The 72,089-nt window shown below is 38.8% G+C and overlaps 1 protein-coding gene across 2 annotated transcripts; it reads right to left on the reverse strand.

Moving 5' to 3' along the window:
- Positions 1-3,146: 3,146 nt before the first annotated feature.
- RAD23B (RAD23 homolog B, nucleotide excision repair protein) lies at positions 3,147-50,867 on the reverse strand. Of its 2 annotated transcripts, XM_025359065.1 has the most exons (11): positions 50,738-50,867; positions 50,352-50,520; positions 33,878-33,959; positions 31,983-32,062; positions 27,626-27,894; positions 23,022-23,077; positions 15,997-16,124; positions 13,082-13,217; positions 11,387-11,514; positions 10,412-10,582; positions 3,147-5,812 (listed from the first exon to the last, which is right to left on the reverse strand). In XM_025359065.1, exons 2-11 carry the CDS (start codon positions 50,415-50,417, stop codon positions 5,699-5,701), a joined length of 1,230 nt encoding a protein of 409 aa, XP_025214850.1. In that variant the 5' UTR covers positions 50,418-50,520; positions 50,738-50,867; the 3' UTR covers positions 3,147-5,698. The 2 variants fall into 2 exon arrangements, with proteins under 2 accessions (XP_025214850.1, XP_025214851.1); XM_025359066.1 differs by lacking the exons at positions 50,352-50,520; positions 50,738-50,867 and adding an exon at positions 49,135-49,361.
- Positions 50,868-72,089: the final 21,222 nt, after the last annotated feature.

A 72,089-nucleotide genomic window follows, 5' to 3' on the forward strand; every position in this document is an offset into this window, starting at 1 on the left:
GTGTTAACCTGGATCGGGCCCTTTTGCTTGGAGGACAATGTTGGTGCAAGTATAAAATTTTATAAGGTTCTCTAAGGTGGTGGTGGGGTATGTGGGAGCTCTTGTGCTGTTCCTGCAACTTTTCTGCAAGTGTGAAATTGTGTATGAAAAAACTGCCAATGGAATGCTCTTTGCAAAAATGCAAATATGGTATAAAAATTATAAAACCATCTTGAATTACAACAGTTAAAGATATGACTGAAAATATTTTACAATTAAGTAGTAACGAATTGGTTAAAAAACAGTTTAACTTTGCAATTTCCTTAGAACCGAAGACAATATAAAAATTATAGTCAAAATGCTGTTAAGCAGAAGCAGGCCTAACTGACAGCTCCCTATGCAAAAAATAACAAAAGACGCCTACAATGAACTAAAATGTTAAGCTGCAAAAATCACTCCAGGGTCCATAAAATCATTCAGTAAACAAAAAACCGAACCCCCAAGCTGTTCTAAGACATAGTCCCACCACCAAATATTCTCGACAAATTTTCAATGAATTTTGAAGCAATATATTGTGCTCAAATCTGCTATTGTGTGCAAACAAAACCGATATGGCTTGTATGATTGTGCAGCCAAACAAAAGCAGTGTTGAAACAATTCTGAAAGTTTTGAAACTTACAGAGGGGGAAGCTGTCAACATCCAAATCCAGTTATCCGTATCAAACATCCCAGGAGCCTCAGGTGGCAACTCAACTGGCAGTTCCAGTCCTGGTCAGCACACTAGGGCCATTTACAGCTGAGAAGCCTGTGACGGTTTTGTGTCCACCTGACTCGGTGAAGGGATGCCCAGATAGCTGGTAAAACGGTATTTCTGGTGTGTAGGTGAGGGTGTTTCCAGAGGAGTTTAGCATTTCTATCAACAGACCAGAGTACATCTACTGGATGATGCCCACCTTCACCAGTGCAGGTGGGTGTCATCCATTCTGTTGAAGGCCCAAAAAAAAACGCAGAGGAAGGGTCGATTTGCTTGAGTTGAACATCCCCTTTCTCCTGGGTACCATGGGCCTTACACCAGTGCACCCAACACCTCCCTCGGCCTTCTCAGGCCTTTGATCTTGGACTGAACTACACCAGTTCCTTTCCTGGTTCTCCAGCTTGCAGACAGCATACTGTAGGACTGCTAGGTCTCCATAATCAGATGAGTCTATTTCCATAATAAATCTCCTTTCCTGTTTTTTTTTTTTGGAGAACCCTGACTTATGCAAAGCTCATTTAGAAAGTTAGTTAGACGTGTAGGACAGAGCTTTCTGATATTTTCAACATGGCAAACACGATACTTGTATAACACACTGGGAAAACAGATGAGGTTGCCTGGGGTTAGAGCCCAGGTTCCCCAGCTGCCTTGAAGATGACCTCATGGGCTGAGGAAAATCACCATCTCTAAACATCTATACCTACTGCAAGCCGAGTTAGGAAGCTCTGGAATAGGAAGATGAGGAGTGCATACATCAAAGGCAACAAGAATGGAAAAAAGTATGACTAAGACATGAGGCAGAAGTCTGGGATGACTTTTCTAATTTGTACTCGTGGAAGACAAGTTAGGTTAGATCTGTAAAGGATACATTACTATTAAAATGGCCACTGTTACAGTACATCAAGCTCAATGGCAGAGACCATGTTGGTATCTGCAGCACCATACCACACAGGAAGCAAACTTGTCATCCGTTTCTTTGGTCCTCCCAGCCTCCTCTCCACAGTGAAAACCCTACATGAGGGACCACCGCTTTCTAAATCTAACTTCACCACAGTGAAGGCTCTTTACAACCAACTTGCAACCGTTCTTGCAGTTCCCCAAATGTTACGGACAGTACAGTATCTTTTTCCTAGCAAATCCAAGCCTTCACTCAGCCTCATCACTCCCCTTTCCATCCTCCCATCCACAAAGTACACAGTTCTGGAAGCTACCCACCCACCCACCACAACAGGTTCAATTACTGTAACTTCTCCCTCCAGGGTTCCACCACTCTCTTCTTCCAGCTGCAGTTAAGACGCTTCCTGCTGTTGCCCCAACTCCAATCCAGGCCATAAGAATTTCCAGATGCTTTCATCTGGCTTTTCTTTTCTGGTTGACTTGTCACACTATGCCAGGTGCTTTTGACAATGTGGTGATGGACTTCATTATCCTACTGTAAAAATAAGAAACAGTGTAGCAACATCCAAGAGTAACTTAGATACCACCAGGCCAGTATATCAGGCTCACAACGCTCCTTTGTGAGTGGACAATGGGGGTTATACCATTCCTCTGTAAAGATCTGTGACGGTCACATGGAAGCCGAACTACAGCTGAGACCTGAAGTCAAGAGTCCAGGAATGTCAGGAGAGGAATAAAAAGCATCACATAACTTAGGTCTATGTAGACTAGTCGGTTTTGAACAGGGACACCAAACTTTTGCTGTAAAGGGCCAGACAGTGATTATTTAGGCTTTGCAGGCCACAGAGTCTGCTGCAGCTATCCAACAGCAAACCTCTGTAGCGCAGAAGTAGCTATACACAATATGTAAACAAATGAGCATGCCTGTGTTTCAATAAAACTTTTAAGGACACTGAAATGTAAACTGAAACGCTGAGGTGATAAAAAACATATACAATTGAAACCATTTAAAAATGTAAAGATCACTCTTAGTTCATGGACCACACAACAGGTATAAGACAGATTTGGCTCATGAAGCTGTAGTTTGCCAGCCCTTGGCTTAGGAGGAAAAATGGGGAAAATGGACAGGGGAGGCCAACTGAACTTTATGGCTGGAGAATCCACCAGAACTGACTGGGTCAGGAACACTCATTGCCTGCAACTGCTTACTTTCAGTAGAACATTTTGTAGCAGCCTTTGGCTGGCTGCTTCAGACAAGAAGTATGGAACAATGGAAATTTTATGCATTCCCTAAAAGACCTCACTAACCTTAACATCCCAGCAAATATCCCATCTCTGTGTTGACTGAGAAAAGCACCAGGAGACCCAGTAAAGTCAATCTAGTGCCTGGGCCTCCTATGTGATACACTCACCAATTACTGAAGTAAAAAGAAGTATCAGTGACAGAAGCATTGTCAACTTTCAATCTGATTCTATGTGACAGAATCATTTAAAAAATGAGAAGTGCAATGTTGGATGTATTGAAAATATTTTATAATCAATTCTCTAGAATCCTAGCCATCCAGTACAGGAAAAAATTATATTGGAACACTTCAGTATTTTTAAACAATGAAAAAAAAATATTTGACTAGAGGATGGCATAAGAAATTTACATATACAAACTTAGGCTTCCTCACATTTCCCACAGAGCAACTAAACAAGAAAAAGATTTCAAGAAATGACAGTATACCTCAAATGCGAAATTCCAAAGTCAAACAGCTACTTACATTAAGAGATTTACCAAAACAGTTTGTAAATTAAACAATAACAGCAAAAGGCACAAAAAGCCTATTTCTTTTATGGTGTCTTGGCTGATTCTTTAAGAAGCAGATAAACAAGGTACTGTAAGGAATGATCAAAACTTGGCCTGAGCTGTCTTCCGATAATTATTAATCCTAGTATATCCAGATTTGCTGTCCAAGGACAAAAGCTCCATGCCACCTTCTGCTGTCATTTTCCAAGGAAGAGGCTGCTGTTTTTTTTTGTTTCCAGTTTTCACTATGCTCTGAGTAGACAGAGAATGTCATAAAATAAATGAGAGTATTCCATTATCCGACCAGAAATGCCACCTCTTTTCCCAACTCATTGCTCTGACTTGAATGATGAACGTATATACGAATTCTCATTTTATTCTCCTGAGAAATTATGCATGATCCATTATAAAACATACAGGTAATACAAAGTCCAAAAGCCTGTCATGTTTATGGCAGTGGTGTGATCTCGGCTCACTGCAACCTTCATTTCCCGGGTTCAAGCAATTCTCATGCCTCAGCCTCCCAAGTAGCTGGGACCACAGGCGTGCGCCACCATGCCTGGCTAATTTTTGTATTTTTAGTATAGATGGGGTTTTGCCATGATGGTCAGGCTGGTCTCGAACTCCTGGCCTCAAGTGATCTGCCCGCCTTGGCCTCCCAAAGTGCTGGGATTACACGTGTTAGCCACCATACCCAGCCAGTTTCATTTATTTTCATAAGAAATAGGTTATGAGTACGTGATGTAAATCCTTAAAGTCATCACCATGCTGTGCTAAAAATATTGAGAAATTATGCAGAGAGAAATCTGTGCAAATTCATCATCTTAGTATCAGATGGTTAACAAAAAAAAAAGGAAATAAAAAACAAAAACAACCCAAATTATTTCTTTAAATACTCTTATTTATACTCAGGAAAACAGATTTGAAAAACTGAACAAGTACACATCTGCCCCGTTTATGATCAAATAACAATGCCAATGAAGGAGATTCCAAAGGAAAAACTGAGATGAAAAAATCCAAATAAAAGCCAACACTGCTATTAAGATTTTTCTTTTAATATGCCATGAGATATCTTGATTGTATATTTTCCAAAGTACTTTCCAGCCACATCTCCCAACCCTTCCAAAAGATTTTGCCAGTCTTTCCAATGCAATAAAAGATGCTGGATTATAGTTTTCTCTACCATCTCTTTTTGAAAGCGATATTATACTAATGACTTTAATGGTAATACACTCTTATCTAATAAAGAAACACATTTACAAATATCAGAAACCCAGTTTTGAAACATTTGCATTAATTTTGAACTGAATCAGCATTTTGTGGGTTTTTAAAAAGGCAGCAGTTTGACTCACGACTTGCTGATAAACACATTTCTGCTGAGGGAAGGGGAAAAGACAGGGAGAGTGAATGCTGCATTTCTCCATTGGCCCCAAAAGTGCTAATTTCACAAAGGGATACATCAAAAGCAAACATGCAATGGTTGTTTTAAAACTTTTACTGCAATATAACAATGAAGTAAACAGTAATTAGACACCTACCAATTTTTCCCCAAAACAAACAAAAAAAAATGTAAACAGGAAAATAACTCTGCCTATACTTGTACAGCTTCTCAAATCATGTTAGAAGGGTCTCACATTCAATGATCAAGAAATTTTAAAATAGCAGTAATTATTTTCATTTTAAGAAAAGGTTCCCTTTCTCCCCCCCACCCCAAGTATTTAACATGAAAGAATGGGCTTCCTTACACATTAATTTTATACTTATTTTTGAAGCAGCAACAATTAACCTTTGATAATTTGGCATTTCTGTTTACAGTCGCTACAAAAATTCTTTTAATTTCACAAAGCCATTATCCAGTGTTGCTATGAAACAGAGACTGTAAATTCTAGGTAGCTAAGATTCTTTCTGAAACCAATGTTAAGTCAAAGAAATATAAAGCAGGGCATTACACTAAGTTTCTGGATCTAGTACACTAAAAAGAGTGAAACCTAAGAAAAGTTACCTACTGTTTTACAGAAGAAATAAAGGCCTGCAAAAGCTGATTTTTTGGTTGTATATATTTTACACACTGTGTGGAGTTGCGGCATCTGCTAATTGAAGCAGACATGCACTGTATTTATCCCTGCCCTATATCCTAGATCCCTCCCTCCCCACCCCCAACAATCTACTACCTTATACCAAGTATTGTGGATATGAGCCCAAGTCATCCCAGACAATCCAGTGAACAAGTTAGTGTAATGCACTGGTGTGAAGTGTGAGATATAAAAAAGTCCCTTTCAATCTTCATCAAAGTTCTGCTGTAGAAGAAAATTGGCAGCCAAATTCTCATTCTTCTCACAAGCAAAATATGCTTGTATCACAAGTCCTTCAGGAAATCCTAATGCCTTTAACTGGAAGAAAAGGAAAAAAATATAAATCCAACACACCAATTATGGCACATTTAATTTACTTACATATTACAGATTCCAGCATAGCACTAAAGACAGATCATTACTCAAAAACATACTGCAACCCAAAAAAGCTCTTGAGAATTTTACATGAATTCATCTCTATCTGAATATGGATTTACTGCCCAACCCAAGGGATTTGATGGAATCTAGACCCTTTCCTTTACTAATCGCCTAAGAAAAGTCTTTGTTTTCTAGTTAAAGCTTAAGAGATACTATGCAAATACTCTTTGGCCTAATTAAACATTAGTTGCTAATTGCTATGGTTTAAAAATAAATGACTACAGAAATGTGTAAATCAACTGGTTTTTAGTATATTAAGAGTGAAGATAAGGATGAGAGTACCTGGAGTATAGTTTAACCACCTCATCTAATTATTTGTAAATTAAAAGCAAATGTTTTATTTATTAATGCCAACTAATGTCTTTCATTTGGATCAAACATCACTCTCAATCTCCTTGCTTTATTCAACACTCCATACTAGAAAACCAGGTGACCAATTAGTAGTAATAACACACGGTACATTTTGAAGTAAAGACAGTGTTCTATTTTTATCTGCTTAACAGTCACAGCATTTTAAATGGCAATACTAGCTACTTAATTTCATTTTCCTAGTCTATTAAAAACCACTTGTGACAATACTCACTGCTTTTAAAAGCCTTTAAAAACTCAGCCAAATGTCACCCTCCTCAATTGTCTCAATCACCTTGAGTTAGATCATGTGTCCCAAACCCCCAGACCGCAAACTGGCACCACCCATTGGCCTGTTAGGAACTGGGCCGCCCAGGAGGTGGTGAGCAGTGGGTGAGCAAGTGAAGTTTCATCTGTATTTACAGCTGCTCCCCGTCACTCGAATTACCACCTGAGCTCCGTCTCCTTTCGTATCAGCAGCAGCATTAGATTCTCATAGGAGCATGAACCTTACTGTGAACTGCGCATGTGAGGGATCTGGCTTCTGTGCTCCGTATGATAGCCTAACAAATGCCTGATGATGTGAGGTGAACAGTTTCAGCCCAAAACCACCACCCCGCCCCACTTCCTAACCTAACTAATACCTGATAATCGGAGGTGGAACAGTTTCATCCCAAAACCACCGCGCCCACTCCACCTCTGTTGGTAGAAAAAAAGGTCTTCTACAAAACTGGTCCCTGGTGCCAAAAGGTTGAGGACTGCTGTTAGATTATATTCGGAAATGACCCTTAAAATTTGGGCAAAAATCCGAATTCATCACGAATAACTACTGATCTATGAAAGGAGAAGAAATTTAAAAATCCGTTTGTTATCTGGGTTTTATCCAGATTAAAGCTAGGATAGGTGAAGTAAAGGGTATAATCCAACTGCCTGCTTTTACAAAACACATAATTTAAAGATTCAAAGACACAATGATCGAAAAAGGTATATACCATGCAAATGGTAACCAAAAAAGAGCTAGAATGACTATATCAGATGAAACAGATTTAAGATAAAAATTGTTACTATAAACAAAAGGCATTTTATGATAAAAAAGGATCAGGAAGACACAACAATTATAAACATATATAACAGAGCCACAAAATACATAAAATAAAAACTGAGAATTAAAGGTAGAAATGGTAATTAACAATAATAGTTAGAGAAATCTATAGCCCCACCTTCAATAATAGATAAAACAGCTAAGGAAGAAGACTTGACTACAAACTAGATCTGTCAGGTATTTATAGACCACAATAAGAACTACATTATATTCTTCTTCAGTATACATAGAACATTCTTCAGAAATACCATGTTAGGCCACAAAACGAACCTCAAGAAGTTGAAAAGTATTGAAAGTATATTCTCTGATTATAATGGAATGAATTTAGAAAAGGAGAAGATGTGGGAAATTCATAAACTTGTAGAAATTAACACAATCCTAAATAACAAATGAATTAATTAGAAACCAAAAGGGAAACTGAAAAACATTTTGAGATTAAAGAAAGCAAAACACAACATACTAAAACCTATGGAATGCTGCTATAGCATAAACACAGAAGGAATATTATAGCTATAAACATCTATCCTAACAAAGATAGATAATAATCTAATCTGAAACTAAAACTAAACAAAGAAGATCTAAACTAAACCTAATCTAAAAATGGAAGAACAAACTAAAAGCAAGCAAGAAGGAAATAAACATTAGAGAGACTTTAAAAAAAAAAAAAAAAAAAAAAAAAAAGACTAGAAAAACAATAGGGAGAATCAACAAAACCCAAAGTTATTTTTGTCATTAAAAAAAAAAAATCAACAAAATTAAAACCTTTAGCTAAACTGAAGGGAAAAACCAAAAATCTTAGGACTCAAATTACTAAGATCAGGAATAAATGCAGGAATATTACTACTTTAACAAAAGAAGAAATAAAATGATTATAAGGAAATATGTACAACTGCATGCCAACAAATTAGACAACTCAGATAAAATATACAAATTCCAAGTTAAAAACCACCAAAACTGACTCTAAAAGAAACAGAAAAGTAGAATAGACAAGTAACAAGAGACTGAATCAGTAATCACAAAACTTCCCAAAAAGAAAAGCCTGGGCCCAGACTACTGATGAATTCTATCAACTGTTCAAAGAATTAACACCAATTCTTAATAAATACTTCCAGAAAACAGAAGAGGAGAGAGTAAATCCCAACTTACTCTAAGAGGCCAGTATTACCCAGACACCAAATTCAAAGACATCACAAAAAAAACTACAGACCAATATGACTTATGAACAGATGCAAAAATCCTCAACAAAATACAAGCAGGCTAAATCCAGCAACGTATAAAAAGGATCATACGTTGTGACCAGTAAAATTTATCCCAGAAATGCAAGGTTGGTTCAACATACAAAAACCAATCAATGTAATAAAAGCATACTAAAGGACAAAAATCACATGATTATCTTAATAAAAAAAGAAAAAAACATTTGACAAAATCCAACACCTTTTTCTGATGAACAAACTAGGAATAGAAGGGAATTTCTTCAATCTCATAAAGGGCATCCACAAAAAACCCACAGATAACATCATACTTAGTGATGAAAGACTGAATGCTTTCCCCTAAGATCAAGAACCAGACAAGGATGTTGTTGGTTCTTGCTAGTCTAATAATATACTGGAGGCTCCAGATAGGGCAATTAGACAAGACAAAGAAATAAAAGGTATCCATATTGGAAAAGAAGTAAAACTGTCTCTATCTGCAGATGACATGACCTTGTATATGGAAAATCCTAATGAACACATGCACAAACTACTTAATGAATAAATAAGAGTTCAAGAAGGTTTTAAGATAAAAGATCAATAAACACAATTAAATTGTATTTTTATATAGTTAACAATGAACAATCTGAAAATGAAATTAAGAGAAAAATCCATTTATAATAGCATCAAGAAGAATAAAAATACCTAGGAATAATTTTTTAAAAAGTAGCGCACAACTTCTACACTGAAAACTACAGAACACTACTGAAAGAAATTATAGAAAAATCTTATTATTAATATGGCAATACTCCACAAATTTCATCTATAGAATAAAACAATCCCTATCAAGATCCCAACCAGAATTTTTTTTTTTTGCAGGAATCAGACAAGCTGATGCTAAAATTTGTGCAAGAATGTAAAAGATCCAGAACAGCCAAAACAATCTTGGGAAACAATAATAAAATGGGAACAATTAACACTTCCCAATTTCAAAACTTACTTAGAAAGCCATACTAATATGCACTTTATCTGATTTCCACGTCAAAACACTTTGTAAGATAAACACAGGGCAAGTATTATGATTACTACAATTCCCTGTTTATAGTAAAAATGAGGGAGAAAAAGAATGACTAATCATGATATAAAAACTAGGTTACTGGAATCAGGATAGCAGAGTTCTGATGTTTAATATAAATAAAAAATAAATACAAATAAAAACCTGAAAAAAATCTAGAATTGGGTATTTACTTCTAAGACTTTTTCTTCTTGAATTTTAACACAGCAATAAAATTATACCTTTACTGCTTGTCCTTTGGCTTCACAGAAGACAAGATGGCGGAACAGGGTTAAGAGGAGACTATCTCTACCGCAATCCATAGGGCAATGCTCTATTTGGCTCTGTCCATCAGAACTATCTCCAGTAAATGAAAATGTTCTACATTGGTTCTATCCAATAGTAGCCACTAACCCCATGTGACTTCTGAGCACTTGAAATGGGGCTAGTGTGACTAAGGAATTTTTTTTCTTTTTTTTGAGACCGAGTCTCACTCTGTTGCCCAGGGTGGAGTGCAGTGTCGCAATCTTGGCTCACTGCAACCTCTGCCTCCCAGGTTCAAGCAATTCTCCTGCCTCAGTCTCCCAAGTAGCTGAGATTACAGGTGTGTGCCACCACTCCCAGCTAATTTTTGTATTTTTAGTAGAGATGGGGTTTCACCATGTTGGCCAGGCTGGTCTTGAACTCCTGACCTCAGGTGATCCGCCCACCTTGGCCTCCCGAAGTGCTGGGATTACAGGCGTGAGCCCAGCCAAGAACTAACTTTTTTAAAGTTTTAAACTCACCCTTTCTATAGCTTCTTTTTCCTGAGGCGTTACTTGAATGTAGTTCATATGACCACTTCCAGCTTCTGCAATTCCTCCACTGCCACCTCCACCTCCTCCTCCTTGACCACCAGCTTCTTGAACTGGTTCATTTAACATCTGAATAAAATGCTCCTGGTGTTGGCTAATTTGCTGTGGTGATGTGAATGACAGAGAAAAATAATACATTGATATTAAGCATCTACAGGAACAGAGGAATTCTAAATATTACTAAGAGAAAAGGCTACACTTTTGCAAACGTAGTATTTTAGGGATTCTGGATTATTCAGTCTTTGGAAGGATGTGATTTCTTGTACATTAGTAAAGAAATGCAGTACTTTTGGGCAAAGTAAACAGTGAAGAAATTCAAATTCTTAAGGCTCTGAGCCTCCTGTGCTAAAAAACAAACAAGCAAACTACTGTGACACTGTAAGAACAGAACTTATTCTTTATACTTGCATATATTTTTACCTTCCACACTAGTGGGCACTAAAATGCTGTATAAAATTCAAAATACTTGGTGATCTGAGCATTAAAGAAGCCCCACACCTATTTTTTCTAAGAGTAAGTTGTTCCTATTGCTTAGAAGTTCCTAAGAAAAAGGAACTAAGAAATAAGCTTGTGAAAAGTGATTTAAAGTTAGGCAGTTTCTTTGTTAAACAGCTTCCCAAATTCTTTAACATATTAATGTCTACTGGGAATCTCCAAGAAGGAAATATAAAATGTTTCTCAAACTTATTATTATTTGGTCAACTTAATTTAACCCAACCTCTATATCCCAACTGTTATTTGAGTACACCTATCCAGATTACAATATTTTACTAAGTGTAGCTTGGAAGAATACATTCACTATTCTCAAATACAGAGTTGTATTTGAGGCGGGGAAGGACCATTCATGGACTTTTTCAAAATGTGATACACTCTAACCTACTTGTGAAACTGACACTGATTAGTCACCTGAAGTAACTGAGGATTCTCTCGACCTATCTGCTGTAGTAATGCTGGAAGCAGGGAAGGATTCTGTTGAATAATTTGTCTCATCTGTTGAAACTGAGGTTGATTCCGTAAAAATTCAAGGGGATGTCCTAAAATACACATAAACGTTTTTAAACAAAAGCAGTAAATACATATACAAAGAGTGGTTAAATAATACATTTACACAGCAAACACTATCAAGTAAAAAATGATTTCTCAGAGGTAATAAATGAAGTAAATAATGATGAAATCTTCCGACCATTATCAACTTGCAAGTTTTATACGGCAAAAATTACTCCTATTAGCAAATGCAGGGAGTGCAGAACGCTGACTGTAACATGAACCAAACCTGCCTATAATTGCCCTTGGCACTCGATGTTATAAAATAATCCTAGAAACTTGTCCGCTACGCGTGTTCTATCAAAATAAAAAGTACTAAAAGTTGTTCCTGTTGCTTAAAAGTTCCTAAGAAAAATATACACCACAACTAACAAAAACAAAAACTCACTACTTTATAAGCTGTATGGCAATCTAGTACTAATATACCTAAACTCTTCAGTCTAAAATCCATTCACAGTAATAAATGTTAGTAATGCCAAATAAAATATAAAATACAGATACTTGTGGCTTTTTCAGGGTGCTGGTACTTCTCTGGTATGCTACAGGAAACCAAAAAACGTACATAAAGGAATTATGTTTTTGAGATTACTAATGAAGAAAAGAGAATTTTTAGATGTATGTTGTAATTTCCTATTCAGGAAGACAATCATTCAAACTGAAATGACCATAGCACATGGGTTTTTTATTCTTCCATACATAATACTAGCTTTATAGGTGAAGGCAATGAGACTTAAGAGACTATGTTACCTAATAAGTGCTGAAAGGAACAGAACCCCAAATCCAAAGCAGAGCTGTGGCCATCTCTTTCTACTCCCATGCTGAATCACAACAAACAAAAGGCCTGTCCTCTGGAGACTGTACACAAAGCACTGAGTGACCTCTGTCAACCAGAGGTGACTATCATAATCAGAGCTAGGAAATGCATAAAAGAATGGCCTTTTCAAGATCAACAGTTTATATTACTTTATGAATATACAGAAGAACGAACGAAGGAGAACACTGCGTAAATCCTAAGCCGACCACAGGTTCCAGGTTCTGCTCCGTAGTCAGACCTATAGCAACGTGTGGGTATGGTCAGTACCCCAGTAAGGAGACTTCAATTCAAGCTCTGCTTTCTCCTCTAGATACAAGGTTTGAAACCTCTCAAGGTCTCATTTCCTTGGTTGTATTAACTAGTGAAATCCTGCTGGCTTTGAAATTACATACACTTTGTAAAATTTATGGAGAGAGTTAAGAGACAAAGTGAGCAAACCATTCTGAACAGCATCAGAAAGTAACACTAAATACAAACTGGAAAGCATCTTTTCCTTAAAACAAATAAAACAGAATATGCCCTCTGACAAAACTGCAACTGATGTTTAATATCAGCAAGGATACCTTTTACACCCACTTGGGAGACTTTCTTTTGGGCCTTTCTCAAACATTAGTGAAGAGAGAACTTAATGAATCATTCAGCTGCTCTGGGAATGAACCTCATTTCTGAAGTATTTCAGATTAAATCATTTTACAGTAAAAATTCAGGGCCATTCCTTCTCCATCCAAAAGATTCCACTTTACCTCCAGAACTTGTTGTTGTTGTCGTTGCTGTCGTAGTTGCTGCAGCTGCAGCCACTGCTGAAGACTGAGGAGCCCCAGTACTAGCTGCTTGAGGGGGGTCAACCACAGCCTGACTTTCTCTATCTCCAGGGATTCCCTATAACAGAATTTCCAAGCTTTAAGATATCCCTTCAGGCAAAATTAAATATTATACAGAGTAAAAGATTTATAGTCTATTTAACATCTTGTCTGATTTTCAAAAGCATCAAACAGACGTCTGCTTCAATTAAAAGTAAAGGATTATTAAGCTGCATGGATTAAAATTAGATTAGAAATGACCTGGGTGCATTATAGAAAAACCCACATTGCTGTAATAATGCAAAGCAGCACTGTCCAGCAGAACTTTCCATGATGATGGAAATTTTCCCTGTGTTGTCCAATAAGATGCCTACCAGGCACACGTAATTGGCGTCAAATTTGAAAAATACTGATACATGTACCTTCTTAAAACTGAACATAACCAAAGGTTTTTGTGCCAGCTATTACTTCAGTTGACTTTTTAACTTCTTAGAAATCTTCATCAGCTGTTACTCAGTAACAAAAAGGATTGAATTTGCAACCCGGGCTTAAGATAATCCAAAAAAAGAGTTTTTGATGCACATTTGACAGTTCTGAAATGACTCCTGGGGAAAAAATATCTAATGGATACAGACCAGGTACACAGCGGTCAGGCAGGAGGATCTCCTCTACTGATCCATGGTACTGAGTAAGTGTCACTCAGAAAGTATCTCATAAATTTGACATACTTTTGAATAAAGCGTTTCTTTGAGAAAGTGTCAAAGTATCTCATAAATATGAGCTACTCAAGTATTTCCAAAAATTTAATTTTTCAAAATGCACAAAACTGATCTAAAATAAACTGAAACCATTTAGTTTTCAGGTGATGCCTTTTGTAAGTTTATAGTACTTATCTTTTAAAGTTATTAAGAGCTTAAAACTGCATGCACTAAAATATTTTGGGACATCTATTTTGATGCACATGATTGATAAGACTTGTCATTTAAAAATTTAAAAAAGTCTTTATCAAGTTCTTACAGATTTTGAAAAGAAGAGAATAAAGAACCAAGTATTACAATTGAATAAGATGATAAATGCTTCCATTTCCTAATAAGCTAGAAGCCAAAAGCAACAACATATAAAGGATGAAGGGCAACACAGCAGGAAAATGGCTGCATGCATTAGATGTCACTCCAGGCATTAAAACCAATGTTTTTGAATGAGTTCATCATTTCAAACCCTTAACTTAGATGGTCAGTTATTCAAGTGCTAACAAACTACATACAAATTTAGGATCCAGAGGGTCCATCAAATTCTGTTTTATTAAACTAAAAAGTTAATCTTCATTGCTACAGATCAACCTCTATTCTCACACGTTACATAGCCTCTTATTAGATAAGTGCTCAACATTTCTTCTTTCCACCCATTCACCTTATCTGTTAACTAGTAACAGTTAAAGGCAACTTTTCCCCTCCAGTCTATGAAACAAACAGCAAACATATAAAAAACATTTTAGTTATAAAATGTTTGATGAACTCATGACTCATCTATTTATTTGCATTTGATGCTATACAGCAGTTTTAGCATTTGGCAACTTTGGTAACAGTGATTCTTTTTTTTTATACCTCAAAACTCCACATCCATTAGATCACAATAACTGATACTGTTGAACTTATGCAGAATTCTAAATCAGGTGTAAATGAAAGCCACTCCATAAAAGCTAATACTTTTATACAATCTGTTTAGGGTATGCACCCCTCACCAAACAAATTCACAACAATTAATTCCAGAATTCCAAACAAACTGGATAAACTGCCAGCATTTAAAGACACTACTCAAGAAGACAATGAAAAAGTGAATTTAAAAAGATAAAATAATATGCTAAGAAAAGGTTTTGTGAACTTCACATCCAAATGCATGGGTAAATAAATGGTGGAGGCAGAGTACAGTTATGAGGCTTATAACTGACTCTTCTGAAACTAGCCAGCTACCTGAAAGGAATTTTTAACAGAAGTACAACTTAGACACAAAGGACAACCTAGACATAAAGGAATGGGTTAAACTGTGGATTAATTGCCAAAAGAGTTAACTCTAAGATACAAAAAGAGCAACTCTAAGATGGTATTTAGGGCAATTCAGACTTTGATAATACTCCAAAACAGCAGACAATTATAGAATAGAAGATTTTTTAAAAGTTAATTCAATTACTTTAGCCTGTGTCACATCTGTAAAACTAGCAGACTTTCATCTTAATACCAAGTGTTTCAGTCAATGTCCACAACAATCTATTTCTCAAAAACTCCCATTACCGGTAAAAAAAAAGAAAACCTTATTCAAAAAGTCCCTCAACTCCTACTGACTATAAAAACAAATTCAAATGCTAATGGAACCAGGTAAGTAACATCATTCGTTAAATGCGTGATGTTACATTGGTAACAGAGTGAATCAGAGGATAATGAATTAGATTCTATGATCTAAAATATTTTCCTTAATCCCTTGCAAAAATCTGGGATCCAAAGTTGTCCAGATAAACCAGAAATCTGTACTTATATGTGAAATTTCCCAGATTTTAAAAAGCTGGCAACTTATTACAGATATATGCATAGTATAAGCAAAAGAATTTGGCCCGAATTCTCAAGCTTAAAATTTTTGTTCTTAATAATTCATGCACAGTGGTACCTAAAAAGCTACTGCAATGCTGGACCACCATATTAAAAAAGGTTACATTTTATTAACACAAAATACAAACATACTAGAAAAAAAAGCACTGTGTATCATCTAGCATATATCATACAGGTGAAGTGGTCCTTTAAAATCTGTTTCTTTGAGATTTTGATCTTAAACAACTAGAATGAAGTAAAGTAAAACATGTTTCTCACCATTAAAAGATATTCCACTGCTCTGTCAGGGTTGTTGAAACTGGCTCTCAGGGCTGCAATTACTTGCTCTCGTTCATAGCCCATTGACATGATCTCAGTTACCATATTCTCGTAAGACTGACCTGTCACTAAAAAGGGAGGGTGGAGGGGAAAGAAAAGGAACATTTAATAAATAAGCATTCTCTATACATTTCTTGATTCATGTATACAACATTTCAGGCACAACTGTGCTAGGAATACAAAGATGAGTAACAGTATAAATTTCAACATACATGTAGTAGGTAATGGTCCCCCAAAGATGCCCTCCGGTTTGATTCCTAGAACCTAAAAATAGGCTACATGGCAAAGGGAAATTAAGGTTATAGATAAAATTAAGGTTGCTAATCAGCTGACTTTAAGATAGAGACCTCATTCCGGATTATCTAAGTGTGTCCAGCATAATGACATGAATCCTTAAGAACAGTAGGAGGAGGCAGGTGAATAGGTCAGAGAAACAGGTGTGAGGAGGAGGAGACAAAACCAGGATGAGAGATGTTATGCTGTTGCCTTTGAAGATGGAGAAAGGGGCTACCAGCCAAGGTATGTGAACAGTTTCTAGAAACTGGACAGGATCAGGACAAAAATTCTTCCCTGGAGTCTCCAAAAAGGAACTCCAGCTCCCTAATTTTAGTACAGTGAGCCCTGTGTCTCACTTCTAACCTACAGTACTAGAAGATAGTTAATCTGTGTTGTTCTACACCATTAAGTTTGTGTTAACTTACTACAGTAGCAACAGGAAACTCATATAATACGTTTCAAAGTATAACAGAAAAATGAGGTACAAAGGTAAGGGAGAATCAGGAGGTCAAAGAAGGCAACTGGTAAGAAGAGACACTGAATTCTGAAAATATGCTGGGGAAGGGATGGCATTTCAAACCATCAACTCTGATGCAACAAGTTCAGTTTCCCTTTGATACCTTATATAACTAAAACAGTGGGGAAAGAGGTTAGGAGCTAGAAAGTTAAAATCTTGTACACTATACAAAGTTGGTAAAATGCCCTAAGCGCTAATATTCCAACAAGTCACTTCTTGCAGACTCCTATGCTCCCTCCTCTCAGCACAGACAACACTCTGAATAAATGAAAGTTATTTTCCTCATAAACTTACCTTACTTAAAACTATCGTCTCTTCCGCTTGTGTTCTGGGGACCATTACCAAACTGGATTTGGTTATCCTCTCTTCTCCACCAACATCTTTCCCCCTCTGTGTAATTATCCTGGGTCAGTAGTTAACTATGTCCTATATTTCACCCTAAAACAAAAACACACCTCCCTCCTTTGACTTCATCTTAATTCCTCTTTGAGGAACCATCTGCTCTCTTCCCATCACAGCCACAGCTATTGAACACATGTCCATTTTCTCACATTCCACTCATTCCTCAACTAATTGCAATTCAGATTTCCCTCTCAAATGTGTCCCACCATTATCTGTTTGCTCTCTTTAAATAAATGACACCTCTATTCACCTCCTAAGTGCTTGAACAGAAACCCTGGGGATTTCAGTTCCTTTTCCTCTTCCTTCCACACCTCATTTACCAGCATACCTCTTAAGTTCTATCTCTAAATTACACCCTAAACCCATCTCTTCATTCTCTACTGTCAACACTGAAGACAAGCCCACAACAGTCTGTACATGGGATTACAACATTTCCAACTCTTGTCTCCATATCTACAATCTATTCTTCAGCCAGTTGCAAAAGTCAACACACACACACACATACACACACACAAAACCCCTCATCTAATTTCTGGCTCCCAGCCCTCAACAATGCTCCACCCACCACACTCATCTTCCCGGTGTTATTTCAGCAGGCCACACCTTTTCCTGCCTCAGGGCCTTTACACAACACCAGTTATCTTTAGATGGCCAGTTCCTTCAACATGCTTCAGTTCTATATTTAAAAGGTATTGCCTAGCCATCCCAGGTAGCCTTCTGTTTTTTCTTTAGGGACGCCCTTTGTGTTCTTAATATCATTTATCTTTTTTTCTTTTAAAGTTTCATTATTTTTTTCTTGCCCCAACTGAATGCAAGTTTGTGCAGAAAACCATGCCATTTTGCATATTTCCCTGATACACAGCTGACACCGAGTATCCGTTGAATAAATAATTTTTTTCTGCAGAACTTTCCAAATAAAGGTGTTTAATAGCTAAAAAACCCCTAAATATCACAAAGAGATTAATCATTTGATATCTTGTTTAAAATAATGACTTTCCTTTTCCCATCCCATAAAACAATAATTTTTAATTATTCATTTTCTTATCTACTGATATAATTCGAGCACAAAGCAACTCAAGTAGCAATACACTTTCAGTAACCCAATTCCCAGATATAGAAATCAGTATCAATACAACTGAAATTAAGAGCTACAGAAAACCAGAACTGCACTATTTTAACATGGTGTTTTTCTTTTAGTCCTCTCTACTTCATAAGAAAGGTTTAATTTCAACTCCTTTAAAAGATGAGGAGGTTACAGCTTGGAGAGATTAATAATTTGGTAAAGGCCAGGCGTGGTGGCTCACACCTGTAACCCCAAGACTTGGGAGGCTGAGGCGGGCGATCACGAGATCAGGAGATCAAGACCATCCTGGTCAACATGGTGAAATCCCATCTTTACTAAAAATACAAACAAATTATCTGGGCACGGTGGCACGTGCCTGTAGTCCCACCTACTCAGGAGGCTGAGGCAGGAGAACTGCCTGAACCCCGGAGGCAGAGACTGCAGTGAGCCAAGATCATGCCACTGCACTCCAGCCTGGTGAAAGAGCAAGACTCTGTCTCCAAAAAAAAAAAAAGCTCAAAGTATTAAGTCATGGTGCAGATACAAACACACACAGCCTGATAGTGAAGTCTCCACATCTAATCATTATACTATGACTCCTAAAATCATGTTTCCTAGTTAAATTATAGAATCTCAAAAAATACCTATCAGCAGTGTGATACTTTTTAGATCTTAAAAGTCCAAAGGCAAACGACTTGTAAAAAGAACTAGAGAGGCTGGCATGGTGGCTCACACCTGTAATCCCAGCACTTTGGGAGGCCGAGGTGGGCGAATCACCTAAGGTCAGGTGTTCAAGACCATCGTGGCCAACGTGGTGAAACCCCGTATGTACTAAAAACACAAAAATTAGCTGGGCATGGTGGCAGGTGCCTGTAATCCCAGCTATTTGGAAGGCTGAGGCAGGAGAATTTCTTGAACCCAGGAGGCGGAGATTGCAGTGGAGCCTGCGCCACTGCACTCCAGCCTGGGTGACAAAGACAGAGAGTGAGTCAAAAAAACAAACAAACAAACAAACAAAACGAGAGAGACTGGACAAGAAACAGAGTAATGAGGCCAAAGAGGTGGTGATGAAGAACTTTATATATGCCATTCAGAATAAGCTTTGATCATATTACCTGACTTCAAATACTATTACCAGGCTACTGTAATCAAAACAGCATGGTACTGGTATAAAAACAGACTCATCGATCAATGGAACAGAATAGAGAACTCAGAAATAAAGCTGCATACCCTACAACCAAATTGATCTTCAACAAAGTCAACAAAAACATGCACGGGGGAAAGGACACCCCATTCAACAAACAGTGCTGGGAAATTGGATAGCCACATTTAGAAGAATGAAACTAGACCCAGACTTCTCATCAAACACAAAAGTTAACTCAAAACAGATTAAAGCCTAAATATTAAGACCTGAAACTACAAAAAACCGAGAAGAAAACCTAGAAAAACTCTTCTGGACACTGGCATAGGAAATCTAACAAAGTGTTATTATCTAGAACTTCAACATGAAGAAAAAAACCAAATAACCCCATTAAAAAGTGGGCAAAAACCATGACTGGACATTTTTCAAAAGAAGACATACAAGTGGCCAACAAACATGAAAAAATGCTCAACATCACTAATCATCAGAGAAATGCAAATTAAAACCACAATGAGATGTCCCATGTCACATCAGATGTCAGGCAAGGATGCGAAGCAAATAGAAGGCTTACATACTGCCGGCAGGAATGTCAATTAGTATATCCTTGATGGAAAACAGCACGGAAATTTCTCAAAGAACTTAAAAACAGAACTATCATTTAATCCAGAAATTCCACTACTATGTATATACCCAAAGGGAAATAAATCATTATATCAAAAAGATACCTGCACTTGTATGTTAATCATGGCATTATTCACAATAGTAAAGATATGGAATCATTAAATGGAGGATGAGATAAAGAAAATGGGGTGTGTGTGTGTAAAAGTACTCACCCATCAAAAATAATAAAATCATGTCTTTTTTACAGCAACATGGATAGAACTATGGAGGCCACTATCCTAAATGAAATAACTCAGAAACAGTCAAATACCACATGTCCTCACAAGTTGGAGCTGAACCATAGGCACACATCATATAGAATGGAATAATACACACTGGAAACGACAAAAGGTAGGGAGTGGAGTGTGGGTTCAAAAATTTCCTTTTTGGTACAATAAATGTTCATTATTCAGGTGATGGCTACACTAAAAGCCCAAACTTCACCACCACGTAATATATGCATGTAAGAAATCTGCACTTGTACTCTCTAAATATATACAAATTTTAAAAATTAAAAAGAATAAGCTCTGGACTTACTTTCTAGGTCATGAGGAACTATTAAAGGAATTAACAAAGACCCCATCAGAGCTGCTTTTTAGAAAATACACTCTGGTAAGGAAGAGGCAGACCAGGTGGATAAGGATAATGCAAGAGTATAAGTGAAATAAGGACCCGAACTAAGGCAACTAAATGACAGGGAAAACAAATATTCCAGAGACGTTAAGAGAGGGAGTCATTAGTAACTGTGGAATGATGGGAGGAAGTGGAAGGGGGAAGGAGGAAGGAAGAAGAGAGGTCAGAGGGGAGAGGAGAGAAAGGAAAAGAAACAGACTTACTGGGCCAAAAGAGGCAGAGGGTGGATGAATGACTGATGGTACAAGTAAGAAGGGAACAAAAGGAAAGACTCAGACTGGGGAATAAAAAATGAGTCAGTTTGAAACCTAAAGTCATGGAGGTTCTAAGTTTTCTAGTTGACAATGTCAAGATACGAGTTTGGGAGTTCAGAGGGAGATCTGTACTGCAGCTATAATTTGGGGAATCTACATAGTATATGGATGGTATTGGTCATTCCCATAGTCTGAACTATGACCTAGAATGGAACCATAGAAAACTCATACATTTAATAGTCAGGTAAACTAAAATGAATTAACTGGCCGGTCGTTGTGGCTCACGCCTGTAATCCCAGTACTTCGGGAGGCCGAGGCGGGCAGATTACAAGGCCAGGAGATTGAGACCATCCTGACTAACACAGTGACACCCCGTCACTACTAAAAATACACAAAATTAGCCAGGCGTGGTGGCACGTGCCTGTAATCCCAGCTACACAGGAGGCTGAGGCAGGAGAATTGCTTGAACCTGGGAGGTGGAGGTTGCAGTGAGCCAAGATCACGCCACTGCACTCCAATCTGGGCGAGAGAGCGAGACTACATCTCAAAAAAAAAAAAAAAAGAAAAGAAAAGAAGAAAAGAAAAGAAAAGCTTGAGAGGGAAGACCCAGAGGTATGGATCAGGAAGAGTGGTGTCACAGAAACCAAAGAAGGAAAGTTTAAAGAAGCAAGGTTAATTTGTGCAGCAACAAGATAAATCAGAATAAAATAAAAAAGCAGGAATCAACATAGAGACTTGGGTAAACTAAAGAAGAAAATGTAGAGGGATCCCGACACCATAAAGTTGAGAATGGGAAGTAAGACATAGTCACAGAGGCTTGAGTGTAGCAGCAGCAGCTACAGCATGGCCTCCCAGGCTCCCACTCAGGAGCATCAATGCATTACAGCTGCAGCAGCAGTGACCACAGCCAGAGCCTTCAGCACCATTAGCCATACAAGTGCCAGCTGGCTCCAGCCCCGAGGCCACAGACAGTTTACTGATCTCTGGGTAATCCTATTCTCCAGCCCTTCCAATTCCTAACAATTTCCTAAGATTAAGCCTTTCCCTGTTTGAAATAGAGTGGTTTCTGTTTTCCTGGCTGGAGACTAACTCATACTGTATTTGACAGCAGAGTGTTTTAGGACACTGTTCCTCAAAGATGAAAATCTGGGGTTGGCACACCCAGGCAATCTTAGATAATTTAAACTACTGTTTTGCTACTACATGTACATGCCATTTTCCATGGCAACGAGCGCATCACGGAGTTCCAGCTCAACTAGGTCAGAGAACCAACTCAGATGCTAGGAGGTGGTACTGCTGCTGGAACTCTGCTGCTGTAGAAGCTAAGCAGGAATCCAGAGCCTGTACTGCACCAAAGCTGCTGTTTCTACCTATTCCTCGCTTTCTCCCTCCCTGCCATTTAAGAGTACCAAACAGTAGGAATGGAGTTGCCAGCCAATAAACCAGTAATTAGCAGGAACTATATCAGAGATGCTACAATGGGAGAAAAAAAAAGGTGCTTCATTTTGATAGACTGGAGTGACGGGAAATGGAAAGGCATTATTCAGCAGGTCAAAGTTGGGATAAAAAAGCATTTTTGCTGCAAGCCAATGCAAGCAACATGATATAGATGGGAATGTACAGTGCCATCAAGTTGGAATTAAGTCTGAAGGCGAATACACATGATGTGTGAGACAGATCTAGAAAAATGTCATACCCATTTCAAAGACCCTTTGTAATAAACCCATACATACACAGATCAACCATGTTAGGATCACATTTAAAATTTCCATCTGGAAAATGGAAATTTATTTGCTTTAACCAAGTATGCTCAACTCAGAGCAAGTTTTAAATAACTCAATACATAAATATTAATTTAAAAGTCTTTAGTAACACTTAATTGAATTATTTAATTCAATCATTTTACAGCTTGATTATAAATAACCATGCAAATTATTAACACTTTTATCACGATCTAGAAAAGTGAAGCCTCTTACCTATCTCTTTACAGGTTGTTTACAAGGAAAAGTAGATACTTACCAAGTGCACTCGTTGCATCTTCAAAAAGGTTTGATCGAGAAGAATCTCCCGATGTACTGTAAAAGGATTTTAGAACAATCACATTTTAAAAAGTATATACAATTTAATTTACATTAGTTTAGTAACTATCCAATTTGTAAACAGATTCTTTGATTTTAATTAAATATAAAAGTCTGACTAAAGTATTTAAACTGTCTCTTCTAGATTAAATCCAAAAGCTTTATCTACAACATTTGTGGTTTGGGAAAAATTTTCAATCTTGGTACTCCTCCTATTCTGAGAATCCATCATTTTAAATGTCAAAATATATAAAATAATATCCTAACAGACAGCATGTCTATTGAATACAAAAAAGATAATGCACAATTATTTACCTGAAGTAATTTACATGAGACGTTAAATAATTTATAAATCAAGTCACACCAGAAGAAATATCAAAAGCAGTATATAGTAAAATAGCACATGAAGAAACCAAATTAGGCTATAGTCTTCACATAATGAGATCTTACAGATAAGTTCTGAACGAGGACACTGAAAGAAGACATTCAAATAAAGAAATATAGCATATGCAAAAAAGGTAGATACGGGTTAAATCCAAGTTTGAATATAATGAAAATCAGTGTAAAAAGATTAAGTTTCTGTTGGGAAACTACAGAGAAGTCTGCAATAAAAGAAAATTATGAAAGACCATGAAGAGCAGGCCAAAGAAAAATAAACTTAAGTTTACAACAGTGGTAAAGGTAGTAGTTGCAAGTTTAAATTAAAGCAGACACGCATAAACACTTAGACCTGAGTCTCAATTAAAAAAAACACCCATTATATTTCATTTCTGAGAAAGCCCTTGGTAGTATATGGTAAGAGCAGAAAACCCAAGTTTGGATTCGTAAATTACTGAACCTTTCTAAGCCTGTTTCTTCATCAGTACAATGGTCAATGATAGTATCATATACTACAGAGTGTTGTGGGTAGGGCTACACTAGTAGACTGCTTAGCAAAGTGCCTGGCATCATAACACCCAATATGAATATTATGATTAATATAATCCTTTGGTATAATTTTTAAGTTCTTCATTAAATATACTGTAAAACTAATGCAGAGAAAATAAAATTTCAAAAAGCACAATATATAAAAACTAAATTTTTCCTACCCCAACCCAGAGACCACCACTATGACACCAATTTCTATTTAAAAGAATAACAATTTGCGTCTTACTTTGTTGTTTTGTTTTTTAAGCTTTTGTGTTTTTTAACTTAACAATCATTCTATGTCGCCACAATCAAATCTACTTCAATTTCTTCCCACAGATGCACAGTATTCCATTTAAAAGATCAAATTAAGCTCTTATTAAGGAATGCGTACTTTGGTTTCCTGCATTTAAATTCTTTCTGTAGTCAAATTTATCAATCTTTCCTGTTACAATTTTTTTTGTTGTTGTTGTTGTCTTGCTTAGGAATGACTTCGCAAAGTGAAGATTATTCTTTCGTTCCCTTGTTCTCCATTAGTTTACGGCTTTTCTTTTGCATTAAATCCGTATCTATCTGTAATTTATTTTTGCAGGTGTATAGTATGAGGGGTCATTCTTTTTTCATTCCAGATGATGAGATCTCAACAGCATTTTCCCCACATTGTTCTGAAATTGTATCTTTATTTTCTATTAAGTTCCTCTATCTATTTGCGTCTATTTCTAAGCTACTGTTGATTTCCCTGACCAATCTTTGTACTATGAGCCATTCCAAACTGTTTTAATCACTACTGTATAACACATTTTAAAATCCGGGAAGACTCGTCTCCCTTAGAATGATTTACACTATTATCACACATTGTCTTTAAAAAGTTCTCTTTAAACACCACAGATAAGACTGGGTGTACTTATACTTTAACCACTATTCTTTAATCTTGATTCTGTCTCACTACTTCTCCCCTCTCCAACCACAGAGGAAACCACTCATCAGTTATATGTCAACGCTTGCCTACTTCTCTTCTACACATTAACATGCATACCCACAGAAAATGTACGATGTTGTTTATGGGTTTTGTCTGGTTTATGGTTATCACCTATACTCTTTTGCAACCTGCTTTCTTCACTCAATAACAAAGCCTCAAAACCACACTTATTTAACATGCTTATATAGTACATACTTTAACTGTCTTGCAGTATCAGTTAGCAGAGTTTCTCAAATTTTACAAATTTCAAGAATCCCAAGTATTCACCAGGAGGGCTTGCTGATTTCTGGGATCCACTCCCAGATAATTCTGATTTACAGGTCCAGGGTGGCCCAAGAATTCACGTCAAACACACTCCCAGTGATGCTGATGCGGCCTATTGACAACTACACTTTAAGTAGTCCTGTTCTCTACTATGAATAAACCACAGGTCAATTTAGGATTCCAATTTGTCCTTTAATTACAAACAATACGGTCATGGGCACAAGTGCAGTTCCTCTCAGGTAGATATCAAGTGGAATTTGCACTGTAATAGACAATTTTTAAAAGAACAAAATTGACCTAAAGAAACAAACCCCTAATAACAAACAGACTTCCCGACACTCCAAACTCTTATCAGCTTATCTCCTGATAATTATTCACTAGGTTTTGTGTTTCACAGGACAGTAGATATTTTCCAGCAAAGATAAAGGAACTAAGACACATTTAAGCAGCTTGTTTTCTGTTTCTCTCATTCCTCTCTTTCTATATTTCTCTGAGGTAAAATTTTCAGAAATAAGAATAAGCAGTTGGTATACAAAGTCCAACTAAGAAACTCTAGTGTCTGCTTTCCGGGATCACTGACCATCAAGTTACTTATGCAACTTTTGTAGGTCTGAAAAGATAATCCTGGCTCTTTTTAGAATAACGTTAAGTAAAACTGCAACTCCGGGAAGAAAATAAAAGTAGAGTTAATGGGCTGGGCGTGGTGGCTCACACCTGTAATCCCAGCTACTCAGGAGGCTGAGACAGGAGAATCGCTTGAACCCGGGAGGTGGAGACTGCAGTGAGCCACGATCATGCCACTGCACTCTAGCCTGGGTGACAGAGCGAGACTCTGTCTCAAAAAAAAAAGAGTTAATGAAGAAACAAATTTAAATCTATGGCATTAGTACATTAAAATGTATTGATCAACTTTAAAATTCTCACACTGTTTTTTTTAAAGGAGCTTAAAGCAATTAAGAGAATAAGATGTACTGTGCCGACTGACTTAAAGACGTATTAAGTTTGCAATATTTAAGTGCTTTGGTGAACCAATTTTTAAAATTTCTAAGTTCCCTCTCACACACAGACCTGATCAACAGCTCTGTGATGTAACAGCTTAACCTGACTGTACGTGGTATCCACTAGGATAAGATGGTTGAATGCATTTCTAGTTGTACATGGGAAAGATAGATCAAGTTAGGCAATGGTGTCACAGAATACTTAAAGCAGTGTTCTAGGCAAGTAACAGCGCAAATATTTTATTGCCTAAACCCATGTTATCTTCTTAGGGAATCAATTCTTTAGAAAGAGACTCCTGAGTAAGCAATGAATCCGGTGGCTCAGACTCCTCCAAACACGGTTGACTAAGTCAGACACAGAAACCACACTCAAAGGCAGAACACTAAAATGAAGGATCACAACTATATCTTTCTGATTATTGTCATATATATCTTAACCCCTTTCCATGTCTGTTAACCCTTCCAGTCACTGCAGTTTTCCACTGTGTCTGATTCTGACTGCAAGGATCATATAACTACTACCTCTGAGGTCCTGAGTTGCTCTAAGTCACAAAGCACAAACAGCTGTAGTGCCAGTGAAGGCTGGTCATAATATAACTCATGCTCTTAGATCAAGGAATTGTGCTGAATGATTTCCAACCAAGAGACCTCTCTGACTTAAGCATTTGGTCAATTTACCTGATCATCTGGGGAGGAAAAAAAAAAAAATCTTGTCTTAAACTGCTCAATAATCCTAACTGCCAAGTAGCCACTTAGTTGAGGTGTCTCTGCTGTCAACTTCCCACAAGAAATTATTTCTTGCTCCTCAAATATCCCAACACTCTTTTCCCCTTTTCCCCTAAAGATCTACACAGGCAGAAGCTTGAATTTCCACACAAGTTCACAAAGATACAGCTACAACAGTGAAAAATTGAAATAATCCATAGGTTCAGGTTACAAGAGCTAACAAATGTCAGAACCAAACACAATGTATAAACTACTGGAAAGATTTACTAACAAGGATGCTTATGATATATATGACAATGACCACAAAGAATACAGATCAAGTACAAATGATGATTAGGGTGGCAATGTCATGTTATAATCCTTGACTCATTTTGGTTATTTGTATTTCCTAACGTTTCTACTAAAAAATGATTTTCACCTGCTCTCTCCTTCCCACTGCACCCCACCCTGCCCAAATCAACAGAGTACAGAAATCTGATTATGAAAATTTGTACTTATATTCTCCTTAGCAAACTATCAAAATAGACATAGCATATGTTTTAGTCAAACGTTTAAAAATGGCTTAACATAGTAGATACAGTCAGTTTAATCAAAACAATAATCAAAATAAATGCATGAAGCTCCTGTTAAACACGGATTTTGAGATAGAATTTCCTAGAATCCAGTTCCTACCTGTCAGTTGCTGTTGGGCTAGTAGCCACTGGTGTCTCTGCTGGCTTTTCTGCAGGTTTCTCTTGTTTAGTTGCACTAGCAGGTGCAGGTTCAGAAGATGCTGTCGCTGATGCTGGAGTGATGGATGCAGGTGTGGAAGTGGGAGCCAAAGCAGGGACAGGGGTTGGAGCCTGAGCCACAGTTGTTGCGGTAGAGGAAGTAACGGCTGTAGTGCTCGCAGGAGCTGACTGCTGAGTTGTAGCTGGTGCTGGTGTGGACACTGCTTTGGGCTAAACACATTGAAGGCAAAATAAATTACGATAAAATACTACATATTGACTGATCTCTAATTACACTATACCGTTACAGGATGCCACAAACATAGCACTAATAACAACCTGTAACTTGAAAATAATTTTGTAAAATGACTCAATAAATGATCAATATTAGCAGTCTGACTCATGGTTACTCTTTCAAAGCTCATGAGAGCATATGTTAATCTTAATTATCAACCACAATTAATTTTACCCAACAATTTCAGTCTTCATATCAAGTTAATATAAAAAGTCAAAAATTTGAAATATAGAGTGTGTGTGTGTATATATATATATATAACAAAAAAGAAAACCGTATCATTTTCCCAAAAAAACCATGTACCTGAGTTGTAACTTTAAATTACCACTTAAAAGCATTACCAAAATAATTTTCTTTAAAGACAGGGTCTTGCTACATTGCCCAGGCTGGTCTTGAACTCCTGGCCTCAAGCAATCCTCCCACCACGGCCTCCCAAAGCACTAGGATTACAGGCATAAACTACTACACCCAGCCCAAAATAATGTTCTTGAAATGGCAGTATAAATGTTTATTTATAAACATATCAAATATTCTGTCGTACAGTATTTTAGAAGAGGGAGGAAAATCTCAAAACTGACTACAAATCAACAGGTCCAAGTACAAAAAGGTTCACAATACTTTGAGATGCATATGTAGATAAGCAGAAAAATGAAGGCCAAATTAAGTTACCTCCACATGCTCAGCACTTTCTGAACTGGAAGTAGAGCCATAAAGTGTTCCACAGAGCAAAAAAACAATTAGTTGACCCTTGAATAACAAGGGTTTGAACTGCACTGGGTCCACTTATATGATGATTTTTTTCAATATAAGTTACACTGAGTGTGCCTGTCTCTCCTTCTACCTCCTCCATCTCTACCACCTTGAGACAGCAAGACCAACCCTTCCTCTTTCTCAGCCTAGTTAGTGTGAAGACAAGGATGAAGACCTTCATGATGATCCACTTACACTCAATGAACACCAAAAATATTCTCTTGTGATTTTCTTTGTTTTGAGAGAGGGTCTCACTCTATCTGGAGCCCAGACTGGAGTGCAGTGGTGTGATAACAGCTCCTTGCAGCCTCAACCTCTCAAGGCTCCAGCCTCAGTCACTGCCCCCGCCCCCACCACCATGTAGCTGGGACTACAAGCTCACACTACCACTCCCCGCTAAATGTTTGTATTTTTTTTTTTTTTTAGAAACAAGGTTTCACCATGTTACCCAGACTGATCTCCAACTCCTGAGCTCAAGCAATTCGCTCACCTCGGTCTCCCAAGGTGCTTCAGGTATGGCATCAGGTATGGCATCAGCCGCCATACCTGGCCATGATTTTCTTAGTAATAGTTTCTCTAGCTTACTTTAATACAGTATATTATACATGTAACATACAAAACATGTATTAATCCACTGTTTATCAGTAAGGCTTCTGGTCAAGAGTAGGCTATTAGTAGGTAAGTTTTGGGCGAGTCAAAAGGTATATGCAGATTTCTAACTGTAGGGGAGAGGCTGGCACTTCTAAGCTCAGTGGTGTTCAAGGGTCAACTGTACATGCGTAAAAACCATACTACATGAGTTTTAGCTTTCTCCTAAGGCCTGTCAATGCTACCTGTTTAGTTCATAACTTTCCCAAGGACCAAAGGTAGATATTTTGGTGGAAGACAGGACTTAAATTCAACAAAATCTGCCACAAGCATAAACAAACTCTAAAACCAATAAGCTGAGCTGCCTTGTGTCTTTTTGATTTAATAAAGAAGATATTAGGAAAAAAAAGGTTAGTGAAAGGTGATAGGCTTTTAAAAAATACTAGCATTACTCCCTTTTCCTATTTAGCTTAATTTTCTTAACAGCCAATATAATATTCTGCAGATTATTAACGTTCTAAAACTTCAATGAGCTGAAATCCTCAGGTCATTCTGGATTGTCAGTTATTCTGGATAGACTGGCGCTTCACAAACGTGAAAATTCAGAGTTTTAAGCACCAAAACTTTGTAATAACCAATCTAGATAAAAATGTACTTTTAAATGTGGTAAACTCATTTAATATTCTCAATTATGTTATCAAAATAATATTGCAAAATGACTTATCTTCAAGGTTCCTACTGCCAAGAACAGCTATTTATTCTTTATTCTAAACAGTACCAAGTCCCTCTCTGCTTTTTAGTTTTTATTCTTGCTTTTGATCTTAATAGCTTTTTCCTTTCCCTTCTTTGTATTAATAAGGTCATTTCTCAGTGCTTCCATAAATGCCTTACTGTAGCAGCATTCCCTTCCTTCTTATAGTTGTCCTCTACTATTAACTTCAAAATAAAACAGTCATAAATATCATTAGAATCCTATGTAATATTAGGAATAAAGGACTTGAAGGAAAAACAAAAGAATTGTATGTAATATAGTAACAGTCTTCAAGTATCTATTCCTCAAATACACGCACCCTTTGAGACTTTTTCTGCTTAATTCTTGTGTTCTAAATAGTCAGGATTACTGTAATATTAAAAGAAACTAAGACCAGTAAGAAAACATATTTAAAAATGTGTGGCTATCACATTTCCCATTATGTACTATGTATGCTAAAACTAGATGGGAAAATACAATAGTATTCAGCAAATTATGGCACATGCTATAACACAGATAGATGAACCTTGATAACATTATGCTAAGTGAAATAAGCCAGTCACAAAAAGACAAATACCATAGGATTCCACTCATATGATGGTGATAGCAGCAAAACAATGTAACTATAATGTTATTGAACTGTACACTTAAAATGATTAAACTGGAAGTTTGTTATTATATTTTACCATAGTTGAATAAAAAACCTAGATGATACAAGGTTTCCTTACGATTCTGCTTCTCTGCTTTTAAAGCTTAACATATAGTGAGTTAAGTTCTTAAGTATAGCAAAATCAATATGGTTCTTAACAAATTAAAAAATGTTCAAGTTCAACACATGTAAATTATTTAGCTGCTTGTTTCCTGGTATAAAAGGATGTGGTAATTAAAATTTATTTCAACTCTATTTTCTATTACTATTAATTATTTTGTGACTTTGAGAAAAAACCCACATTTATTCCACTTTTGGCCTTTGATGAAGTGGTTTCAATTAGTGATTTAAACTTATTTTCATTGCTACAAGTAACACTGTTCTTTCTCAGATTATGACAATCCAATCCTAAAAATGAATGTCATGAGTACCACTTCTCCATTTGTCTCTTAATTCTACACTGCATTATTATCTTTAAATAAACAAGTATATAGTCTCTTAAAAAAAATCCATGTTCATTCTCTGCTTTAAATTTACTTTCATAAATTGTTCCAAACACATTCCAGCCTACTAAATCACAAGAAAGTATGTTTAAAACTTCCTCACAAAAATCATTCCATCATTTCTTTAGTTGCCTTTTCCCTTTTTTAGTTTCTAAAAACATATTCTTTCACTAAGAAATATCACTGTAATAATAAGCTTTCATGCCTTTTCTGCCTTGAGGAATTTGTTAGGACTAGTACATAATTTAGCAAGTCTATTTAAGACAAACTTATGAAAACTACAGAATAAACATTTATTCCATTTATAAAGACATTTAAAAAGAATTATATAATAAATGATTTCACTACTCTAGCAAAAATAATTTTAACATTTTAAATTTGGATATCAAGTGTATTTTTAGTATACATTTTCCTGGTTAGTGAGGCTAGTTAAATCTATAATTCCTACTCTTATCCTTTTTGCTTTATTGGTCATCCTTTCCTTACTGATTTCTAAGAATTCTTTACATAATCTGAATATTAATTTTTTCTTCCTATCGGTGTTTCAATTGTTTCAATTTACATAAAATTTTATTAAAACTATATTAAATTATAGTTTAATGTATAATAATGTAAACCATTAATAACTTTATGTTTCACTTAAGGTAAATTCTTAAAAAGCTTCCTAGTAAAGTGCACACCACTATGGATGTGTATAAACTGTGTCTGTTGTGTGGACTTGGGGTCATCATTTTTAAAAAGACTTACATGCATAAACATATACAGAATGAAGTTGAAACTTACTTTGGTCACCATAACCACCACAAAGTTTTTCTCATCAATTTTGTATTCTTTGAGAGCAGTATCATCATTGAGGATTTTGCCTAATACATTAAGAGAAAAAAAAAATCATTTAAGGCATAATCTTTCTCTTACACATAAGTTAAAGCAACTTTCTACTTGAAATATGATTATTTCAGAAATATTAAAATATGAATCACCAACATAAATTCTATCAGTCAGTACTTTTCCCAAAGAAAAAACCAATCAATCGAGATAAAAATAAAACAATTCCTAAGTGGCAGGGTATGGTGGCTCACGCCTGTAATCCCAACCCTTTGGAAGGCTGAGGAGGGAATACAGCTTGAGGCCAGGAGTTTGAGACCAGCCTGGGCAACATAACAAAATCCTGTTTATAAAAAAAAATAATTCAAAATTAGCCAGGCACTGTGGCACATGCCTATGGTCCTAGCTACTTGGGAGGCTGAGGCAGGAGGATCACTTGAGCCCAGGAGTTCAAGGATACAGCAAGCTATAATCACACCACTGCACTCCAGCCTGGGTGACAGAGCAAGACTCTCTCTCAAAATAAACAAAATTAAAAGGCATATGCATTTAACTGAAAGATGTCAAACTTATATAGTGTATATAGAATGACAATCAATTTTTACAAATGTATTACTTCATTATATAAAGGACTTACTGGGCAAGAAAATACGAAAGAGACCCTGAAAAGGAGGAGACCATGAAGATAAAGAAAATCCAATACTCTGATTGCACAGGGGTCCTCTGGAAAATAACCTATATTCTTTTCTGATACGAAGAAGGGGAGAGAAACAAATTTCTTGCTCCCCAAAATACCGATTATCTGATAAATCAGAAATGTTCTAACACTATCAAAGCAAGATACTAAAAGTACTTCAAAAACGACATGATACACAAGAAAGGGCAAGATGCTACAGAACTCAGAAATGCACAAAGAAGTACAAAAGACTGTGATCATGCTGAAGGTCCCATATTAGGTAAGTAGGACTCCCTGATGTTTCCTGCTCCATGAATTTAGTTTTCCACCTTTAAAAAGCTATTGAATCAAAAGCTGCTAACATTAAGACAGAAAGGAATATGGATAGGAATGAGAAAACAGGCCAAAACAAGAAACTGGAAATTGGAATTTTATGTCTGCTTCTTTAGGCTTCTGAACTCAGATCTATAAAAATAATAGGACTGAATCACCGTGTTAGCATTTCCGCCAGGCTGTCTCACTTTAGGAAACACTATTCAGAAAAATAGAAGAATCCATGGGCGATCAAACACCCACCTTACTAACATCTACAACGAAAGCATTTTCTCTACTAAATTTGGATATCAAGTGTATTTTTAATATACATTTTCCTGGTTATTAGTGAGGCTAGTTAAATCTATAATTCCTACTCTTATCCTTTGTTGCTTTATTGGTCATCCTTTCCTTATTGATTTCTAAGAATTCTTTACATAATCCCCTTTTCTTCCTGTCGATGTCTTTCTGTGTGATGTGTTTTTTTGGTATTCTTCAGTCGGTTTTGGTTAAAACTTAATTTTACAGGAATGATTCCAAACAGAGTAATAATAACACAATCAGTATAAATGGTTTCAATTAAATTTTTTTAAAAAGCTCAGTTTCATTAAAAACACAAAAGCCAGTTACGTGATGCTTACAAAAGATGAAACAAAATACCGTTTGATGGAAAAATACATAGGGCAAATGTGAATAAAGAGAAGATTGAATATCAACATTAGATTCAAACGACTGCTCTTTCACTGCTTTTATTTGTACAATCATTTTTCTGACAATTTGAATATACTACAATATGTAAGATAACATTTCTAAAACTAAAAGAATATCAAGACATGGCATGTTAATTTTAATATTTAATTCATACCTGCATAAATTAATTTTTGACCTGCTACCGGAAAGGCATCTTTCCCCTTTTCAGATTCAATCTTCTCTTTCAGTGCTTTCACCTATAGGAAAAATAAAGATCTGTTTTGGAAAAAGTCTAAACAAAAAATGACAATCCAGAATCTGAATAAATAATGGAAGACAAAAATTATATACATAATTATTAATGCTTCCAAAACCTCAAAGATTGTTTTTCCAATTTGTATCAAAAAAGATTCAATATTAACTCATATTATTAGTTATGATAGGCATAAACTTTAACACCATCTGATACACACAGATTTTTAAAAATTTACTAGTTGACTTGATAATTTAAAATAAAGTTTTCAACATCAAAGTTTTGATTTATATAATGTTTATGGATTTATTTCCCACAGAGCAAGAAAGTAAAGCTCGATCACCTAAAAAGTCTCAGAAATAAAATAGTCTCATCAACAAGAAGAATACTTCAATGTTAAAGGTTAAATTGTGAATGCTAAAAGGCAAATAATTCATCTTAAGTTTTATGCTTCATTACAATCACCATGGGTGCTTTACAAACACCAATTAAAACATAATCTCTGAGGGTGGGACCTTGACATCAGTATTTTTAAAAAGCTTTACAGGTAGTTCCAAAGTTCAGCCCAGGCTGAAAACCACCAGACAACTTCAATGCTCTTAAACAAGCAGCTTAGCTTCTCTCAGAATCAGTTTCATCTATAAGAGGAGCTGGAATCCATGACCTTTAGAGTCTCTTCATTTCCTAAAATTGTGTGACAATTAGGCTCATTATACAGTATTTAGAAAAATGAGTCAATGGACTTCTTAACCTGTTAAGTAGGGAGGCAAAGGAGTAAAAAAAGACAGAGATGGCTTTCTCATTTGCCTTTATAGAACTACTTTCATTACTTTAAAGACACAAGAACCAAGGAGAAAAATTCAAATTCCTTCAATTTCCCAGAATACTTCTTGAAAATTATCTAAGTTGACAGTTCTCTGAGTTTTAGACAGAAAGGGATACAAATACAAGTTTCTCTTCTACAATTAAAAAGTGACGGTGTGTACTTCAAAGATAAAAAAAGCTTATTTAGCTTCAAATGTTAACATACAATTTCACACAATCCTCAAAACTCTGGGACAAAAGGAAATGTCACCCACTCAATTTTATAGACGAGGAGACAGAAATAAAGAGGTTACCATCCCTTATGACTCCAAAAAGTATTTTGCAAATACCATATAAACCATTCTTGCTGTACTGATCTTCCTGAAATGGATCAGTAGCATTATTGCTATTCTGATGTTCCCCAAAGTAGAAATCCATCACAAAAACCCCAATTCACTATTTTCCACTGTTCCTCATTTCAAAGGTGAAACACAAGTAAAATTTTTTTAAAGCCAAACATCAGATTTGCAAAAAAAGCAAAACAGTGTCAGTCTTCTCAGTGCTTTGTTGTTACTGTTATTTTGGCACAGTTATTTTTTTGCAAAAAAATTTATTATATCTGTTTTTAAATGAACATTAATAAAATTTGTTTTAATTTCTAATATGGTAAACATTAATAAATGTAAGTACATTGGGTCAGGCACAGTGGCTCATGCCTGTAATCCCAGCACTTTGGGAGGCTGAGGTGGGAGGATCACCTGAGGCCAGGAGTTTGAGATCAGCCTGGCCAAAACATGATGAAACCCTGTCTCTACTAAAATGCAAAAAATAAAAAATAAAAAATAAAAATTAGCCGAGCATAGTGGTACATGCCTGTAATCCCAGCCCTCAATAACTTATTTAAATGTAAACAACTTTTGAAACCAAGTCATTTGAGGACTGCTATCCTACATGCTAAAAGACTTCCCAAGTCAGCTAACTGATGGCAGAGCATGGGTGGAGCACTCAGTGGTGAATGGTAAATTTCTTTTCAAATTTTGTTTATAAAGACAAGATACAATATTTGCAAGTGTGATTATTTAGGAAAACTACAATAAATTACAGATCAAGTGTAGCTCTATGCATGAACCCAGTTCTCAGAACAACACATAGTGGCTTGGCATGGAGTGGGTGCTCCATTATCCTGTGCTCGATGAATAAATGAACAGAGCATAGACATATGTAAAGAAAAAAAGACACATATGAAGGAACAAATAAAAGAAAATAAACATGCAGGAATATCTCATTCTTGACAGGTTTCAATGAAGTAAGACTTAAATATTTCATATTTCAAAAAGCCTAAATAACAGGACTCTCTAGCTTTATATATCAAAAATGAGGGAGGAGAGGACAAAAGGAAAAAAAAAAAAAAACAGCACCATAAATTAAGAAAAGCTGGACCAAAACAGAAAGGCCCTTTAGTAATTTACTACTAAATAACTTTTGCTTCAAAGAAATCAAAATTGATTAAAAAATATTAAGGTTGCGCACAGTGGCTCATGCCTGTAATCCCATACTTTGGGACGCCAAGGCAGACGGATCACCTAAGGTTGGATTCGAGACCAGCCTGGCCAACACTGTGAAACCCCATGTCTACTAAAAACACAAAAATTAGCCAGGCATGGTGGCTGCCACCTGTAATCCCAGCTACTTGGGAGTCTGAGGCAGGAGAATTGCTTGAATCCCAGGAGGCAGAGGATGCAGTGAGCCAAGCTCATACCACTGCACTCCAGCCTGGACGACAGGAGCAAGACTCAGTCTCAAATACAAAACAAAACAAACACAGAATATTAAGAACATAGCAATGGGGGCTCCATACAAAACACCTATATGATTTGGCTAAAGAAGTAATTGTAGACTAAACACTAAAAATGTTTATTCAACAAAGAAGAAAAATTAACAGGCTAAACATGCAACTCAAACAGAAAAAAGGACAAATAAAAATAAATAATAATAAAAGAAATTAAGAGGCCTGGCGCAGTGGCTCATGCCTGTAATCCCAGAACTTTGGGAGGCCGAGATGGGCAGATCACAAGGTTAAGAGATCGAAATCATCCTGGCCAACACGGCGAAACCCCGTCTGTACTAAAATACAAAAATCAGCCAGGCGTGGTGGCGCGCACTTGTAGTCCCAGCCACTCGGGAGGCTGAGAAAGGGGTATCAATTGAACCAGGGAGCCGGAGGTTGCTGTGAGACGAAATTGTGCCACTGCACTCCAGCCTGGCGACAGGGCAAGACTCCATCTCAAAAAAAAAAAAAAGCAATTAAAAAAGAGAAAAGGCAGCTGGGTGCAATGGCTCACGCCTGTAATCCCAACACTCTGGAAGGCTGAAGTGGGTGGATCATTTGAGGCCAGGAGCGCAAGACCAGCCTGGCCAACATAGCGAAACCCTGTCTCCACTAAAAATACAAAAATTAACTGGGCATGGTGGCGCATGCCTGTAATCCCAGCTACTCAGGAGGCTGAGGCTGCAGTGAGTAAAGATCACGCCGCTGCACTCCAGCCCGGGTAACAGAACAAGACTGTCTCAAGAAAGAAAAAAAAAAAAGAGAGAAACAAGGCACAAAACTATTCGTGCACTAATAACAAAATTGGACAAATGACAGGGCAGGCAATTCACAATTACAGTCACAGCACAGAAAAGCTCAACTTCATTAGTAACCAAACACATAAATGATGCCTCATGTTATTAATCCAATAGACTACCACACTGGAAAGACTGGTTTGAATAATTCTTGGCATTGAAAGTGAAGAAATACATTCTCAGAATAAGAATTAAAGTATCAAATGATCAAATTTTTTGAGGGCAACATGCCAAGATGCTTCAACATTTATAAGGTAGTGGGGGAAGGCACGGGGATTTGACCCAACAGTATCACTTCAAAGAAAATAACAGCCCAAGACTTTGGAACCAGGTTCACTGACCTGTCTGAAATTCTGGCATTGTTCCTTACTTTGAACAAAACAGTGATCTTTACTTACAATCCAATCTATACTCATAGAACACAGGCTGAATTCTATGATCTACAAACCACTCTATGTTTAAAACTATAAGTGACCAATCTCCTGTTCCTACCAGCTCTTAGTAACTGTTCACTACACTTGCTCTTGAACCTCCGTAAGACTTGATCCCTAGAGTTTCTACTTTCATTTTGATCTTCACTATCAGCTCTATTTTGCTTAGACAACACTGTCACTGCTCTTATCACGTTCTTTCTAATATCAAACACTTCCTTGTCTTTTGGCTGCTTCTGACACACAGAATTCTGTATTTGGACTAACACCATCTGTTTCTGTCAGTACTCAATCTCTAAAATTTACTCCAACCACTCTGTAGTGTCTCATTGTCCTAACCTTGCTTAGCTAACAAATCTCAACTTTTACCTAAGAGACTGCCTATCTACATTTATACCCAGTTTTCTAAATGCTAGTGGAGAAAAGGATACACTAAATCTTCTGTTCCCCCTGGTTAGCCCTATTCTCTATCCTCCAAAAGAATATCTTAAATCTGCATTCTACTCTAAATCTGATTCCCAGCATCCTCTCATACTCTCTGCAGGTGACCACTTTCTACCTTATTAAAAACAAAAGATAGAGGAACTTATTTTCAACTTTCTAACTTTGTCGCATCCAGACCCATCTACATCTCCATCAAGACCCACCTACATCTCCTTCTCACCTATTAAATGAAAGAAGAATCTCTTTCTTTCAAACCTAATTCTTTCCACCTGTCCTCTGGTTCGCCTCCAAGTATTTTTCAGTATCTTACTAAATTCATTATATTGCCTATCTCCCCCAGCTTTTTCAGCCTCTCTTCGCTCAGTTCACTTCCATTCACACTCAGACCTAATTCTTTATCATTTTAAAAACAAACACTTAATCTCATCTCCTCCTAGACTCACTCTCTCTCCCCTCTTAATCTAATTCTTCAAAAACTTAAACACACACCACTGTCTTCACTTACTCATAATCCAAAACCAACTACTCAAAAGAGAGCAATATTGTGCTGATAAACAAAAACATGAAATTTATTCTCATTCTGCTTCTTATTTTCTCTGGTAGTGCCGCCCCTCGCCTCCCCACTCCCACCACTGGCCATTCCATTAACACTGCTCTTTACCCGTATCACTGAATTCTGCAACATCATACTAAGATACTTCTTAATCCTCTCCTATCTTCCTCTTGTCACGTGTGACAGTACTGACTTGTCCCTCCTTTATATACTACCATCCTTTGGCTTCCAGGATGTCATACTTTTGGTTTTCCTATCTCTCCGTTCACTGCTTCACGAAATCCTCCTCCCTGGCCAGCCCTTTAAGTGTTACTTAGACTTCCAGGATAATCCATCGTGTCTACTCCTAGTTTTAATAACTATGCAGATGTCATCTGTATTTCTAGCCCAGCTGTCTCTCCCTGACCTTCATTTATACACACTTAACTCTCTACTGAACACCTTCACACGATGTCCTAGAGGCATTTAAACCATAATGTATCTGTGGAAGAACTGTATCTAAATTACTTTGTTTTAATCATCCCTAACCCAATCTAATTGGGCGTACTTTAAAACAGATTAGCAAGAAAGACTGCCTTCTTTCTGGATGCTTCAAAGGAAGAGGTAGAACTCAGCACAGGTTTCTCTTGGAAAGGATATGGCCCACAATAGATGCAATTATGACTCCTTTAACTGAGCTGAGCCCCACGCCAACGCTCCCATTCCAGTAAGCCATCTCGACAGAGTGAATATAAACGTGAGCACCACAGTCCCAGTACATAACCAGGGCTATAACTTTCATTGTGCCGCATATCCCGCTATATAAATAATGGTGGTTTATCATCAATTCCACTAGAGACAAAGCCATGGTTAACATTCAAGAAATCAAACATTTTTTTCTAGCTACTTAATTTATCTCTTATAAAATTGTGCATTTTAAAATAAAAACGTACTCAATATAATATTCAACATGATGGGCATGGTTTTTCCTTCTTCCTGCAAAGGAAGACAATCATAATAGTGTATTTAAAAGTGCCACCACATGGTGGGCGCCTGTAGTCCCAGCTACTCAGGAGGCTGAAGCAGGAGAATGGCGTGAAACCGGGAGGCGGAGCTTGCAGTGAGCCGAGATCGCGCCACTGCACTCCAGTCTGGGCGACAGAGCGAGACCCCATCTCAAAAAAAAAGTGCCACCACAAAGCCACAAAGCTAAACTTACCATTTAATTATTTCCTAATGTGAGCACTACTGTGCATCTCTGTGGCAATGGCACTATTTTAGTTCAGGCCAACAACCATTAAAAGTAGTCCTTTTCCCCCGTTATCCCAATAGTTCGAGGTCAGCCTGGTCAACATAGTGAGCCACCATCTCAAAAAAAATTGTTTTTAATTAGACGGGTGCTGTGGTGCCTGCCTGTAGTCCCAGTTACCTCAGGAGGCTGAGATAAAGGACTGACTGAGCCCAGGAGTTCAAGGTTGGAGTGAGATATAATCTTGTCAGTGTACTCCAGCCTGAGCAACACAGCAAGACTCTGTCTCTTAAAAAAAGTAGTCATTTTCATTTGACAAATTTAGGTCATGCATGAGACATCAAAATAATATCTCGTAAATCATGTTCCTATGATAGTATAATGAGCTGCCATGTCAATCTTCTTACACAGCACTTTGCATAAGATTTCTAGGCTACTGATTGTTAATTAGGTCAGCAATTGCATATTTCATATAACAGCTTGCTCAATGTTACAGTATTATTTTTCTTTCTTCTGTAACTATGTTGTTCCTTATTACTGTTATAACTACATACAGTAAAAATAATGGTGTAAAGTTTTAATGGGTAGCCCTGAAATATAACATCTGAATAAAAGCTAATGTAGGCTATGTACCTGCCATATGCCAGGCAGTGTACTAAGAGCCTCACAATAATTAACTCTTTTAATCTGTACTACATCTCTATGAGGTTGTAGTAGCCAACATCCAAGATGGCCCCCAATGACTCCCATCTCTTGGTATTCAAGTCTTCGTACATACCCTTCACACACTGAATTATGGCTAGTTCACAAGAACAGTAAGATACTAATGAAGTAAAAGTGTGACTTCTGAGCCTGGTTTATACATAAAAGCCATTGTTTCTCTTTTGCTCTCTTGGATCACTCACACTGGGAGAAGCCAGCCACAATGTCATGAGGACACTCAGGCATCCTGGGGAGAGGCCCATATGGGGAGGATCTGAGGCCTCCAGTCAATAACCATCACCAAGTTGTTAACCATGTGAGGGAGTCACTTTCAGTGGGAACCCTCCAGCCAGTCAAGCCTTTAACGTACAGAATGAAGCCCTTAAATGCAACTTCCTGAGACTCTGAATAAGAACCACAGAGCTAAAATACCCCTGAATTCCTGACTCACAGAAACTATGAAATAGTAAGTATTTACTGTTTTAATTACATTTTAGGGTAATCTGTTATGCAGTAATAGGGTAACTAGTACACAGGTAGATACTATTATCCTTTTTCTGATGGGTACACTAAGGCAGATGAAATAGAAAGGTTAAACACATAGGTTCTAGAGGCAGAGTCCCTAAATTTGAATCCTGGCTACTCATATGGAAGACAGTATTTATAAATAACAAATAATGTTTGTAAGCACTGATCAGCCATTTTTTTTTTTGAGACAGAGTCTCGCTCTGTCACCAGGCTGGAGTGCAGTGGTACGATCTCGGCTCACTGCAACCTCCACCTCCCAGGTTCAAGTGACTCTCCTGCCTCAGCCTCCCAAGTAGCTGGGACTACAGGTGCGCGCCACCAAGCCCAGCTAATTTTTTGTATTTTTAGTAGAGACAGGGTTTCACCATGTCGGTCGGGATGGTCTCAAACTCCTGACCTCATGATCCGCCCGCCTCAGCCTCCCAAAGTACTGGGATTACAGGCGTGAGCCACCGCTCCCAGCCTGACCAGGAATTTTTTAAGGCAATCTGACACACTTTGACCAAATAATTCCACATCTAGAAATCAATGCTAGAGGTGCTTATGTAAATACTTCAAAGACAAAGGTACAAAGTATGTGCACTACAATGCTGTTTGCAATACTACAAACTGAAAACAACCCTAAACATCCACAAAGGAGAAGTGGTAAAATAAATTAATGTACATACATTCATTTGAACACTATGCAATATAAACAAATGAAATATTTATAACTATCTTTGAGGAAAAAAAGCTAGTTGCTAAGCAATTAATTTTTTTAAACAGTGTAGCTGTGTTCACTGTGTTCATGTATTATGTGTAAATATATTTTTAAAAAAGACTAGAAGCCATTCACATTTTACTATATTTACTACAACGAGCCTGAATTATTTGAGTAATTCAGGGAAAACTGGACTTTCAAACAGAAAAAAAAAGACTTCATTTAAAAGAAAAAGGTCTAAGGCAGTTCTAATACTACACGGCCTAATTAAAAAACAGTAATAGCAATTAAATTTTGGCAATCAACAATTAGCAAAATAAAGGAGATTCCCAAAGCCATATATGTTTACTAAAGGATTTCTTACGTTTACACTACAGGCAATGCTTTTTCTTTTTTGGTTCTTTGGTTGATCTCCTTCCACTTGAGAAACTGGTACACGGACCAGAGTACTTCCTGGGGAATTTCTGTACCAAGGTAGGTTCCTGATAATTCTACAAATACAAATTTGATTTTAAAAATGTCAGATGACTTCAGTACAAACAGGAAAAATCTCCTCACTGGACCCAAGCAATAAAATAATTTAGTAAAGGAGATTTTTACAACAGAAACAATAACTGGTAACATAAAATGAATTATACGACAAGAGGCAGGCACTATAACAAAGGCAATCCTCAAATTGGGGTTATGATCCAAAAGGCTATTATTTTAAATAAATGATTTGAAATTCAAAACCCATTTGTCCCACAGAAATGAGCCTAAATACCATGTAAAACGGTACTTAGGCTCTTAAGTCAGCCAATACATGCCAGTTTAATCTATTCTAAAATATATTCCTAAGAGTATGATTTCAACAAGATCAAAAGAAACACAGGAATTTGAAAATTGAGTAAGCAGAATTCCCAAAATACCTGTAAGTTTCTATATAAGCAAAGAATAGATCTCTCCAGTGCACCAGCAAAAACAAGGTGCCTACCTAATTCAACCAGAAGTGTGTGGGAAATAATGGGTGAAAACAATTTTATCTACCCGTTTAAGCCTCTAGGATCTGCTCATGTATTATCAGTCATTTGTAGCTGGTCTACCTGCTCTGCTGAAGTAAGTTTATATAATGTTTAAAAGGTTTATAAAGCTAATTCAGTTGTAAGATTAGCGTTCGTGACACTACAAAAGACATTTATTTATCTAAACTTATAGGGAACAGATGGTGTAGTGTCCTTTGGCAGGATTCACTGTGCCACAGTAGGGTTAAATTCAGCAAATTTCTTTCAGAAATTAACCGGAATCCTATATGGCATCTATCACAGCAGGACCTTGTTCATTGCTTTTACACACTGTTCAAAATTGCTGATTATGTCAATCTAAGAGAATGAGAATATCTCATTCATACAAACCTTTTAAAGAAAGGATAGTGAAATGATCAAAATAAAAACCGATGAAAGCAGGTTGTTTAAAAACTGCAAAACTTATTTCTAATCACTAAATATTTCCATGCCCATGATCTCACCTGATTTTCACAACCATTAGGAAAGCAGTTCAATTATTATTACTCCCATTTTAATAATGAGGAGAAAGATTTTTTTAAAAGTATTGTGCTTAAGGATGAAGCACAAGTACAAAGTTGTGAGGACTCCCTTTTAGGAACAGTATGGTAGATCTGAAAAGAGCAAGATGTGGAAAAAAAGTAAACAGAATTAAGAGATACTCCTGAATTTTCTTGAGAAGCAGGGAAACAGGGCAGCAGAGGGATGTGGAGATGAGGGACTGTATCATTAGGATGGGGAAAAATTGTTTGTATACCCTAGAAAATGGGAAAAATCAGTGATGAAGAGAAAAAGAAGATCTGATGGAGTGATGTCCTTCACACATGACAGGGGATGAAGTATAGTGGAAAAGTGGAAGGACCTGCCTTAGATAGCACCATCCACAATTCAGAACTATCTACAGTAAGAGGAGGCTAGCAGGTAGGTAGCTATGGTAGGACCTTGTAGACATTCTGTCTCGATTATTTCTAAATTCTCAATCAAATAAAGACTAGGGTCGTCAAATGAAAATAAGGAAGGTAGATGATATGAAAGCATCCTGTGGCAGTGAAAGAGTGACTAGTAAACTGTAAGACTGTCAGGAGCTGCACACTAAGGACCCAATTAAGGTTCCTTCGTGTGTCTTAGTGTTCCTTACTGCTCATGAATTTAAGTTCCTTAATGTTCATAAATTTAAGCGAGACAAGTCAATGTGGCAACAGGTGCATCTCTGGCCACTCAGGTGCAAGTACAAACACTGAGTTGAATTTAATCATATTTGAGGCTTTCTAAGCAAGAACAATGGAGGGAGAGTCGGACCACATTACCAAGCACTGTTAATATTATTTCAAAACTCATATACCAATAATTTAGTACTTTTATACTAGTATTCTCATTTTACAGCAGAGGACCAAAAGGCACATACTGAGCAACTTGCCTGAGGTCACACAGCAAGTGGTACAGCCAACTGTACCTCTCAAAACATATCCTAATTCCATCTCCTCTGCTCTACATCTCCAAATCCTCTACATCTCCACTGCTACTGCCCTGGTTCAAGCTTCAATTACTTAAATCTACTGCACAAGCCCCCTAACTGATGTCTCTGCTTTTCACTCTTGCCCACCCCACAGCATCAAAGTAACCTTTAAAAATCCTAAAAGAAATATTTCCCGGCTGGGTATGCGGGCTTGTGCCTGTCATCCCAACACTTTAGGACGCTGAGGCAGGAGGATCACTCGAGGCTAGAAGTTGGAGACCAGCCTGGGCAAAACATCAAGACCCCATCTCTACAAAAACTAAAAATTAGCTGGGAGTGGTGGCATGCCCCCATAGTCCCAGCTACTGGGGAAGGCTTAGGGTGGAGGATCACTTGAACCCAGGAGTTTGGGGCTGCAGTGAGCTATGATCATGCCACAGTACTCTAGCCTGGATGACAGGGCAAGACCTTGTCGAAAAAGGAAGGGAAGTAAGGGAGGGAAAGGAGGGAGTGGGGAAGGAAGGGAGGAAAGGAAGGAAGGAGGGAAGGAGAGGAAAAGAGACGGAAGGGAGGAAGGGAGAAAAGAAGGGAGGGAGGGAAAAAGAGAAAAGAGAGACAGAGATAAATAAACAAAGATTTCTGTTCTGCTTGTAAATGTTTCCAATTTTAGCCTGAAAACCCCTAGCCTACAATGCTCTGGCCACTTGCCTAACTCACTCTCTTATCTCTTATCCATCACCTTAGCAATGCAGGCTTTTTTAGTTCCCAAAACACATTCTTAAAGGTCTTTGCCCTAGCAGTTCCCTACAGAAAACACTCTCCTCATCTCAAGTGCTCATTTTTACTCAGCTCTCAGCTTAAATGTCACCTTATTCAGAAAGGCCTTCAGTGACTAGTAAATTTAAAAGTAGTCACCCAGATTTCCTGAGTTCAGGAGTTCGAGACCACCCAGGGCAACATGGTGAAACCCCACCTCTACTAAAAATACAAAGAAATTAACCAGGTGTGATGGGGCACACCTCTAGTCCCAGCTACTTGGGAGGCTGAGGCAGCAGAATCGCTTGAGCCCCAGAGCCAAAGGTGAGCTGAGATGGCACCACTGCACTCCAGCTTAGGCTACAGAATAAGACTCAGTCTCAAAAACAAAACAAAACAACAAAAAAAAGTAGCCACCCAGTGAAGTATTATCAAATACTTTATCCTATTTCAACTTTCTGCATAGCACTTACACCATTACCTGGTTCTTAAAATTTGTTTTTTGACAGTTTTATCCCACTAGAATGCACATACCATCACAGCAGGGCCTGACATCTAGTAAGTACACAGAAAGTATTTATTAAATAAATAAATCAACATGCAAACACACTACATTGGGGGATCACTGCCTTGCCAGTTTACCAAAAGAATACATTCAATTCATTCAAAGATCTTTACTAAATGCCTACTGTGTGCCCGGCATCAAAACAGCAAAAGTCTGGCAAAAAGTGTACCAGATTTCTCAGTTTCTTCCTGTATCTTGTTCTACCAATATGCCAAGAACTCTTAATTTCACCTGTGATGAAGTATTTTTAATACATGTACTACTTATTGCCTTAATCTAGGAAACTTCTATAATATGAAATTGTATCTAGCATGACTATATTGAAAATACAATAAATCACCACAGCAATAATTCACTGATAAATGATGACTAGTAAATACTGTATTATAATACAGAACAAGTACTAAAGCAATATACACACACTTTTTTTTTTTCTTTTTTTTTGAGATGGAGTTTCGCTCTTGTTGTCCAGGCTGGAGGGCAATGGCGCCATCTCAGCTCACGGCAACCTCCTCCTGCTGGGTTCAAGCGACTCTCCTGCCTCAGCCTCCCAAGTGGCTGGGATTACAGGCATGCATCACCACGCCCAGCTAATTTTCTATTTTTAGTAGAGACCAGGTTTCATCATGTTGGTCAGGCTGGTCTTGAACTCCTGACCTCAGGTGATCCACCCGCCTCGGCCTCCCAAAGTGCTGGGTAAAGTAGTATTTTATAATAACCACATTATAGAGATAAACCACAAAATTAGGTAATTCTTCACAGCATACTAATATGCTATTTACAGATATTAAAACAATGATATCTTTACAATTCTCTTAGCAAACACATCCAATGTATATGTAGAATTTTAATGTCACTTATATAGTAATCCAATCACATTTCAGCTTCTGCATTTAAAGTCTCATCTCAAATTTACTGAGTTTTGTTTTTAGTTCTTCAAAGCAAACAGTGTCAAGAGTTAGACTGCAGGATTAATTTGTATACCACACACTCTTCCTTGTCACCATTTCAGTGATGCAATAAAATACTGCACTGTATTTTTTATCTCAAAAGGTTTATTCTTAAATCTACCTTTCTTAATGGCTTCAAGCAACAGTAACATAAAAAACTAAGTGACTATAAAACTGAGCTTAAAAACTATTCCATTTCCCTCTAAATGTCCACGACACCATTAAACTTCAAAAAAAAAAATTTTTTTTTTTTTGAGACAGAGTCTCGCTCTGTCGCCCAGGCTGCAGTGCAATGTCGCAATCTCAGCTCACTGCAACCTCTGCCTCCAGGATTCAAGCGATTCTCCTGCCTCAGTCTCCCAAGTAGCTGGGACTACTTGGGAGGAGCATGCCACCACACCTGGCTAATTTTTTGTATTTTTTTAGTAGAGCCGAGGTTTCACTGCGTTAGCCAGGATGGTCTCAATCTCCTGACCTTGTGATCTGCCCGCCTCGGCCTCCCAAAGTGCTGGGATTATAGGCACGAGCCACGGCGCCCAGCCTAAACTTCAGAATTTTAAAAAATTTCAGAGAAGCAGTGGTCTATTAGACATCTCAAAATGCTTTAATATGTAGGCTACTTAAATGTCTCCCACAATTTTTACAGTAAAAAAAAAAAAAAAAAAAAGCACACAATGAAGAACATCTCCTAGCAATGATCTCCCTACCCCACACATACCACCTTCTCATTTTGTTTCTGTATTGTTTGAATATTTTATAAGACGGTTTGCATTACAATTGTAAAAACAAAGACCTTTGTAAAGGTTAACATTAAAGGTAGTGGTAATAGTCAAGTAAATGGTACAAAATGCCTAATAAGTCTAAGAAAGTTTTGTTAAAACTAGGGTAAATAAAAACACCTTAAAACAAATTATCTTGCTTTTTCCATGTGTATATCCCCTACTCGATAGCTACTGAGATTTGACTAAGTCAATAAGGCTCCCAGAAGCCCCAGGTCACATTCTACAGGTCCCTGTACTCCTCCAGTCCTGCCAGCAAAGCTCACTAAACATTTACTTGTTCAACAAATGAATCACTCCCATGATTCCCCTTGTTGCACAGTCCTTTCTTCCATTTTTGCTCATGCTCATCTCAAGCTCACAAGAGCTTCTATACTGGCTACGTAAGTCACTTAATTTCCTTGGTTCCTTCTTAAACAAGGACAAATCTCTGAGTCCACCAAAATACAGGTCTCAATAAGATCCAATCTTGTCTTTATTTTAGATCTATTTCTAATATCCTTGGTTACCTAGTTCTCACAACAACTTACAAACAGAACACTTAGTGTTGCTCTATTAAATACAATTTTCTTTGTGTATTTCTTACTGGAACTCTAAAGTGTCGTATCAAAAACAAATATTAAATAAAACACATTACAAATATAGAATTGAAAATGTTGTCATGAAAACTATTTCCTAAAGTCATTAAAATAAAAACTGACAAGTCATTAAATGCAAACGTTCCATATATCCCAGGGGAAATGCTTTAATTTCGTGCCCCAGACTAACAGTATTAGTTTTTTTATACTAATAGAAACAAAATTATATTTATTTATGTAAATAGCAGCAAAAGCTGTAGAAGCCACTCCCTAACAATGGGCTTCTCAAAAATATACTTCCCGAAGTGTAACACATTACTTTTCCTTGAAAATAAACTGGAAAACAGCAAAAATAGTTAAGAATTTATATAAACACAGGTACAGCATTGACTCTCAGTTAACACTGCATGTGTAAAGTGCCTAAAACGCTAAACAAACCCTACAGAACATAAATACTTCAGTGGAGCTGTTGAAAGAGTCACTGCATAACTTCAATACACCCACAAATATTTACCAAAAAGCCACAATCTTTCTTTAGGTTTCAATAATTCTGAAATTAACTGAGTATTATAAGCCAATTAAGTTACTGTGGCACCAACATTTGTTACCACAAAGAACCAAAGTCAAATAGGCATTTTACATAGTTTGTCTGAAATCATCAAACTCCATTTTAACTTTCACCCTTCAACTTATTAATACACATTAAGCAGTAAAGAAATACTCAAGAGGAATCTGATTCTATTAGTGCTGTCAGTCCACAGGGTGTTGTCAATTACTTCTGAGGACACTGAAAAGTTTCTCATGTATAATTGAGATCTACTGTTCCTTTAAGAAGTTAATCACACAGCATACACCTACATATATTCTGAAATCAAATAATTTTGTACCAAAATCCCAAAAAGGTTGTTTTTTAAAAAATTAAAGATGTACAAAACTTAAGATTAAATGAGATAAGTAAAACATAACACTGTATCTCCACTTAAAGGAATCCATTGTTTAAATAATCGATTCCACTTACTGACCACCAAGTAAACACATACCATTTAATCTTCACATCTCTGCAAGGCAGGTATTATCCCTATTATACAGAAGATGAAACTAAGATAGCGTAATTTGCCCAAGGTCATAGCAAATAAGTTACAAAACCACAAATGGAACTCAGGTCTACTTAATTAACACCAAAGCCCCTGATCTCCACCCAAAATAGAATCAACTACTTTTAAAAATAGAGTTGGGCAGAAAGCTGCTGGTTTAAACTTAGTATTATGACAATCTTAGCGGTGTATTCCCGAACATAAGCAGTAAATTCACACGGCGTTTTTAGCTTCTTGGCATAAAGTTGTACTGACCTCAACAGTGTCTCTTTATGCAGTCACAAATACATAAAAATGTATAATGTGGACTTCTGAAATGTTTAAGGCTTTAACTGCAGAAGGGATTCAAAGTTGTTTTTTTTTTCTTTTTTCCCCCTTGAACCGCTACTGTTTGGGGGATCGGGGGAGGGTGGGTGCAGGGTTCCAACTCCTACAATTCCAAGATTTCTAATGCAGAAAACCCGTTAAATCTGAGGTTTAGCTTGAGCCTGGATGGATTTGAAGGGTTCTAACGCTAAAACCAACACTAAAGAGGCCTCAAAGTGCAATCTACGCAAGGGTGTGGGTTTGGTGGCGGGAGGAAGGCAGCAGAACGATTCATTTGCAAATAAAAGGGTTAACAATTCTGAGGGGAAAGGGGTAAATTCATTTTCACCACTACTCACCTCTCACTCGGCGGCAAACGGAACCTGATACTTTTTTTTTAAGGCTCATCTTCTCGGGTTACCAACTCTGGGACCTAAGCGCCTAACCAGGTCCACACATGGGTAGTGGCGACGCCTACGTCTCCCTCCCCCACCTGTGCACCCACACCAGAAAGCCAGGCCCCACTGCCGAGACGGCCTGGACCTCCCCATCCCCCTCCGGCCCCGCTAGCACGAGCTCCTAGGCCCAGGCCCGCGGGCGTGCGCTCCACGCCATCTGCCACCAGGCCTTCGGCGTCCGGCCACTGCTTCCCCTTTCTCCTGCCACAAAGCCCGTGGCCAAGCCAGAAGAGTTGGCTCCGCTGTACGCCGCCAGGGCCAGGGCCGGCACCGGGACTCAGGGCCCTCATCGCGCCCTCCGGGGCTTCCCCCGCTGGAGCGCGCCGCCCAGCCCCGCGAGCTCCTGGCGCTCCCCGCGGCCCGCACGCGGCCGCCCCTGCCCCCGGCCCGCGCGCATACCGTCTCCTCGGGGTCGATGTCTATCTTGAAGGTCTGCTGCTGGAGGGTCTTCAGGGTGACCTGCATGGTGCCGCCGCGCAGCTCTGCTGCCGGGCCTGCGCCGGGTGCTGGCCGCTGGGCGGGGTCTGTGGCCTGGCGGGGCCCCGGGGTCGCCCGCGCTCCTCGCGCTCTGGGGAGGAAGGCGGTGGGGGTGGGGGCTTGTCACATTCGCCCAGCGGAGCGGCCTCTCCCCCAGCCCGTGCCCCGGACCGCGCCGCTGCCTCCGCGACTGCGGCCTTCCCCGCGAGCTCGGGCCGCCGTGCTTCCTCACGCGCCGAGCGCCAGCCACTGAGTCTGCAGGAGGCGCGAGGGGCTCGGCGAGACAAGCAGGGAATCCGCTAGCTCACCACAGGATGGTGGCCGCCATCATCGTGACTCGCCGAGACGTGCCCCCTCCCCCACGCGAAAAACCTGGGGGGATGGGGCCGGGCGGGCGGAGCGCGCAGGCGTGGGGGGGCAGCGACGCTTTGCGCAGGCGCGGCAGACGACTCCGCCCCGGAATTGGGGGCGGGGCGGAAGGCGGCTCTGGAATGTTGGCGGCCTGGACCCGGATTGCGCAGGCGCGTTCCGTAGGCGGCAGGGGCTCTCGGGGTTTCCTCCTAGCGACTATTGCTGGGGCGTTCTCTCCGCCAGCCGCCTCTCCGCGTCTGCAGACTCCGCCCGACTGCCGAAGTTACGCAATATGTAGCCCGGGAAGCGCTACGTGGAGACCCGGCAGAGTGGATGCGGAGCCCTGGAGCGGGGGAGTAATCGGGGCGGAGTTTAAGTAAAAGGATGGCGGTAACCAGTTAGGGGCCAGCACCCAGGGGGCGCTCGCTGCGGGGCTCAGCCCTGGGGGTGTCGACTGATTCTTTAATCCCGACAGCACAGACTACTGAGCCGGACTGCCCGCTTTCAAATTTTGTTTTCTCTCACTAGCCTTGGGTCCTTGGGCCTAAACAGATGGACCGATTTAAAACGAATGTCAAGTTCTGTCACACCTCGGGGTAGAACTGTCCAGTGTTTCCCCATCTAGCTCCGAGTTAAAGTCAGAGTTATTAGAACGGATGTATTAGTCCCTCGCCTTTCTCCGAGTCGCCTTACTCTCCCCACTGGTGGATTCTAGGCTGCCCCCACCTCAGGGCCTTCCTTTGCACTTGTCCCGGCTCCCCTCCTTAACATCCTTGCTCAGATGTTGCCTTCTTGGTGAGGTCTGCTCTGGCTGCCTTACTTAAAATCGCAACTTCCTATCTGTCTTATCCTGCTCTGTTTTTCTTGTATAGCAGGTATCCCCTTTTAATTACCGTGTAATGTACATATCTCTTGTTTATCATCTTTCTCCTTTTCCTGTAAACCCCAGACTGAAGCTGCATAGAGGCAAAGATTTTGCTGTGTTCCCCCATGAACATGCCTGGCACATTGCAGGTGCACAGTAAATATTTGTGGAATGGGTGAATGTGCTTCCGGATCCTCAGCAGTAAAATGAAAATAATAATGTCACTCATTGATTATTGGAGGGGGGAGTTGAATATTGCATGTAAAATATTTTTTTTTTTTTTTTTGAGGCGGAGTGTCGCTCTGTCGCCCAGGCTGGAGTGCGGTGGAGTAATCTCTGCTCACTGCAAGCTCCGCCTCCCGGGTTCACGCCATTCTCCTGCCTCAGCCTCCCGAGTAGCTGGGACTACAGGCGCCCGCCACCACGCCCGGCTAATTTTTTGTATTTTTAGTAGAGACGGGGTTTCACCGTGTTAGCCAGGATGGTCTCGATCTCCTGACCTCGTGATCCGCCCGCCTCAGCCTCCCAAAGTGCTGGGATGACAGGCGTGAGACACCGCCCCTGGCCTTGTATGTAAAATCTTAGTACCAGGATCATGATAAACAGTCTGTAAACCGTTAGCTATTAGTAGAAAATGCGTTTACAGATAGAAAACTGAAGTACAGAGATGTTGAGTAATGCACCTGGAATCACCCAGCCGGTAGTAAATGGCAAATCCAGAATGTGACCTCAGACAGAATGACTCCAGAGCCTGTATCCCAGGGTGTGGCACTATTCCCCTCTTTTTTTGTTTTAAAGGAGGGGGATACACTGTCATCCAGGCTGGAGTGCAGTAGCACAAACACGGCTCACTGCAGCCTCAACCTCCCGAGCTCAAGAGATCCTTCCACCTCAGTCTCTTGAGTAGCTGGGACCACAGACACACACCACTGCTTCCCAGCTGATATTTTTTTTTGTACAGATATGTTCTCCCTATGTTGCCAGGGCTGGTCTTGAACTCCTGGGCTCAAGTAATTCCTCCTGCTTCGGTGTCGCATAGTGCTGGGATTACATGTGAGCCATCATGCCCAGCTCTTCTCTGTTTTATAATAAACAGGAGTTTATTTTATAATAAATATAATAATATTATAAATAATCTCCTGTTTTAAATGTGCCTGTGGCACATTTGATTTAGTTCAAGTATAAAACACAGTTCTAGTCAGGCCACTAGCTCTACGACCAATTACAAATTACTTCTCTGGGACAGCATCCTCACTAATACAGTGTCACTGCCTGGTTTTCAGTGGCTTCTAAGAGCTTGGGTTTAATGTTTCCAAGAAACTTTCCTTGACCAGCTTCTCCCTCCAATAACCTGGTATTTCCCCTTTCACGGCACATAACTCGCTTCGTAGTAGTTAAACATGCAATCTTCTGCCTTCTCTCTTCCTATAGCTACTCGTAGTCATCAGGTGGTTTCATCTTGGCCCTTGTTTTGAAATACCTTCAGCCTGGACCTCTCCCCTTAGCTATAGAGTTAGCCAATTGCCTAAGCAATATCTTCACCTGAATATGTAACAAGCCTTTGAAACTTAATATGGTGAAATAGAACAATTGATTTCTCTTTGGACCTCCTTCCCTGCTGCAAACTGCTCCTCTCCCAGTTTTCCCCCATCTTAGTTTATGGCCTCACAATCTACCCAGGTGCTCAGACCAAAAACCTGGTCTTCATCCGTGATAACTGTCTTCCCTCCCTCACCCACTCCCAGCCACCACATGCAATTCATTATCAAGCCCTGTCAACCTTACTCTCCAAAGTATATCCCCAAGTCAACCTTTTTTCCACCGTTTCTACTTCTACAGTCCTAAGCTAATCCATCATTATCCTTCACCTGCGTCCCACCTGGTCTCTCCACTTCCACTCTACCCCCAACAGCCTCCCCAGCAGCCAGAGTGGCCTTTTAAACCCATAAATCAGAGCATGTCGTATCTATGCTTAACATCTACATTTTAGAATAAAAGTCAAACTGTTTACATGGCCTTGGAGAGCCCACGTGATCTGACTCCTACCAATTTATCTGACCTCATCTCTTTCCTTCTCTCACCCGCTCATTCACTGTCATCCATTTCCCTCTCAGCCCTCAAACAGGCTAAACTGTTTCTAGCCTCAGGGCCTTTGCACTTGAGGTTCCTTCAGTTTGAAACTCTGTCTTCCCAGATCTTTGAATGGCTAACTCCTTTTCAACGTCAGGTTCCAATTCATATTTTACTTTTTTAGAGAAGACTTCTCCAACAAATTTAATAATATACATTAAACATGTATTAAACCTTTTTCTCTTTTTTTTTTTTGAGATGGAGTCTCACTCTGGAGTGCAGTGGCGCAATCTCGACTCACTGCAACCTCTGCCTCCCAGGTTCAAGCAATTCTCCAGCCTCAGCCTCCCAAGTAGTTAGGATTACAGGTGCGTGCCACCATGCCTGGCTAATTTTGTATTTTTAGTAGAGATGGGGTTTCACCATATTGGCCAGGCTGGTCTCGAACTACTGACCTTGTGATCTGCCCGTCTTGGCCTCCCAAAGTGCTGGGATTACAGGCATGAGTGTCCGCACCTGGCCTAAGCCTTTTTTCTAGGCAAACCACTTGCTTTTTAGGGAGAGACACTCACTCCTATATTCACGACTGTTTTCACCTACAACAGAGACTAGAAAACAGTAGGTGCTCAGTAGTGGATGCTGACTGACTCCTAACTCAGTGGTAGACTCCATAAGACAGGGGCTGAGTCAGTCCCGTGCATCTTGTTATCTGAAGTAACTAGTACAATGTGGATGATCTGTACATGTTGTTTGAAAACATGGTAAGGTCATTTTAGTTATAATTTACAACAGTTATAAGAAAATGTGAAAATATTTAAAAACCTGAAATATGCTGTACAGTTATAATATTAAAAGCTTCCTGCTACAACTATTATTGTCTGCAGAAAAGCAAGGAGAGAGATGCCTTTCCATATATTAGTGAATGCAAAAAAAAAAAAAGTTTTTTTTTTTTTACTTGTGGCAAAAAGAAAAAAAAAAAACCAATGTAGAAAGGGAGGGATTGGTTGAAAATGAAAGTCCTCCTCCCACCTCCCTAGAAGTAAGCATTGCTTTGAGTTCTTAGAAACTTTCTAGACATATAAAAGAATATATTTTCCCAGCCGGGTGCAGTGGCTCACACTTGTAATCGCAGCATTTTGGGAGGCCGAGATGGGTGGATCCGAGCTCAGGAGTTCGAGACCAGCCTGGGCAATATAGTGAAACCCCATCTCTACTAAAAATACCAAAGTTAGCCAGTCATGATGTCACGTGCCTGTAGTCCCAGCTACTTGGGAGGCTGAGGCACAATAATCACTTGAACCTGGGAGGCAGAGGTTGCAGTGAGCTGAGATAGCACCACAGCACTCCAGCCTGGGTGACAGAGCGAGACTCTGTCTCAAAAAAAAAAAGAATATGTTTCCGCAAATACAGCCATGCGTCACTTAATGAAGAAATTTAGCCGGGCGCGGTGGCTCAAGCCTGTAATCCCAGCACTTTGGGAGGCCAAGACGGGCGGATCACGAGGTCAGGAGATCGAGACCATCCTGGCTAAAGTGGTGAAACCCCGTCTCTACTAAAAAAATAAAAAAAAAAACTAGCCAGGCGAGGTGGCGGGCGCCTGTAGTCCCAGCTACTCGGGAGGCTGAGGCAGGAGAATGGCGTAAACCCGGGAGGCGGAGCTTGCAGTGAGCCGAGATCCCGCCACTGCACTCCAGCCTGGGCGACAGAGCGAGACTCCGTCTCAAAAAAAAAAAAAAAAGAAAAGAAATTTATTCTGAGAAGTGTGTCATTAGGCGATTCCGTTGTTGTACAAACATCATAGAATGTAATATATTACACCCTACATGGTATAGCCTACTACACACCTAGGCTACATGATATAGTGTATTGCTCCTGGGCTACAAACCTGCACAGCATGTTACTGTACTGAGTACTGTAGATAATTGTAACACAACGCGAAGTACTTGTGTATCTAAACATAGAAAAGGTATGGTTAAAAAAGTGGTGTAAAAGATTTAAAATGGCACACCTGTATAGGGTGCTTATTATGAATGGAGCTTTCAGGACTGGAAAATGCTCTGGGTGAATCAATGAGTGACTGGTGTGTGAATGTGAGGGTCTAGAGTGTTACTGTACACTACTATAGACTTTATATATAAACACTGCACACCTAGGCTACACTAAATTTAAAGTGTTTCCTTTTTCAATAATAAATTAGCTTGCTGTAACTTTATGAACTTCTAATTTTTTTAACTGTTTGGTAACAGCTTATAATACAAACATTGTACAGCTGTAAAAATACTATTTTCTTTATATCCTTATCCTATCAGCTTTTTTTTTTTTTTGAGACAGCACCTTGCTCTGTCACCTAGGCTGGAGGGCAGTGGCATGATCATAGCTCACTGCAGTCTTGAACTCCTGGCCTCAAGAGATCCTCCCACTTTAGCCTCCCCAAATGCTAGGATTACAAGCATGAGCCATTGCCCCTGGTCATTTTTTTTTTTCCTATTTCTTTTCTTTTTTTGTTGTTTTACTTTTTAAACTTTTTTGTTGTTGTTGTTAAGAACTAAGAAACACACATTAGCCTAAGCCTACACCAGGTTAGGATTGTCAATATCACCATCCTGTACCTCGACATCTTGTCAAACTGAAGGGCCTCAAGGGCAATAACACCCATGGTGCTGTCCTCTCCTATGATAACAATGCCTTCTTCTGGAATACCTCCTGAAGGACCTGCCTGAGGCTATATTACAGTTAACTTTTGTTTTATAGGTGGAAGGAGTACACTCTAAAAGAACAATAAAAAGTATACTACAAGGCCAGGCGCAGTGGCTCATGCCTATAATCCCAGCACTTTGGGAGGCCGAGACAGGCAGAATGCATGAGTTCAGGAGTTTGAGACCAGCCTGGGCAACATGGCGAGACCCTTTCTCTACAAAAAATAAAAATTGCCAAGTGTGGTGGCATGCACCTGTAGTCTCTGCTACTTGGGAGGCCGAGGTGGGAGGATCACCTGAGGACAGGAGGCAGAGGTTGCAGTGAGGCAAGATTGTACCACTGCACTCCAGTCTGGGCTACGGAGCAAGATCCTGTCTCCAAAAAAAAGTATAGTACAAGCTGGGCACTGTGGCTCACGCCTGTAATTTCAACACTTTGGAAGGCTGAAATGGAAGGATCGCTTGAACACAGGAGTTCAAGATCAGCCTGGGCAACATAGGAAGACTTTGTCTCTACAAAAAAAAAAATTTTTTTTTAATTAGCCAGGCATGGTGATGCACGCCTGTAGTCCCAGCTACTCTGGAGGCTGAGGTGGGAGGATCCCTAGAGTCCAGGAGGTTGAGGCTTCAGTGAGCTGTGATTGTGCCACTGCACTCCAGCCTGGGAGACACAGTGAGACCTTGTCCCAAATTGTAAAAGTGTAGTATGTTAATACATAAACCAATAACAATCGTTTATCATCAGGTACTATATACAATACATAATTTTATGTGTTAGACTTTTATATGACTTGCAGTGCAATAGGTATATTTACACCAGCATCACCACAAACTTGTAAATAATGCATAGCACTTCAACATTATGACACCCAAGCTATCACTAGGTGATAGGAATTTTTCAGCTCCTTTAAAATGTCATACATAAATGTGGTTCAGCATGGACTAAAATGTCATCGGCACATGACTGTGGTTGTGGCAACAGATTTTAGATGTCAGTTAATTAAAATGTTTGCACAATATCATTTTTCTGAAGTACAATGTTAAGATAAAATTTTGTTTTGAATTTCTAGAAAAACTGCACACTAGACATGCTAGATAATGACACTTCCACCCCTACTCCAGAACACAAAAATCCCACCAAGATGAAGCTCTTGTCAGCAAGGCATTGTAGGATGGGCCTTGAGCCTCCCTTCTAGAGCTATTGGGCCAAGATTAAATTCCAAATGCTTCATAACAAGCATTGCTTGCATTTTTGGAAATCCATCAAATGGTTTTAGGGAAGAGGCTGAGCAAGAAGAGATACAGCAGCTGCTGACTTAAAAAATCCAGGGTAAAAATGCCAGACTAGACAATTCATTCGTCCAACAAATAATTTTTAAGGATTCAGTAGGAAACAGAACAAAGTCCTTGCACCCATGGAGTTTATTCTAGTATGATAATAAACGGATAATACACTAAAAATAAAAAAAATTATACATCAGATGATAAGCACCATTTTTAAAAAATGCATGAAGAGAATGAATAGTGCTCTGGAAAAGGAATATTACTTTACAGATTGTTCCATTTATGTTTCATTTCCACCCCGCCCCCAGTATTCTTTTTGTCTCCTTCTTCACCCAGAAATTAGCCCCAAGAAGGCTAATCTGCAGGACTACCGCAATTGGCTTCCTGAGGCATCTCTGCAGGAGATAGGTTTGAGGGAGGAGGGTGAAGTTAAGGAATTTGTTCCTCTTTGACATTGGCAGTACACTTGATACAAGGTCACTGCTTCTGTAGCGTGGCTCCTCTCCAGGTGATTCTGGTAACTGCTCCTCACTTTGCCCCCTCAAGTCTAGAGGACCCTTATTTCTCACTCCAGGGATATGTACTTTCCCTGCAGTTTCCCTGTTCTCTCTCCCACATCATTGCAAAGCGTCCGTTTTGTGAATGTTTTCAGAATATATATCCATATTAGTTTCTTAGGGCCGCCATAACAAAGTACCACAAATTGGGTGGCTTAAATAACCAAAATTTGGCCAGGCACAGTGGCTTACGCCTGTAATCCCAGCACTTTGGGAGGCTGAGGTGGGCAGATCACCTGAGGTCGGGAGTTTGAGACCAGCCTAACATGGAGAAACCCCGTCTCTACTAAAAATACAAAATTAGCCGGGCCTGGTGGCACATGCCTGTAATCCCAGCTACTCGGAAGGCTGAGGCAGGAAAATCGCCTGAACCCAGGAGGTGGAGGTTGTAGTGAGCCAAGATCACACCATTGCACTCCAGCCTGGGCAACAAGAGCAAAACTTCGTCTCAAAAAAAAAAAAAAAATTTTTTTTTTCACATTTCTGGTGGCTTGAAGTTCAAAATCAAGGTGTTCATAGGGCTGTATTTCCTCTGAGATTTGGGAGAGTTCTTCCTCATCTCTTTCTAGCTTCTGGTGCTTTTCCAACAATCCTTGGCGTTCTGTGGCTTGTAGCCGCGGCACTTTGGTCTCTGCCTCCATCATCATCTGCCTTTGTGTGTCCACATCCCTATGTCTCTTCTTATGAGGACACCAGTCATATTGGATTAACGGTCCCTCCCTACTCCAGTATGACTTTGTCTAACTAATTGTATCTGCAATGACCCCATTTCCAGATAAGGTCACATTCTGAGGTGCTGGGGTTTCAGTTTTCTCTGTATCTTTGGGAGAATACAATTCAACCCATAAAATGGCAATGTGATGTCTGTTTTTCTGCTGAGGCCCAGATTGATGTACCAGTTAATGAAGAAAAGTCTCCTTAATCGAGTGATATTGGAGTAGTGTGAAGCAAGGAAGCCAGTCATGCCAATGCTAGGGAAAGAGAGAGAACTGAATAAAGGGAAAAACAATAATAGCCATAAATGTTCATATTCATATAGCACTTATTACATGCAGATGCAAGGCCATGATGTAGGAGCATTCTTGGAGTATTGGAGGAATAGCAAGGAGGTGAGGTGAAGGAGCCAAGGAAGCAAGGAGGAGAGAGACAAGGGGAGGTGGGACAGTGGGCTGAGAGCCATTGTAAAGACTTCGGCTTTAGTTCTGAGTAACATAGAAAGTCATTGGAGGGTTTAAGACAGAGAAGTGACATGATCTGACTTATGTTTTGAAAGAATTGCTCTGATTGCTGTATGGAGAATTCCCTGGAGGAAGGGAAGGATTGATGGAAAGAAGCCAGTTAGGAGGGTATTGCAATACTTCAGAAGAGAGTGGTAACTCATATCAGGGTGGAAGCCGCACAAGTGGTAAGAAGCGGTTGGGTTCTGGATTTATTGAAACTAGAGCTGACAGGCTTTGCTGATGGAGTTGATGTGGTGTGTGAAAGAAAGAGGCTCATGGAATGCAAGTTCATGTTAGGAAACTTCCTAGGCATTTTCTGATCCTCCTCACTCACATCTGTCTACCCTGACTCACAGTGTTCTGAAGACATCAATCTATCCAGCAAATGTTCTCTGACCACATATTCTGTACCAGGCATTGTGTTGGAAATACAATAATAGGAAAAGTTTGATGCTGGATCCTATTAAGGCAAATAAGTGTTTCACTCAACCCCTTCTGTAGGCGGAACACACACTGCATAAATCTATTTACTGTTGCAGTCTTGGCATCCATTTTTAGGCTTGACATAAGTTGTTTGAAACCCAGTTGTACCCTATCACCTTGGGCTTAATTAAAACTTCCCCTCCTGGCCAAGTGCTGTGGCTCATGGCTGTAATTCCAGCGCTTTTGGAGGCTGAGGTGGGAGGATTGCCTGAAGCCCCGAGTTTGAGACTATCTTGGACAACATAGCAAGACCCCATCTCTACAAAAAATTTAAATATCAGTCAAATGTGGTGCTGTGTGCCTGTAGTGGCAGCTACTCAGGAGGCTGAGGTAGGAGGGCTCCTTGAGCCCAGGAGGGCTATGATCATGTCAGTGATCTCTGATCATGTCACTGCACTCTAGCATGGGTGACAGAGTGAGATTCTGTCTCTAAAACAAACAAACAAAAACAAAACCTCAAAAACTTCCCCTTGTGGTTGTTTGAGATATAGCCTTTCTCCCCATCTTGCTAACCCAAAACCCAGCAGGTTCCACAGATGCTGACCATGATAAAACCTAATGGTCAACACCAGGGGCAAGTAAGTAGTTTCCCCGTTTGCATTTGTTTTCTTTAAACTAGCCAATCCCCAGCCCTCTTCACGAAAGCCTGAGGGATAATGATCATGGACCTTAATAAAGGCATAGCCTCACAGGTCCTCTCTCTCCCTCCCTTCCTCTCCCCCTCTCTTCTTTCTCCTACTCCACTCCTTCTCCTTCTTCTGTCTCCTTCATTCCCGCTCTCCCCTTTTGCCTCTCTGTCTCTCTCCACCCACTGGTTGAGCTCTCTGCCACCTCCAGACTTTCGCAGCACCCCAATGCCTCTGGGATCTGTAAGTAATAAATTTGTTCTGTTTCGTGCATTTTGGCCTCACTTCCTCATTGTGTCTCCCCTAACCAACACACCAAAGCTAACTTTGCCCGAGTCAGGGCTCTTCTAGAGAGTGGCTATCTTGGCTTGTGGCCATTGTCAAGAGAGACAGCTTCAGACCAAATTAGAAAGAAACCATAATAGAAATCACAGCACATGCCTAGTCATTGAGCTGTTGTTCTTTTTCCCATTGTTAATAAGTAGATTGGTGATTTATGACATAAATTTTATGCTCATAGAACCTTTTTCCAAATTCTGCATGCTTGTAGAGTGGTGACATTTTGTTAAGTGCAACAACAGTGCCTTATTGTAACAAAAATTTTCAACTCATTATTGAAGCATTTTAGCATCCCACAATTAAACACTTAAAAACAGTTTCAGCCTGCAACAAGTGAGCTTAAAAAATATCTTTTGTCAGACTGTGCATCATGGCTCACGCCTGTAATCCCAACACTTTGGGAGGCCGAGGTGAGAGGATCACTTGAGTCTAGTTTGAGACCAGCATGAGCAACACAGGGAGACTCCACCTCTACCAAAAAAAAAAAAAAAAAATTAGCTGGCTGTGGTGGCACTTGCCTGTGATCCCAGCTACTCAGAAGGCTGAGATGGGTATATCACTTGAGCCTGGGAGGTTGAGGCTGCAGTGAGCTGTGATCGCGCCATTGCACTCCATCTTGGGTGACAGAATGAGACCCTGTCTCAATAATAATAATAATAATAATAATAACAACAACCACCACCTTTGGTCTTCTATCTTAGACTTCGGGCTTTTTCAACCTCCATCCTGCTGCTTACAGCTCAAGTTTCTCATCCTTGTAAATCTCTTATTCATTGTCCAGTCACTGTGTAAATTCAGGTACCTGGGAAGCAGACACCAAAACAGTTAGGAATACTAGCCCTTTTTTATGGTGGATATCAATTGTGAAAAATAGAAGGGAGGAAGCAGGATTTGGTAAGGAAAGCCTTTAGACCACAATGGTGATAATATTTCCTGTTAAAGGAAAGTGGAAAGGAAGCAGAATTGGGCAGAGAGAGAGTCAGACTGTGATGTAGATCACACAGTTTCAACCAACCTAATGGGCAGCTCTGGAGTCAACATTGCCCATCCCGGCAGTCAGTGGACAAAATTGCCCAATTCTGGTGCTGTCACCATGCTCAGTGGCTAGGGGATGCCCTAGAAGAGCCGCCAGTTAATTGTGTTTCTCACAGCTGAGTTTTGCTTTTTTGTTTCTTTGGAAGTGCAGTGTGAGCAGTTCACTTCCCTAGGTGTCATGGGGATGCCGCTTGCACCGTGTAAACCCCCCTCTGCAGTTATCTGTCCTCTCCTTAACTTGCCCCAATCTTTGTTCACATCCCACCCTCTCAATGAACCCTACCCTGACCCCTTATTTTATACAACAAAATGCCCAGCACTTACCAGTGCAGCTTTCCCCAATGCCCCTTAGCCTGCTTTTCTTTTCCCTCCCTTTAAACTTCTAACACACTATATCATTTATTTATATTTATTGTATAGTGTCACCTCCCCTGTTAGAAGACAGAGATCTTTGTCACATTCTTTAAGCACCAGGAAGTATACTTAGTGAAGTGCAGAAGTGAAGCAGAGAATGAGCTCAATTAATAATGAAAGGAAAACTCAGCCATCAAAACAAAGCAAATTGAAACAAGATATTGTTATATACAAAACAATTAAGACTTAATAACCTGCAATAATATCAAAAGTGGATGGAAATGGTGTTTTCATAGTTTTCTGACGAGTTTGCACTTGTTACAAGCATTTGGAAAGCCACTTAGCCATACAGGTGGTTTTTAACTTCTAGAATTTTAATTCTCCTACACAATAAAACCTTGCCAATTATACATGAATACCCCTAAAACTAAGTGATTCTCAGCTTAGCTACCTACCTATGATTTGGAAAATTGGTTTTATGGTACAGTCAGCGAGCTACTGGGGCAAAAGTCTGGCATTCACATTTTTTATATTTAAACAGCACCGTTTACGCAACTCAACATTCCTTTTTCTCATTTGAACTGATTTTCTCATTAGTTTTGCAAGAGAGAGTAGAAAAGTTGTTCACAATAAATTGTGAAATAGATCTTTTGCTAAAGTTCAATATGTTTAAACAGTTTTTTTCCTCCCCAACGTTCTTTTTCTCATTCTGTGTTTTTTATTTTTAGCTAAAGCTGATTTTGATACATGATTTATTTAAAGTATTCCTGGCTTATCTTTTGGGCTAAAAATCATGACTGGCCTTTTGTTGAAATTGTATTTATTTGTTAATTAACTTATTATCATGTATTTTCCAACGTTTCTTGGGATGTGGTGACATGTCAGGCCCTATGTTGGGTGAGTCTTTGAATCTCTGACATGAGAAGCCCTACCAAGAGAGATAAACAAATAAAAAAAAAACCTGTTTTATGTGCCGGGACTAAGGACTGTTCCAGAAAGTTTGTGAGACCTGATAGGCTCTGGGTGGGACATGGACAGGGGACTCGTCGTCTTTCCAGCTCTCCCTATATCCTACTTTTACAGCTGGTTATCTAGTAAATGTTTTGGATACATGTTCTGAACATTGTATTAATATTAGAATACTATCTTCTCACAACATAAATTCTGAGTAAATTAATACAATTATGTGGGTTTCTTATTGGAAGAAACTTTATGTAGAGTACTACATTAAAAAAACAAACAAACAAAAACAACTTTATGACTGGAAGCAGTGGCTCACGCCTGTAATCCTAGCACTTTGGGAGGCCGAGGCAGGCAGGTTCATGACCAACCTGACCAACATGGTGAAACCCCGTCTCTACTAAAAATACAAAAATTAGCTGGGCGTGATGGCGGGCGTCTGTAATCCCAGCTACTTGGGAGGCTGAGGCAGGCGAATTGCTTGAACCCAGGAGGCAGAGGTTGCAGTGAGCCGAGATCCTGCCACTGCACTCCAGTCTGGGTGACAGAGCGAGACTCTGTCTCAAAAAACAAAAACAAAAAACAAACAACAACAAAAAAAACTTTAAATGTACTTTAAAAACTTTAAATGGGTTCCTTCTTATGGACCAGTGTTTATTATTTGTAATTTTGCAATACAAGCTTGCCTGTGTTTTGCAGAGCTGTTACACTATGTATTATAAACACGAGTTTATAATTAAACCACTTGTGTATTATTAAATAACACAGGGGTTAAGGTTGCTGACTCCCACACTGTTAAAAATGTGCATATAACTTTTGAATCCCCCAGAACTTAACTACTAACAGCCTACTGTTGATTGGAAACCTTATGGATAACATAAAAGGTTAACGCATATTTAATACGTTAAATGTTTTTTGTTTTTTGTTTTTTTTTTTTGAGACGGAGGTCTCGCTCTGTCTCCCGGGCTGGAGTTGCAGTGGCCGGATCTCAGCTCACTGCAAGCTCCGCCTCCCGGGTTCACGCCATTCTCCTGCCTCAGCCTCCCGAGTAGCTGGGACTACAGGCGCCGCCACCTCGCCCGGCTAGTTTTTTGTATTTTTTAGTAGAGACGGGGTTTCACCATGTTCGCCAGGATGGTCTTGATCTCCTGACCTCGTGATCCACCCGTCTCGGCCTCCCAAAGTGCTGGGATTACAGGCTTGAGCCACCGCGCCCGGCTACGTTAAATGTATTATATACTGTATTCTTACGACAAAAAATAGAGGACAAGAAATGTTAAGAAAATTACAAGGAAGAGAAAACATATTTACTATTCATTAGATGAAAGTGGATCATTATAAAGGTCTTCATCCTCATCACCTTCATGTTGAGTAGGCTGAGGAGGAGAGGAAAGAGGAGGAGTTGGTACTGCTGTCCCAGGATGGCAGAGGTGGAAGAAAATTCATATGTAAGTGGACCCTCACAGTTCAAAGCCGTGTTGTTCAAGGGTCAACCATAATTAAGGAGAGCCTCAGGACCTGAAGTGTTTAATGTTTAGATACCAGTTATCCCACAGATACAGCTTTCCTTTCTCTCTCTCTCTCTCTTTCTTTCTTTCTTTTTGAGATGGAATTTCCCTCTTGTTGCCCAGGCTGGAGTGCAATGGCATGATCTCAGCTCACAGCAGCTTCCACCTCCCGGGTTCAAGCAATTCTCCTGCCTCAACTTCCCAAGTAGCTGGGATTACAGGCATGTACCACCATGCCCGGCTAATTTTGTATTTTTAGTAGAGACAGGGTTTCTCCAGGTTTCTCCATGTTGGTCAGGCTGGTCTCGAACTCCCAACCTCGAGTGATCCGCCCACCTTGGCCTCCCAAAGTGCTGGGATGACAGGCGTGAGCCACCGTGCCCAGCCCGGATACATCTTTTCTTGCATATATGAATATTGTGTGAAATTGATTTTATAGTTTCTTGTTCCCATTGTATTTCCAGTCTGTCTCATTCTTTCTTTATTTCCTCACTGGAGTTCCAATGTAGCTCACAGGGTAACTTAGTTAAAAATAAAACCAAAGGCCCGCCGTGGTGGCTCACTCCTGTAATCCCAGCACTTTGGGAGGCCGAGACGGGCGGATCACGAGGTCAGGAAATTGAGACCATCCTGGCAAACACGGTGAAAGCCCGTCTCTATTAAAAAAATATATATATACAAAAAAACTAGCCGGGCGTGGTAGCAGGCGCCTGTAGTCCCAGCTACTCGGGAGGCTGACGCAGGAGAATGGCGTGAACCTGGGGGGCGGAGCTTGCAGTGAGCCAAGATGGCGCCACTGCACTCTAGCCTGGGTGACAGAGCGAGACTCCATCTCAAAAAAAAAAAAAAAATAAAAAAAAACATAAATAAAACCAAAAACATAGGGGGTCTGTGAATGGGACATGCTCCTAATCATAGCAAAAATTGTTTCTCTAAATCTACATAAATTTCATGACAAAACCAGTGGCTCTAAGAAAGTCAGAAACAAAGAGGACTGCTGGTCAGAGCACGGATTTTTGGCAGAGGGAAATAATTTGGTTGTGTTGTTGCATCATATGACATTTTTAAATCTTCACATTCAACTACTTGTCAAAATTATTAAAAGCCACTTAAAGATATATCTCCCTCTCATAGTGGTATAAGAATGGACAGATAGATCACAAAGTCAAAAACAAAAGCCTGAAAGAGACACTAGTATATATTCATTTAATATGGGATCTAATGGCACAATAAAACATTATTTAATAATCTTTAATAGGGAAAAGTGTCAGAGCTAGAATAATTTGTTGGGTATTTAAAAACTGTTGTGGGTTGAAGTGTGTCCCCCCAAAAGATGTGTTCAAATTCTAATCCTTGGTACCTGTGAATATGACTTTATTTGGAAATAGGGTCTTAAAGATATTATCAAATTAAGATGCTGTCATATTGGATTAGGGTGGGCCTGAATCCAATGACTGGTATCCTTATAAGGAGAGAAATTTGGAAACAGACACAAAGAAGCATGCCATGTGATGATGAAGGCAGAGATTGAAGTGACATTGCTACAACCCAAGGAACACTAAGAATTATTAGCAACTACCAGAAGTTAGAAAGAGGTAAGGAAGAATCGTTCCTCAGAGAGACCAATGGCCTTGCTGACAATTGAATTCAGACTTCTAATCTCCAGAACAGGAACTCAATAAATTTCTTTTGTTTTAGTCCACCCAGTTTGTGGTAATGTGGTATGACATCCTTAGGAAACTAATAAAAACCTATTGATGTACACTTACGTAAATTCCAGATGGATGACCAGCCTGGGCAATATTGTGAAACTCCATCTCCACAAAAAATACAAAAAATTAGCCAGGTGTGGTAGTGTGTGCCTATAGTACCAGCTATGCGGAAGGCTAAGGTGGGAGGATCACCTGAGCCCAGGAGGTCAAGGCTGCAGTGAGTCAAGATTGTACCACTCCACTTTCTCCTGGGCAACAGACTGAGACCCTCTCTTTAAAAATAAATAAATAAATAAATAAATAAATAAATAAATATTCCAGATGAATTAGTAAATGTAAAAAGTCAGACTATGAAAACAGAAGAAATAAGCAAATATTTGCAAAATTTCTGATTGGCAGCATTAAATATTCTAATTTAAAAAATATAATGGAATTGACTTCATTAAAGTTTTAATATCTCATTATGTAATCAAACATAAAGAGGCTGGGCACGGTGGCTTATGCCTGTAATCCCAGCACTTTGGGAGGCTGAGGTGGGTGGATCACGAGATCAGGAGTTCAAGACCAGCCTGGCCAACATGGTGAAACCTTGTCTCTACTAAAGATACAAAAAATTAGCCAAATGTGGTGGCGTGTGCCTGTAATCCCAGCTACTCAGGAGGCTGAGGCAGGAGAATCACTTGAACATGGGAGGTGGAGGTTGTAATGAGCCAAGATCGCACGATTGCACTCCAGCCTGGGTAACAAGAGCGAAACTCTGTCTAAAAAAAAAACAAAAACAAAAACAAAAAAACTATAAAATAAAAAACATGCAACTGAAAACTATTTTCAATGTATGACAAATTTAACATATTTAATATACAAAATTCCTGCAGCTTGAAAATGAAAGCATTAAGAGCCAACTAAGCAAAGCAGAAAAACTACACAGAAAATTTATTAATAAAGTACAATTAACTAATAAATAAAAATGGGAGCAAATGCTTACATAGTACTTATTATGTGCCAAGGCCTCTTCTAAATGTCTTACAGATTAACTTTTAATCCTCATGTCAATTATGAAATAACCCTTATCAAGTTAATCTTTTCGTGCCTCAGTTTTCTTCCTCTCTGCACATGTCTAAAAATTTCCCCATGACAGGCACAAAAAAGTGAGCTATCTAGGTCATAGAGAATGTATATTTTAAACTTAATATATTTGACTAAAATTCCATCCAAATTGCTGCATTAATGTACACTTCTAGCAAAACTATTTGAAAGTAGCAGTTTCCCCTGCCCCCGGCCAATACTTCATAGGTTCTATAATTTTCTTTTTTGCCTCTCTGATGAGCAAATAACTCTTGCCTCTCAATAATTCAAATTCTATGCATTCTTAAAAGTACATTCAATCTCTATTTAAGCATATAACATACATGGCAATCTGAATAAAGCTATCAGTGAATTTCACAGCAGAAATTTTACAGACCAGGAAAGAGTAGGATGCTATACTCAAAGTGCTGAGACAAAATGCTGCCAACCAAGGATACTTTATTCCAAAAAACTTTCTTTCAAAAATGAGAGTGAAATACTTTCCAAGACAAACAAGCTGAAGAATTTATCACTGCTAGATCTGAAACGTTAAATAGTTCTTCAAGCTCAAATGAAAGAACTCTAAATTAGTAACAAAAAATCATATGAAAATGTAAAATTCACTGGTAAAGACAAATAATAGTCAAATTCAAAATACTCAACTATTGTATTGATGGTATGTAAATCACTTTCAACTCTAGGTTAAAGGTTGAAACACAAAAGTATTAAAAATAACTATAACTCCACCAACTTGTTAACAGATACACAATATAAACAGACATTAAGTAAAACATCAAAACATAAAATGGGGGGATATAAGTACAGAACTTTTATTTGTGATCAAAGTTAAGTTGTTATCATCCTACAATAGACTAGTATAACTATACAATATTATAGTAGCTTCATGGTAACTATAAACCAAAAACCTATGGTGGTATACACTAAAGATAAAGAGAATATATTCATTTAATATGGCTGGAGTGCAGTGGCGCGATCTCACTTCACTTCAACCTCTGCCTCCTGGGTTCAAGCGATTCTCCTGCCTCAGGCTCCCGAGTAGCTGGGACTACAGGTGCCCGCCACCATGCCCGGCTAAGTTTTTGTATTTTTAGTAGAGACAGGGTTTCACCATGTTAGCCAGGATGGTCTCAATCTCCTGACCTTGTGATCCACCCACCTCAGACTCCCAAAGTGCTGGGATTACAGGTGTGAGCCACTGCACCCGGCAAAAACTTATTAAATTATTTTTAAAAAGCCAGCAAGAGAGGAAGAAAGGAACAACGATTCTGCCGAACAACTAGAACACAATGAACAAAATGGCAATGCTAAATCGACATTGTCATTAAAGATTTCCTTCAATTGCTCGGGAAGTCATTTTTCCTTCCTCTCATTTCCCTTGGCATTTTATCCACTCAATCAAAAATATTTATTGATCATTTACTATGTGTTCTATTCACTTGAGATAAGGCAATTAACAAACCAGGCAAAAGTTTCTACCTTTTTGGAGCTTACATTCTAAGGAGGAAAGCAAACACAAAATAAAGTTACATTTATAGAATATTAGATAGTAATAAACCATAAGGAACAAATAAAGCTGATATAGAAGATAAGAAGTATCAGGGTGGAAATATAATTGAAATTTCAGGCAGGCTGTCTGAAGAAAACTCTGGAAAAGATTATTTGTGCTCGTTTTGTAGCATTTATCACTTTCTGTTTTATGTGTTCATTAAAAATGTTTTTATTGTAGTAAAATATAAATTACATTAAATTTACCATTTCAATCAATTAAAAATGTACAGTTCAGTGGAATTAAGTACATTGACCTTATGTGTGAATACATACACTTATGTATTTTTATTGTAGCAAAATATAAATTACATTAAATTTACCATTTCAATCATTAAAAAATGTACAGTTCAGTGGAATTAAGTATATTCACACTTACATGCAACCAATATCCATATGAATCTCTAGAATTTTTTCTGAAGAAGGAACAAACATTTTCGGAAGGAAAAGTTCTGGAGATTCACATGGTTGTTGGTCACACATAAGTGTGAATGAACTTACCCGGTAAACAATAGCCCCCCATTTCTCCCTCTCCCCAGCCCTGGTAAACACTGTACTACTTTCTATGAATTTGACTATTCTAGGTACCTCATAGAAATGGAATCATACAATATTTGTCTTTTTATGTCTGGCTTATTTCATTTAGCATGTCTTCAAGTTTCATCCATGTTGTAGCATGTATCAGAATTTCATTCAAGATTGAGTGATATTCCACTGTGAGAATATGCCAGATTTTATTTATCTGTTTATCTGTTGATGAACATTTGAGTTATTTCCACCTTTCGGCTTATGAATAATGCTGTTGTGGCCAGGAGCAGTGAGGACGTGCCTGTAGTCCCAGCTACTCATGTGGCTGAGTCAGGAGGATTGCTTGAGCCTAGGAGTTTGAATCCAACCTGGGCAACATAGTGAGACCCTGTATTTAGAAGAAAAAAACAAAAAACAAACAAAAAAAATTCCTAAATCATCAGATTCTTTAGTCTCACAAGTAGCAATAATGATGATGATGACAATGATGATAACAATGCTGTAAACATGGATCTACAAATATCTATTTAAATCTTTACGTTTAATATTTTTGTGTATATACCCAGAAGTAGAATTGCTAGATCAAATAATAATTCTATGTTTAATTTTTTGAGCAACTGCCATACTGTTTTCCAAGTGGCTATACCATTTTACATTCTCACCGTCAATGCATAAAGGTCTTGATTTCTCCACATGCTCACCAACACTTGTTTTCTATTTTATCCCAGCACTTTGGGAGGCTAAGGTGGTGGATCACCTGATGTCAGGAGTTTGGGACTAGCTTGGCCAGCATGGTGAAACCTCGTCTCTACCAAAAATACAAAAATTAGTTGGGCGTGGTGCCAGGCACCTGTAATCCCAGCTACTAGGGAGGCTGACACAGGAGAATCACTTGAACCTGGGAGGTGGAGGTTGCAGTGAGCTAAGATTGCGCCATTGCATTCCAACTTGTGCAACAGAGGGGGACTCTGTCTCAAAATAATAATAATAATAGTAGTCATTCTGATGGGTGTAAGGTGGTATCTTATTGTAGCTTTGGGGTGCATTTTCCCAATGATAAGTGATGTTGAGTATCTTTTCATGTGCTTATTGGTTATTTGTACATTTTCTTTGGAGAAATGTCTATTCAAGTCCTTAGCTCATTTTTAAATTGTTTATTTTGTTGTTGAATTTTACAACTTCCCTAAATTTTGAATATTACTCCCTTATCAGATACGTGATTTTTCAAATACTTTATTCCATTCTTTGAGTTGCTTTTTCACTCTGGTGACAGTGTCCTTTGATGTCCAAATTTCAAAAATTTTGAAGTCCGATTTATTTTTTTCTTTGTTGTCTGTGGTTTTTGTTCATATCTGAGAAATCATTGTCAAAGCCGGTTTCATGAATCTTTATGCTATGTTTTTGTCTGAAAGTTTTTAGTTTTAGATCTTCAGGTCTTTGATCCATATTGAATTAATTTTTATATGTGGTATTAGGTAAGGGCCCAAGAATGCCTTTTGTGTGTGCATAACATATGTTCATTTTTATTACATTGAATAACTTTTCCTATTTTAAGGCCCCCTGAGGACAACACTGCCTTATAATCCTTTATACCCCTATAGTTCCATACATTTAATAAGAGCTTAATGTACTTTTTTAAAAAAAGAATGCTTTATGATTACTGATCATTGAATCAAATTGAAAATATTAGTCACTCTGTACCTTGATTATAGGACCCAGCATATGAGATATTTTTAAAATGTTTATTGAATTAAAGAATTGAATATATTCTTATTCTGAGATACTCTATTTTCAAAGAAAACCATATTTTTTCGATTAAGTGATGTTGACAGGATTAGAAAATGAGATTACTGTATATGTTGTATTACAATGCACATAGTAAAAAGAGAATAACACAAATACCAAAAAATAATTTCTATAGCCATTTTCAAAACAAATACTGGATTCCCACTTTAAGATGGTGAATTAAAACTGGAGTTCATTTTTTTTCACTCTAAATCTTTTTGAAGTAATTTTTTAAAACCTCCCAAAACACAACAGCTCTGGAAATCAAAACAAAGTGATGTGATAGTTATACAAAAATGGTCCCAATGAACCACGCTTGTTGGTACTTATTCCTCTGTGTAGTCTCCTCCCATATTGCAGGTGGACTTTCATCAATAAAATGTAGTGACAGTGATGCTGTGCCATTTTGGATTTAAGCCTTTAAAAGGCCTGGCACCTTTCTTTTTTGCAGTCATGAAATCAGGCCATCATGCATGAATCCAGCTATCATGCTCTAGAAAGAGGTCATGTGTAGAAACCCTGGAGGATGAGATATTCCTAAGGATGAGGAGAGAGGCCATGTGGGGAAGCATCAAGTTGCTAGACATATGAGAGAAGTCATCTTGGATGTCTCCATGCAGCAGAACCTCCAGAGGACTGCTGTCCTAGCTGCTGTC

The sequence above is a fragment of the Theropithecus gelada genome, chromosome 15, assembly GCF_003255815.1.
Source record: "Theropithecus gelada isolate Dixy chromosome 15, Tgel_1.0, whole genome shotgun sequence".
NCBI lineage: Eukaryota > Metazoa > Chordata > Mammalia > Primates > Cercopithecidae > Theropithecus > Theropithecus gelada.

What these genes read in the sequence shown, in the direction of transcription:
- RAD23B (XM_025359065.1), bottom strand. Translation starts at nt 50,417, where the DNA reads ATGCAGGTCACCCTGAAGACCCTCCAGCAGCAGACCTTCAAGATAGAC. An exon ending in TGGTGGTTATGGTGACCAAA is followed by an intron (nt 27,895 to 31,982) that starts GTAAGTTTCAAC and finishes CAATGTGTTTAG; the next exon opens with CCCAAAGCAGTGTCCACACC. An exon ending in CAGTGGAATATCTTTTAATG is followed by an intron (nt 13,218 to 15,996) that starts GTGAGAAACATG and finishes ATTCTGTTATAG; the next exon opens with GGAATCCCTGGAGATAGAGA.